General features: G+C 35.5%; 1 protein-coding gene across 1 annotated transcript; it reads right to left on the reverse strand.

Moving 5' to 3' along the window:
- Positions 1–17626: 17626 nt before the first annotated feature.
- On the reverse strand, positions 17627–28820 carry LOC114275771 (xylose isomerase family protein). The gene is made up of 21 exons (XM_082924598.1): positions 28604–28820; positions 27636–27718; positions 27423–27524; positions 27251–27325; positions 26856–26985; positions 26672–26763; positions 25131–25181; positions 24749–24825; positions 24606–24660; positions 24393–24494; positions 24053–24104; positions 23798–23843; positions 23669–23724; positions 21408–21459; positions 20724–20803; positions 20538–20608; positions 20401–20441; positions 19810–19909; positions 19636–19707; positions 19462–19539; positions 17627–17878 (listed from the first exon to the last, which is right to left on the reverse strand). Exons 2-21 carry the CDS (start codon positions 27690–27692, stop codon positions 17843–17845), a joined length of 1425 nt encoding a protein of 474 aa, XP_082780724.1. The 5' UTR covers positions 27693–27718; positions 28604–28820; the 3' UTR covers positions 17627–17842.
- Positions 28821–72089: the final 43269 nt, after the last annotated feature.

Genomic DNA, 72089 nt, shown 5'->3' on the forward strand with positions numbered 1-72089 from the left:
TTGGCGACTTAGTCCTAAGAAAAGTCGTCGGGAACAAGAGGGATCCCAGGGAGGGCAAGCTTGGCCCAAACTGGGAAGGACCCTACAGAGTTACTTCAGTACTTGGGAATGGAGCATATCGGCTTGAGGACAATGAGGGCAAAGCATTACCCAGACCTTGGAATACTTGTAATTTGAAATTTTTCTATCATTAGAAAAAACATCATTGTTTAGCCGATGTCATCAATAAAATCTTTTCAGAATCCTTTCAACATGATCGATTGATAAAGTTATGCATGGATATTTTTGAAGACATATCAAACTCAAAGCTAAGCCGATGTTATTCCTTAATTCACTTGTTGAAATTTGTAGCAATTTACAAGTTGGAATTAAGCTGATTCCTTATCTTCACTTGTTGAAATTTGTAGCAATTTACAAGTCGAAGCTAAGCCGATGTTATTCCTTAATTCACTTGTTGAAATTTGTAGCAATTTAAAAGTTGGAATTAAACTGATTCCTTATCTTCACTTGTTGAAATTTGTAGCAATTTACAAGTCGAAGTTAAGCCGATGTTATTCCTTAATCCACTTGTTGAAATTTGTAGCAATTTACAAGTTGGAATTAAGCTGATTCCTTATCTTCACTTGTTGAAATTTGTAGCAATTTACAAGTCGAAGTTAAGCCGATGTTATTCCTTAATCCACTTGTTGAAATTTGTAGCAATTTACAAGTTGGAATTAAGCTGATTCCTTATCTTCACTTGTTGAAATTTGTAGCAATTTACAAGTTGAAGTTAAGCCGATGTTATTCCTTAATCCACTTGTTGAAATTTGTAGCAATTTACAAGTTGGAATTAAGCTGATTCCTTATCTTCACTTGTTGAAATTTGTAGCAATTTACAAGTTGAAGTTAAGCCGATGTTATTCCTTAATCCACTTGTTGAAATTTGTAGCAATTTACAAGTTGGAATTAAGCTGATTCCTTATCTTCACTTGTTGAAATTTGTAGCAATTTACAAGTTGAAGATAGGCCGAGGTTATTGCTTAAGTTCTCATAGCAATATGTGGGTCATTTAAACCCAAGGGAAGATGCTTAACACTTGTGGAAATTTGTAGCAATTTACAAGTTTATGTTAAGCCGACGTATGATCACCCGCCGAGGTATACAGTAAGTTACAGGTTAAAATAAAGGCTAAGTATATTGTTCATTACTTGTTGAAATTTGTAGCAATTTACAAGTAGGTAGGACTAAGCTTACTATTTAATACTTGTTGAAATCTATGAAAAGACTGCAGGACAGTATCTTGCCGAAGTAAAAGTTTCATGGTTATACCCGAGGTATGAAACCCCGAGGAGATTGCATAAAGAAAGCAACATGAGGAAATATGCAAAAATTTTCTAAGCACAAGACTATATATCACAAGATTGAAACATTCAAAAGAAAGAACTGTTGCAGTTACATATTGAAGAAGCCACGTCGACCAAAAGAAAGAGTTCTGCATTACCCAGAAAGTACAAAGTGCAAAGTACAGAAAAAAGAAGGAAAAAAAAGTACAAAAAACATTTTCAAGATTCTTCAGTATCAGCCACTGCAGGAACGGGGACCTCGGACGATTCAGGTGGAATCTCCTCGGCCACTGTCTCTGCTTGTATTTCGGTATCTATCTCTGCCAATGTTGTGTCAAGACTTCTTTCAGTCAGAAGGAGGTCAGATGATAGATACCCTTGAACAGACTCCCTGGGCACTTCCTCAGCATCATCACCCCCTCATCTTGAGTTAAGTCCATAACCAGCTCAGCAGGAGGAGGGGACTTGACTTCGGCAACACTCTTGGGTTTTCTCACCAAGGCCTCACCATCATCTTTTTCTTCATCTTCCTCCTCGGCCTCGGACTCTGATTCACCTTCAGGAGGAGGTGGAGGAAATGGTAACGGAATAGCGTCGGCCTGACGCAATGGCGAGTCAGCAGGAAGGTCAAGCTTCTTTATCAAGGACATCCAACCAAGGGAAAATCCCCTGTTGCATGCCTGCCTGACTTGAAGCTTGTAGTCCTCTGCGACGTCGGCCATACCTTGAGCATAGGTCTTTTCATCGGCCTCTTTGATTTCGGCCTCTTTAGTGGCCAGAGCTTGCTGGAGTTCTTTCTCCGCTTGAGCCTTCTGAACCTCGGCCTCTCTTTTCTCGGCCTCAGCAGCCTCGGCCTTCTCAAGAGCAAGAGTTTGAACCTTAGTTGCAGCCTCGGCTTGATCCTCCAATTTTTTCATTTTTGCTTCAAGAGACCTGATCTCTCTCTTCATAGAAGATGCTTCCCTCTTCATATCAACCAACCTTTGACGATTTTCAAAGGCTTGCATGGAAAATGAGTGGGCATGCTGAATGGCCTGCAAAAAGAACAGAAATGTGAGACAGTACTCTCAGTGAAGAACGGAAGAAAGAATCACAAGTACAGACAGAAATACTTACTTGAGCAGAGTGTTGGAGCATCAGAGCGTAATTTTCATACTCACTAAACTTGGCATTTCGCTCCAAGTCATTTGGTAGAAGAAGAGCAGTGCTAAGGGCGACAGCAACGTTGATGTCATCAGCACTTTCACTAGCCATGATAGGCCTATCCTCCAGGGATAGATCAGGGGCCCAGGGGACATCGGGCTTCTTCGAAGCCGAGGTCGTCGCAGACGATGACCTTGGCCTCTTTGTTTGTGTAGACCCTGAGGGTTGGCCCTCAGCAGACCTTTTGGCTGAAGAAGAGGCTGATTTTTTGCTTTCAGCTAACTTCGAAATCGGCAGAGCATCCTCAGCCTCGGCATCTGTAGCCTTGGCCTTAGGCTGAGCCTTTTTTACCCTCTTCGGTTTGGGTGGAAGCATTGTTTGCGTTGGTGCGGCTTCGGCGTCAGTTGGAATGTCGGCAAGAAGATCTTGGACGACAGGCCTTGGACGAACCATTTCGGCTGTTTTTACAAGCTTTCTTCGGCGTTTACGTTCTGGAATTGGTATTAAGTAGGGGGCCGAAGTTGATGGAAGATCGGCTGGGTCAGATGTGGATTCTTGATCTGTTCGGGATGTAGAAGCAGTTAAGGTTGTGGCTGTAGGTGGAGAAAGGCTCTTTTTCCTTTTTCTTGGGACGTCGGGTAAGGTGGATTTGTATGTAGGGATGAAGTTTAGTAATACTGGGGCTTTTCGTTTATGGATTGGGAGGCCAAGAAGTGTTTTCAGATCTGTTCCTGGGAAGAAGGATTGGCGAAAATTTTTCGGTGGCTGATGAAGATCTGCAAAGAAACAGGCGTCAGAAATAAAGTATTAAAGTCTTAAGTAAAAACAACTAAGTGTTGACTCAGGGCTCTTACTCTTGCCCTCTGTAAGTGTTCGAGGAAGAGAGTAGAGGTGGACATCTTCATCTGGGCCAAATTCCCAATTTCCAGAAGCAATGAGAAAATCATCTCCAGCCCCCTTGTTGGAGTCTAGGAGGTCGGCTATAATTTTGTACTGAGTGGATCTCGGCTTAAGGTAATAGACAAAACCCCTATCCTTCAGATCGAGAGGGCACATGGTATAACAATATTGAAGGTCGGCTAGGGTGATTCTAAGGTTTTCTTGCCTAGCTAAGGCAATAATACCGTTAATTACCCTATAGGAATTGATAGTAAGTTGCATAGGGTTCAGCTTATAGAAATGGAGAACTTGACGAAAGAGGGGATCGAGTGGAAGCCGAAGTCCACATTCGGTAAAAGCAACTATTGGAAAGGGCATTGTATGATCTGTGGGCACGATGGTATCATTATCCCCAGCTAGCTTAAGATGAACATCGGCTGGGATAGAGAATTCTTGCCTAAAGTATTCAAGTTTTGTTGGGGTATTCACCCTATGCCTCCACATACCCATTATGTTGGCTTAAACTAAGAGGAATATGTTTCAGAAGGTGGGCGTTTTTTAGGTTTCCCTAAAGATTAAGGGTTCTACAGACAAATCCCAAATCTATAAGGTATGAAGATAAGAATCGAGGGCACAGATCTGGGGCAGATACAAAAAAGAGAAAACAAAGATGAAGTTTCAGATTCAAGAACAGAGGTATAGTTTTCAGAAACAATAGAAATACAGAAAAAATCAAGGACAGCGGCAAAGAGAATGATGAAAAAGCGTAGAAGTTCAAGGTAAAAGCCACAAATTCAAGATACAAATAAATCCAAGACCTCGAACAAGATCAGTAATGGCAACAGACAGACAAAAGCACATAAAGAGAATGGAAAAATTAAAGAAGAAGATCTTACCAGGACAAATGAAGCCAAGGCTGTGCTCTCCGAACTCAGAAATTGATTGCAACAGCAAAGAGGGCTTTTGCAAGAATGAGGGATTAAGAGCAGTTCCAGAAGAAAGAATGAGGCAATGGCAGATTCGAAGAAGAATAAGCTTTTCAGAGAGAGAAAACAAGAAGATGGAATGAAAAAGTGAAGAAAAGATAAGAGGCAAAAGGAAAGTTTTTGTCAAAAATGTGAAACGGCGGCAAAATTAGGGCAATCATTACGCCTAGGGTAACGCACGCGTCAGACGGCGCATACGAAATGAACAGACAGCTTCAGGCGCGTCACTAACACGCTCCAATAAAGACGAAACACGTAAGAGAAACAGTTAGAGATGCACGACAGCTCATGCGCATGAGAGAATACGATCAAAGCCTTGTTCTCCGAAGAGAACACGTCGGCTGAAAGTAGATAAACTTGACAAAATAGTTTTTGAGCCATTACTCAGGAAAGAAGCGATAAAATTTCGGAATAGGTTCCATCACCTCAGAATGCCGAGGTAATAGAACCTAGGGGGCAGTTGTGGGGATATATTTTCTGTATACCAACACGTGGCATGGTGACGCCGACGTGTCAGCCGAGGTGCCACGTGCCCTGGTAGTTAAGCCGAGGTAATCTCGGAGAAGCCGAGGTCATCTCCGAAGATATCGGAATTCGAGATATGGGGCAAGAGTCCTAAGGCACAAAGGGGACTGAATTAAGATAAGGATAAAACTGTCAAGGAGTTTATCTGTATCACTTAAAAGAGTCCAGAGTAAACAGTAAGCTAGAATTCATAGAAGTCATACTTCTAGTGGGAATTGGATTGAGTATATTATAAAAGAGAGGCACCCCCATGGGTCTAAGGTATGTAACTTATACTTTGAGTATTCAATTCAGTACTTGATTATCTTTGAGAGATATACTGACTTGATCATCGGAGTGCCCCCGGGTGGAAGAACCACCGCCGGAGCTTTTTCTTTCTGTTTCAGGTTACTTTAGCTATCTATTCTGCTTGTGCTCTCCAGCTGATCACTAAACGGGCAGTGTGGTCAGATTTTCACCCACACAGTGACAAAATTAAAATTATGTCAAATTATTTAAATTAAAATTACAAAAATTAAAATGATACTTTGCCAAAATTAAAAGAATCAACTATAAATTACCTAAAATAAAAGTTTTGTCAACCACCAGACATTGGCCATTTGTCATTTGTTAATGACTAAATAATATTATAAAAGTTGAAGTTTAATACAATTTATATATTCTCATATATTTTATATGTTTATATATATTTTATACAAATTTCAACATTTAAATTGGAATATGTAGATATTAAACATATTACCCTGTTTGTTTGGGAACAGGTTAATTTAATAATTTTTTAGTTATTTGGCTAAAATGTGAGTTATAAAAAACTAGTATGTTTGAGATGACTTTTTGACTTTTTATGAAAAAATGTACAAAAAGTAGAGAGAAAAGAGAATCTTTGATTTTTTGGTATGAGTTAGTGACTTTTTGATTAATTTAATAACTTTTTAACTTTTTAACTAAAATGAAGGATTCCCGATGGAGGCCTTAGATCTTGTTTAGCCACGACTGAGACCAAAAAAATAAAATACAATAAAATATTGTGGATCTGACTTTTTTAAGATAAGAACATGCACTTGTATGTATTTTTTAGGCTCACAATACATTTTGTGTTAGTCTATTTTGTGACAATTTTGCTCACCCGTTCTTATATGTATTTTTTTATCAAAACTTTATAATAACAAATTTAATATTAATTCTACATTTTAAATAAAATTTATATTTTGGATTTCTGTTTTTGAAACCTTTTAAATAACATTTATATTGAATATAAAATTTTGTAAAAATAAAAATAAAGAGAAAAAATTACTCATAAATCCTATATGGAAAAATGTTAGTCTATTTAGTTCTAGATTTTTTTTTATAAACCAATTAGCTTTTTATTTTTGGTATGTTTTATTGATTTGATTTAGTGATATTGGAGTTTACTTTTCTTTTCTTTTTTTTTGATCGGAAGAAATATGTCATTAAGAAAGCCAAAACAGCAATTACAAGAGTCCAAACAACCCAAAACTTACACCAAATAAAGTGAAAATAAAGCAATAAGTACTAAGGAAGAAAACCATGAAAATATTCGGACGTACATATCGTACTCATGCTCGTATTGCAACGCAGAGCCGATCAAAAAAGTTCTGCAATAGAGCATGTCCGAAATAAATCATACATCCCAATCACAATGAGGGTAAGCTTAACAAATCGCACAGATGGACTCTAAGAGAACCAAAACACACCCATAACCAACACAAACCAAAGAAACATAAAATCAAAGAAAACAAACAAGGGACTAAATCTAACTAACAAAACAAAACAAAAACAGACCCATACCCAAACAGATCTGGCAGCGGCTTTGGCGGAACCGGCGGTGGAGAAGAATGGCGATGGAGATGCGGTGGAGAAGAGGCGATGAAGGCGGCTGGAGGAGCGGAGAAGAGGCGATAAAGGCTGCTAGGGAGGCGAATTCGGCGTCGGCGAAGGTAGCGGAGAAGAAGACGACGGGGAAGAGGCGGTGGAGGTGCGGATCTGAGAAGGCCATTCCTAGAGTGAATGGATGTGGGAAAAACACTTCACAAAGGAGGGAGAGGATGGAAAGCCAAGGTTTCCAAGTTATGGGAAAGCTAAGTAAGGAAAGGAAAGAGCAAGAGAGGGGTAGGGAGAGAGGAGAGGGGGCCGAAGGTCGTTGGAAACCCCTCTCCCACCGTCAGCAACCATAAACTGAAACCCTAGGGAGAGAAAAGTTTAGAGAGAGAAGCTCTCAAACTAGAGAGAGAAAGCAGAGTTTTTGGAGTTTACTTGTTTGTCTATTATTTCAGATTTTATTTCTATTTTGTGTTGGTGTTATGTGTGTGTACGTAAGGCATGATCTAACATTTCTATTTTTTTGGAATTTCGTGGAGTGACTTGGGAAATGGGTGATGTTGCCTACTTGGTGTTTTATTATTGATAGAGGAATCATTGTGGATTAGTGAAAAGGTGTATGTGGTTGTCCGATTTTGAGTTTTTGATACTGGGTTTTTAAGGGTTTATGTGCTCACTTTTTACCAATGTTGGTTTATGATGTGTTGTTTGGGGTTTTTTTTTTGGTAAATTACAAATACACCTCCTGAGATTTGCTTAAAATACAGACTACCCTTGTGGTTTGAAAAATTACAAATACCCCTTTATTAGAATTTTTTATTTAATAAAATTAACTAAAAAAATTAAATTCATAATTACCCTCCTATACAATAATAAAATTACTTAAATTATTCATTGAAACATATTTTCAACATCATTAAAAACCGTTAATTGACTTTATGATTTATTAATAAAAGTGGTGATTCGTTATGAAATTAGAAACCTCAGAGGGTGAAATGTAATTTTCAAAACCACAAGAGACGATTTATATTTTAATCAAATCTCAAGAGGTGTATTTGTAATTTATCTTCTTCTTCTTTTTTTTTTTTTTTGTGTGTGTTCGATTTTGTTATTCTATTGTATTTGCAATGGAAACACATCATATTATTTTTCGGTATTGTAATGTTGAGATTGGCTGCGTTATACATATTAGTTTACTCTTGATTGCAACCATTTTACGAACCACTGAATCTCAAATATGGATTTTCTGCATAACAAGTGCTGGTAAACTTTTCAGATGTTGGCAAAATTAAAGGCAAGACTTCATGATGATGATGTGGTTGTGTGTTTGGATTTCTTTTTTTTAATGGTGTTGTATTGCTGTTGGGGGGATTAATGTTGATGGTTATGCTGGCTTATGCTGTTAATGTTATTAATGGTTGTCTAATTTTATTTTGTGAGGTCATTTTATTGTTCTTGGGGTGTGATAACTTACGATCATTTTTTTTTAAGGGGGGAAGGGGTTACAATGTTACTTTCGAATTGAACATTCTAGGTTTAACATTGCCAAATTTGACATTGTAATCAAACAATATGAGAATCCGAATGGTAACATTTGGATGGAAACGCAGAAATTTCTATTTTAGCTCATTCATTTTGTTTGGGATTTTGGTGGTTGGAATAATCTTCCATGTACAATAAATAAATGAAACCAAATCAAACAAATAAAATAAATAACTTACAGGATTTATTTTACCGAACCAAATGAATATTTAAAAGATCAAGTCGAGTGTGTGATACTCTATCCTTAAGACAGATTCGCCTCGCTTCGATGCTTATGGACTAATGGCGTCTATTTCCCAAGATACAATGATCTTCACAAATTGTTTGTAGTATCACTCCAAACAATTTGTTCAACGAACAAAACCTGTGTTCTAAACTCTCTGAATTTTTCCCTAAAATAATATGAAGAATAATTGATGCAAGAGAGCACAATCTGGACAGCAAAATGAATTTTTTTTGAATGTTTTTTTTATGCCAAAACATTGCTGGAAATGCTGATATTTATAGGCAATTTTGACAGACTCGAACAGGTTTTATTTTGAATAAACAGGTATGAAATTGTTTTGAACAGATGCAATTCAAAATTCAAACAGATAACTGCTTCCAACTGCAACAGATCTGCTGGCAGTTTTGGACAGATAACTGCCTAGCTTGGATATATTCGGGTAGTTAAAAACCTATAAAAAGTTTGAATTTGAATCTGTTGTGGATTGGAAATGGCAAATTTATGGGACAGAAAAATTTAAATGAATTATGTTCAAAAAATTAATTTTAAAACGACTCAACCCACAATCGCCCTCGGGCCCGACACGGTTGGACGGGCGGCGGCAGAGTGCTCATGATGGTTTGAGCCAAGGTTCCTTTGTCTATAACTCCTCCTTTCTACAAATTTGGGATGCCCCTTGGGGCCCAACCCAAGTATTGTCAACTTGAACTTACATACACATATAAGTTCTCTTCAAGTTTCAACGTGGGACAAGCCTTATAAAGAAACCCAAATTTAATTCTTTTAATGTCCATTCCACGAACCTGAAAACGATGTCAAGTTCTCATTCATTCATAAATGGTTTTGACGAACCGTCTTCATCGTGTGACTTGTCATGCGACAAGGAACATGTCACCCTTTTGGACCCACCTTAAAAGTCGTGTGGGACCCTCTCTTTTTTGGGCTCAAAGTTAGCCTAAAATAAACCTATAAAAAACCAAATTTTCAACATTTTCGTAACTATAACATCAAGAAAAAATCACATTTACCTCCTAACATAAATAACTCAGGCACTTATTTCATGGGTTTCTACGCAATTAACTTTGAAATTAGACTTTTCAGTCTACAAAATAAAAGTTAAGACTAAATGGTCCAAGACATCAAGATTTGAGATTTATTGATACTTTATCCTCATTGTTGTATTATATTAATAATTAGATCTAACTGCCCACACAATTAACTTCGTTGTGCACAATTAAGTCTAATAATATATTTTGTTATCCTTTTAAATTATTTTTAATCTTTTGCCCAAAATAATTACAAATAACTTGTAATTTCACAAAGTCAAACTTTACTATAGAGATTAAATGAGCAATCACAAAAATAATGACTAAAATGAACAATTAAACACATAACTATCTACAATCATATGGCAAAGAATTGCATTATTCTCTATAATTTTAATGCCTTAAACATTATGGTGACTCTTGAACCAATAAAAAACATTTTAGTGACTCTCTTGGCAATACTTAACAGATCTGGAGTGCCTGCTGTGCTAGAGTAGGCATTGTTGTACCGTCCTATGGGCTCATTTCGGAGTCCATCTTGATAATATGAACTGTTCATATTTTAGAGTATATCGAGTAAAATATACCTGTAAAAAATCAACTTAATCATATATCGTTAACTCTTTCATCTACTCACATTTGTATTCATTTTAATACTTTAAATCACAATGCCATTTAGTTTTATAGATACAAATGTGAGTAGATGAAAGGGTTAACGATATCCGATTAACTTGATTTTTTTGCAGGTATATTTTACTCAATACACTCTAAAATGTAAACGATTCAGATTATCAAAACAGACTTTGAAATGAACCCATAAATAAACACAACAGGCACCCAAATCCATACTTCACATGAACATATATGAAACTTGGGGAATAAATTTACATGTAATCGAGGAGAGTTGAACTCTTAACCTAATAATAAAGTGTAAAAACTATAGCCAATAACAAACTAACCCACTGGTTTAATTTAAAGTTGATAATTCACTTCATTTATCATAAATTTGTATTTGATACTCAAAATTTCAGCGATTTGACCTTTCCTCATAGTGGAATACTCACTAATAATTGTAGCGTATTTTCAAAATTAAGTCATAAGTTCTGAGTTTCTAAATCATCTTTGGAAAATTTGAAACCAACTTGCAAACTTGAGATATGGGGATCCTGTTGTGCTTAAAACACAAGAAAAGGGGGACATGGGTGTTGGTTATACCTCCTTATTGGAGTGTGGGACCCAATTGGTTTGTTAAAGAATTTTAATTTAATTTGATTTAGGTATAATATATTCTTATATATTATATTTGTGAAGACTCAATTTAATTTGGATACAACTAGAGTTTTAATAAAACAAACCCAAGTGTTAACAATATATATATGTGGCTTTGTGTTCCGTGTAATACAGAGGGGCGGCTACAATATAATTTGGTATTCTTTTCTGAAGGTGAGCACCCAGTCTTTATGATCATTGTGACAAGCATGGGTGTGCGGTTTTGATTCGGTGGTGCGGTTTCAGTTGATATTTTGGTGAAGCTGATTTGGTTCGTTATTTTGGATCTTCTATAACTCTAATTTTGAAGATTTTGGTTCATCTATTTGGTGAGGTCTTTCCTCTTATTTATTTGTGATTGTTTGGAATTCACCTAAAGGTAGTTTTGTGAGACCATTAGTCTCTCGTTTGTAATCGTTTGGAACTTATTTGGTTGATAGTGGAATCGGATTTCGATCCCGTGGACGTACCTCACATTGAGGGAACCACGTAAAAATTCTTGTGTTGCCTTTTGATTTAATTTTTTCGCATTAATTTTTATTCCCATTGATTGATTTACTTATGGGGAATCACATCGATTTTCCCTAACAACTGGTATCAGAGCTTACGATTTATTTGGGTTTATATATTTGTGTAAATCAATGGAGGGGAATGTGGGTCGTATGTCTAGCTTCAATGGAAGTAATTGGGTAACTTGAAAAACTAAAATGGAGGACCTATTATTTTGTAAAGATTTGTATGGACCCATTGAGGGTGATAGTGGCAAACCCGAGGGTATGAAAGATGATGAATGGAATGGGCTTAATCGAAAAGCCGTTGGTGTTATCCGTCAATGGATTGATGACAGTGTGTTTCGTCATGTTGCTACTGAAACTTCAGCACATGATTTATGGAAAAAAATTAGAGGGTCTTTATGATAAGAAATCAGCCACAAATAAAGCCTTTCTGTTTCGTAAGTTGGTTAATTTAAAATATAAGGAGGGCAACCCTATTCCGGAACATCTGAATGAAATAAAAAGTATTGTTAATCAACTTGCTTCTATGAAAATTGTTTTTGATGATGAGTTGCAGGCTTTGATGCTACTTAGTTCTTTGCCCGAAAGTTGGGAGACTTTGGCTGTGACCGTCAGTAATTCAGCGCCCGATGGAGTTGTCACAATGGGCCAAGTCGCTAGTAGCCTGTTGAATGAAGAAACTAGAAGAAAATCAGCAGGTTCCTCTCATTCAGAAGCATTCGTTGTGAGAGGCCGAAGCAAAACAAGAGGGAGGAGTAAAACTCCTCATGGTCGTGATCAAAGCCGTGATAAATCAAAAGATAGTTCTTTTTTAAAGAAAGACATTGAGTGCTATTATTTCCATGAGAAAGGGCACATGAAGCGAGAATGCCGAAAGCTCAAGAATAAGGAGAAAATGCGTGACAAAAGTGTGGACAAGAAGCAAGAAGACACAACAGCAGTTACTACCAATGGTGATCTCATGGTCGTTTGTGAAGATGATTGTATCAATTTTGTGGGCCAAGAGAGCAATTGGGTGATTGATTCCGGTGCTTCTTTGCATGTGACTTCTCGAGTTGATTTCTTCACTACCTACACCGAAGGAGATTATGGTTCTGTTCGAATGGGTAATGAAGGTTTGTCCAAGATTATTGGTATGGGTGATGTTTGCTTGGAAAGAAATTTGGGTTGCAAGTTGTTGCTTAAAGATGTGAGGCATGTTCCCGACATTCGCCTCAATTTGATCTCTACCGGGAAGCTAGATGATGAAGGCTTCAACAACAAATTTGGTGATGGAATATGGAAGCTCACAAAGGGTTCTTTGGTGGTGGCTAAGTGTAAGAAGACTCATACACTTTATTCGATGCAAGGAAAAATTTGTAAAGGTGTTGTCAATGCACTTCAAGATGATACTTCTACCGAATTGTGGCACAAGCGGCTTGGCCACATGAGTGAAAAGGGGCTGCAAGTTTTGTTCAAGAAAGAGCTTCTACCCGGTTTGAAAGATACACATCTTAAAACTTGTGTTCATTGTTTGGCGGGTAAACAACATAGAGTTTCTTTTCATAAAAATGTTGCTTCTAGAAAAGAAAATATTTTGGAGTTGATTCACTCGGATGTTTGTAGTCCTTTAAAAGTTAGAACACATAGTGGTGCACTTTATTTTGTCACTTTCATTGATGATTATTCAAGGAAAGTTTGGGCTTTTCTACTAAAAACTAAAGATCAAGTTCTAGAAGTATTTAAGCATTTTCAGGCCATGGTTGAAAGAGAAACAGGGCAGAAATTGAAGTGCATCCGATCAGACAATGGTGGTGAATACATTGGGCCATTTGATGAGTATTGTCGCAGCCAAGGTATTCGGCATCAAAAGACAGTTAAGAAGACTCCTCAACAAAATGGAGTTGCCGAGAGGATGAACCGCACCATTGTGGAAAGAACAAGGTGTTTGCTTTCACAAGCTAAATTGCCAAGATCCTTTTGGGGTGAGGGATTGAAGACAGTGGTTGACGTGATCAATTTGTCTCCTTCCTATCCTTTGAATGGTGATGTTCCAGAAAGAGTTTGGACCGGTAAAGATGTATCTTATGAGCACTTGAGAGTGTTTGGTTGCCGAGCCTTTGTTCACATTCCAAAAGATGAGAGGTCCAAGCTTGATAGCAAGTCAAGACAATGTATTTTTATTGGCTATGGACGTGATGAATTTGGTTATAGATTGTGGGATCCGGTCGACAAGAAATTCATTCGAAGCCGTGATGTTGTGTTTCTTGAAGACCAAATAATTGAAGACTTTGGCAAAGGTGATCAACCGGAGCCAATAACTAGTGATCTCATTGACATGGATTTATCTCCTTCATCTTCAGTTGTTGATGAAAATGGGGGAGATGTGCAGCCACCTATTGAAGATATAGAGGATGATGCTAATTCTAATGAAGTTGAGCCAGAAATTGAGGAAGAGCATCCAACTCAAGTACCGTCACCACAACTTGAGTTGAGGAAATCTACAAGGGACTGGCAACCTTCAAGAAAGTATCCTCCTAATGAATTTGTGTTGATTTCTGATCAAGGGGAGCCTGAGAGCTACCAAGAAGCAATTGAACATGCAAAGAAAGATGATTGGAAAAAGGCCATAGAAGAGGAGATGAATTCCTTACTTAAAAATCACACTTATAATTTAGTGAAGTTGCCTAAAGGGAGGAAAATTCTGAAAAATAAGTGGGTTTTCAAATTGAAGAATGATGGCAAGAATCTGAGGTACAAAGCACGTCTTGTTGTGAAAAGCTTTAGGCAAAAGAAAGGTATTGACTTTGACGAGATTTTCTCACCGGTTGTAAAGATGTCTTCTATTCGGGTTGTACTTGGCATGGCTGCAAGTATGAACCTTGAAGTTGAGCAACTTGATGTGAAAACCGCATTTCTTCATGGTGATCTTGAAGAAAAAATTTACATGGAGCAACTGGAAGGTTTTGTAGAGAAAGGGAAAGAGAAATTTGTTTGCAGATTGAAGAAAAGTTTGTATGGCCTCAAGCAAGCCCCGTGGCAATGGTACAAAAAATTCGACTCTTTCATGATGAATAATGGTTTTTCTAAAACCACTTCGGACCATTGTGTGTTTGTGAAAAAATTTTCGGATGGTAAATTTATTATTCTTTTGCTTTATGTTGATGACATATTAATTGTGGGTCAAGATTCTACCATGATAAACAGGTTGAAATTGGAGTTGAGCAAGTCTTTTGCTATGAAAGATTTGGGGCCGGCAAAGCAAATTCTTGGTATGAAAATTGTTCGTGATTGCAAAAAGGGGCTGATTTGGTTGTGTCAAGAAAGCTATATTGAGAAAGTTCTTGAGAGGTTCAACATGAATAAAGCAAAGCCGGTTGGTTGTCCACTTGCGGGTCACTTCAAGCTTAGTTCGAATCAATGTCCTACAAGTGAGAAAGACAAGGAAGAGATGTTGAAAGTTCCTTATGCTTCAGCAGTTTGTTCTTTAATGTACGCCATGATTTGTACAAGGCCGGATATTGCTCACGCCGTTGGTGTGGTGAGTCGTTTTCTCTCTAATCCGGGTAAAGAACATTGGGCAGTGGTAAAATGGATTCTAAGGTATCTTCGAGGGACTTCGAAGGTGTGTTTGTGTTTTGGGAATGGTAAACCGATGCTTGATGGGTTCACAGATTCTGACATGGCCGGTGATATTGATTCTAGAAAATCTACTTCGAGGTATTTGATGACTTTTGCAGGGGGAGCTGTGGCATGGCATGGCAATCTAAATTACAAAAATGTGTTGCTCTCTCAACTACCGAAGCTGAATTTATTGCTATTACAGAAGCTTGCAAAGAAGAGTTATAGTTGAAGAAATTTTTGCAAGAGTTGGGTTTAAAGCAAGAAAAGAATGTGCTTTATTGTGATAGTCAAAGTGCTATTCACTTGAGTAAAAATTCTACTTTTCATTCGAGATCGAAACACATTGATGTGAGATATCACTAGATTCGTGATGTGTTAGATTCGAAGTTATTGCAACTCGAAAAGGTTCACACAGATGACAATATTTCGGATATGTTGACAAAGACTTTGTCGAGGGACAAACATTTAAAGTGTCGAACTTTGGCGGGTATGGTTGATATCTCCACCTAAGTCGGTAGGGGGAGAATTGTTGGTTATACCTCCTTATTGGAGTGTGGGACCCAATTGGTTTGTTAAAGAATTTTAATTTGATTTGGTTTAGGTATAATATATTTTTATATATTATATTTGTGAAGACTCAATTTAATTTGGATACAACTAGAGTTTTAATAAAACAAACCCAAGTGTTAACAATATATATATGTGGCTTTGTGTTCCGTGTAATACAGAGGGGCGGCTACAATATAATTTGGTATTCTTTTCTGAAGGTGAGCACCCAGCCTTTATGATCATTGTGACAAGCATGGGTGTGCGGTTTTGATTCGGTGGTGCGGTTTCGGTTGATATTTTGGTGAAGCTGATTTGGTTCGTTATTTTGGATCTTCTATAACTCTAATTCTGAAGATTTTGGTTCATCTATGTGGTGAGGTCTTTCCTCTTGTTTATTTGTGATTATTTAGAATTCACCTAAAGGTGGTTTTGTGAGACCATTAGTGTCTCGTTTGTAATTGTTTGGAACTTATTTGGTTGATAGTGGAATCGGATTTCGATCCCGTGGACGTATCTCACATTGAGGGAACCACGTAAAAATTCTTGTGTTGCCTTTTGATTTAATTTTTCAGCATTAATTTTTATTCCCATTGATTGATTTACTTGTGGGGAATCACATCGATTTTCCCTAACAATGGGGAGGGGTGTTCAGCACCCATTGTGATGGTCCGATTGAGATTTGTATCAGTTTTATTTTGATGATCCGAACTGATCATATTATAGAGTTTGTCAAATAATCATCCATATAAAAAAATGAGGTTAATCGGATGTGTAGCCCTAGAATTGGACCATAATTGTTTTAAAAAAAACTAGCAAAATTATGTTAATTATTTATTTTTTTTAAACATAAACGTGATCTTGTTATAGGATACAACAAATGTCCAATTAACTTTATTTTTTTCCCGGATGATCTATTCAACGAATCCTATAATATGAATGATTCTGATCATTGGAATAGATTCAAAAAATGTCCCCACAAGCTCACAACACAATATTGTGCATCTCTAAGGCACAGTACCAAACTCTATAATATGAATGATTTGGATCACTAGAATAGATTCAAAAAACGACATTACAAACTCTATAATATGAATGATTTGGATCACTAGAATAGATTCAAAAAACGACATTACAGACTCACAACACAGTGTCCTGCATCTAAGGCACAGCACCCTCCCACATTCCTAAGAAGGGGTGTTGTTTCCTTTGGGAGGTTCAAAATTGTTTTTTACTTATTTATAGGATCCACCAAAAAGATCAACCATGTATAAAATAAAGTTAATCAAATATCAATAAACACATGATTAGATCAATTCTTAAAAATATATTAACGATAAGAAAAATGTTTCAAACCCCATTTCCCTCCCACCCCCTTTCCCTCCCATTGGCCAGTTTTGTTTTGTTTTTTTTTTTTTTTTTCCTTCTCCTCCAATCACCACCCACCACGTGTGTGTGTGGGTGGTGATTGGAGGGAGTCTCTATCAATGCTGTAACGATAAATGTGATTTTGAGATCATCAAAATTTATCTCCGCAGGGGTCATCCCCTATCAACCCCCATCCCAACCTCCCTCGCCACTCCCCACACCTCCGACAGCCCCCTCCCCAGCCTCCCCACCCATTCCCTACATCCATTGACCCTCTTCTTCCACTAACACCCCCAATCCCCATTTTGTCCTCCTTAAAACACACAGAGAGAGAGAGAGAGAGAGAGAGAGAGAGAGGGCAAAAGGGTGAAGAGATTGTAGTGGCTGCGGGGTGTGGGTTGGTGCAGTGGAGGGCGACAAGGAACAAGGGGTTGCGACAGTAAGGTGGAGAATGGAGGCAGGTGACGATTAGTGTTAAGGTTTGGGCGATTAAAGATGGCAATAAAATTAAAATTTTATGTTAGTACAAAATTATAATAAAAAAATAAGAGTGGTGGGGTCAAAAAAAAAAAAAAAAAAAAGTAGAGACCTGCTCACACCGTCTTGGCAAAACACATTGAAATGAAACAAACCAAACCAAACCCACACTAGTATTTAATTCTCTCACTTCTACATATATCATCTGTCATTCAGTCACTCAAGTCCAAAGAAATTGTACAGTCTCGAGCCCTTCAGCAATGGGTCTTTTTGTATCATCTGTTGCAGATTTAGCTTATGGCACACACTCGTTCAAATGTGCGAGAGAGAGTCATGATTTCTTAACTCATGTAAATGCTCTTTATGATAATCCAGCTAGTAACATCAAAAGCCATTTACAAAACATAACCAAGAAAGAAGACCAAATCCGAAATCTACGTAGGTGAAAATGTTACTTCTATTATTGACAATGCAGTATCATCAGTATGTTATTTCTAAGAATTTCTAATAGCAGGAAAATATAACTTCTTGTCATGTGCGTTAAGGCTGTTTTCTACAGTGCTGATTGAAAAATCATCTCTGCGAGTTCCTGCAACATTTTACACAAAACCTTGCATCAAATTAAGTTGAAACCAAACAGACAATTGGTAAATTAAGAGGGAATTAAAATAAAGATATCTGATAGCAATGGTTGCTTTAAATGTAGAAAATAGAATTGTAAGTTCATTACAAAATCAAAAATCACTACGCTTCCCGTTTATGCAAAATTTGAAATCTATAATTAGGGAACTAATGATCGAGAAGGCTATATGTGCCCATATTTACCCAGTAGAACCAAAATGACTACAATAAGCTCGCTGTGCAATATGCCTGACACCCACAAACAATGTACACTCCTCTAAACATTAGAAAACAATATTTTAACCCAACCTGGTTCTCATGAAAAAATAATTTACGCTATGTTTGTTTTAGTGAAAATTATTTTCCCTGGGAAAATATTCTCCTAATCCTCATGTTTCCTGCGTTTAGTTGTAACCCTGGCAATGATGTAGTGGTGGTGTTTGTGTAGTTGTTGGCGGTGGCAACAAGGAGGTGGTGGTAGTGTTGGTAAGACTAGTCCGAAAACCTTTTTCACCTTTCAAAAAAATGAAAAATGTTTTCTGGCCAAATCAACTCATTTTCTGTTGACCACAGAAAACTTTTCCCATTGACTTTCATTTTATACCATACTTATTAAAATAAATAAAATAAAAAAATTTAATTTTTATTTTTATTTTTATAGAAAATGATTTTCTGCCAGAACAAACAGAGCATTAGCCACACAAACTTGGAAACAAAAATCAAAAGCTATAAGACTATGGCCATCATATGTCAAAGCCAAATCCCCATCTTCGCTCATTCATGGTGCTAAGTTGCTAACTAGTAAGCTTTCCAGACTGGGTTGGATCTAGTTACCCCAGAATGACAGGAATGATAACGGAAAACCATTTGGTATAACTACACGTCTACAGAGAAGTTGGAGAATTCACAAAAACAAAACCAAGTGAACTATAGACATCTATACAATGTGACTCCCTTGTGACAAACTGAGATGGAATCAAGTGATCAGCCAATTTGTTCACAACAACTGGATGGAATCAAGAGAGAACGGGAAGTAATCACGGGAGAAAATAATTAGCCATTTCTATAGCTTGGTTGAGAAGACAGTAAGAGAAAGGTGAGGAACAAAATATTTGTTTTGGTGTGTATTGAGCATTGTTATTTGTTGTACCTAAATTTAAACTGAACGTTTCCCACAAGTTTTCTTATATGTAATGAAGATCAATTGAGAAAGTACAAAATTTTTAAACGTTGTCATTTGTATAAAATTTTCTTCTCTCCTAGTATCTTGACCGAACAAGAGAAAAAATGATTTATAAAAACTAGAGATGGAAGCAATAAAATATAAAATGGCAAATCTCAAATGTGGCTAAAACTGAGAAACAATAAATTTGAATTTTGTTTTCGTTTTCATTCTTTTCTCTTCATTTCTAGAGAGTGCCAGTAATCAATTACTAGTCTTCTAGTCTTCATTGTTATGCATTCCACTCATCAGGTCAAGGATGTTTTGGAGGCCCGTAAAAATTGAAATAAAACATGTTAAATTGATTGAAATATAATATGTTGCATTACCTGCTTAGCAGAAGGAACCTTGGGTTCTCCCCACTCCATGGCTTTCTTTTCAAGTTGTTCAAAATCAGCCTTGCCAGCCTGTTAGCAGGTGTATGGTTGCATACTAGGTGTTAGATACAAAAGACCGTATATTGAAAACAAGCAAAGGATAAAAGAAATTTAAAGGCATATTACCTCTATTAAAGCCCCAAGTTCTGTATCAAAACTTTGATATCGCTTGCGAACAAGCTCAGCCAAAGAACCATCCTTTTGCCCCCAAAAAAAACATGAAGAAAAAATCTTAGTATAACAAGCAGGAGATACGGAAGATACTCTATTTGCATACTACGTAAAACAGAGATATATTACCTCAATCAGCTTCGCAACATTCCGAAGTCCACGGGCCAAGGTATCCATTCCACTAATATGAGCAATAAACAAGTCCTCAACATCTGTGCTTTCCCTTCGTCTGAATATAATCATAAAGTATTGACATCTTCAGAACCATAAATACCCAAAAAATGAGAAACACAAAATAAAAGGAAGGACCCAATTGCAACTTCTCTGAGATTAACATGCCTCTGATTTATACTCGGGTTTACACACTGATGCCGTCAAATAAAATAACCGAAACTACTGACATTACAAAGTCTTTTATCAAAAGGATATTTTTAGCATTATTTGACTTCCCGTCTAAACAAAAAGACTCACTGCATTCCAAAGGAAAAAAAACAACAAAGGGAAAAAAAGAAAAACTTGCAGTTATTGTTGTATTTTTTGCCAATCAATTTGAGTGTGTGGTCTCTTATTGTCGTGTATCAATGTCGAAACAAAGTGGTACAAAAACATCAATGAGAAAGATGTGAGTAACAACCAGTAAGCTAAGATTAATCCACATATTTATGCATGCATGCCCAGCATAAAAAAGGAATTCATATATAATGAAAGAAATGTACTTACAGTTTGGCATCAAAATTGAATCCTCCTGGTGCCAGGCCTCCCTGTAATTGAAAGAAATTAATAATATTATAATAAGTAAATGTGTTACCTAGCAATTACAAGTCTTCAAAAGTTTTCTGCTGATGAGATTCACTTACATTTCTCACCACACTTAGCATAACCATGGTTGCTTCCCCTATATCAGTTAAGAACTGATCTGTATCCCAACCTGCATGATGGACAAAAAGCTCTTTGTAAAAACTCGCAGTAAATTACAATGTCATAAATAAAAATAAAAAAATTTAAATTTCCAAACAAAGGCATATATGTTTGTAATATGATACCAATCTGAGGATCTCCAGTATTAGCATCAATATTTCCCAGTAAGCCATTGATTCTCGCAGTTTCAAGCTCATGGTGACAGCTGCAAAGCACAAGAGGAAACAAATGTGATCAGCCAGTGTCTTTTACGCTTGGAGTAAATCTAAGTGCATAGAGGATTTTTACATAATGGAATGGGAAACAAATGTGAGACGAAAGGTGGGTCTCACATGTGAGTCCACCAATTGTGGGACCCACCCTTTATCTCACATTTATGTCCCATTCTATGAAAATGTTCTGTGTTCATGGCACAATTGGTATATCCCACATGCGAGACCCACCCTTTGAAGATTTTCATAGAATGGGACACAAATGTGAGACAGGTTGAGTCTCACATGTGGGGTCCACCAACTGTGGGACCCATCCTTTATCTCACATTTGTGTCCCATTCTATTAAAATCTTCTGTGTTCATAGCACAATCTGCTTGCTTATATGCAGGATCTTTGTTTTAAATATAACTGAATCTCCAAAATCATATTCATTCCAGACCAATGGATTTTATTCTTCTGTGACTGGATTTAAATGGGTTCAGTTGGATCGCTGTCAATCTAGCGGAAGGCTCAGACACTCGATCCTTTATGAGAGAAGTTACAAGCAAAAGCCTTAACTGAGAATAAATTGAGTCATGAGGCAGAATATGACAAACCTGTGACCGGATAAGGTGGCATGGTTGCATTCAATGTTGAGTTTGAATTCACCTGCAAACAAAAAGGCCAACTCTTGAACTCACTTCACACTACATAAAATAAAGGGTTTTCACTGGATTGTACAATTTACTTATAAAACACTGTTTCTTGATAAGTTAGTTTAATAACTTAATACACAGTAGTAGGCTAGTAGCACAGTCAAGCCAGACAAAGGCCAAGAGAATGGGATTACAAACAAGGATCCTATGTTTCTTTAATGAAAATCAAATCAAAATCTATAATTCCTCAGATTTGCTAATGCTGTTCAGCCCATCTCATCACATCACGAGCTTCATCAAGTCTTATAGCTAAATTAGGCCTAGAAATAGTTGAAACTATTTTTGATATCAGCTTCTCATATTATCCAAAACAAGCCACATAACTAGACATGTTTGACATATTAACAGCATGTCAAGTATAAACAGTTATAATACAAATTAGATATTTGACACAATCCTCAAAGCAAGAAACGGCGACACATCAGTTGGACACGGCAAGTAAAACAGCAATTTCATTTCTACCACTATATCCAAAATGTAGCGTGTGTAAAATGCAGTTTCAATTTATTTATTAATTCCTCTAACAAATGAGACTCTCTACATGAAACTTTTGTCCCTTACTTATTTTTCACTTCCTCTTTTTGTGGCTAGGCATTACAGGAACCCTGGCCTACCGGGCTAGTAGTCTCCATGAGAATATTCCAATCCCAAGATGTTATGATGAAATAATTGAGATAAGAATAAGCTAATGAGAAACACATTGGAAAGCCACCAAAATACCAGTAAAAGAACCAACACAATTTAATGAGGCTGAGAACAGGTTAAGCACTTATTGCCCTGATTGGCAATAAGATATATCCTAACCACACCTAAAACCTGAAAGCATATGTGCACCAAATGCATCACAAATTTTCCAGTTTTCAATAGAGAATGGCAAATTCAGGGTTTTAGAAACTCCATTTATTAGCCTTCCATTCATGAGTGATCCTAAAGATATATAATTTACTGATGATCACCATATCAAATTATGATAAAACCTATATATAAAATCATAAATTTTATATGATAAAATCTGTGAAGTGCAAACTTCTTTTACAATACTCAACAGTAAGGAGAAGTGGGAAAACAGTTTTAAATTGAACTCCACAAATAATTTATGAAATATTAGGAATAGTGAATCAGAACAAAACGTTCCCTAGAAACATCACCAATCATCAGAGTTGCTTCAAATGCACCCTTTAGGAAAAGCTCTGTGATGCTGACATATTTGCCATGCTAAAACTATATAAATCCTATTCTTGTAATACATGTAGGCCATGTTTGTTTGGGCGGACTGGATTAACATTCCCATGACTAATAGTCCTAGGACTACGAATCCATTGGATTATGTATTCAATCTTAACTAATAGTCAAGTTTAAAATAATTAATCCGTACTTCAATTGTTTAACCAAACATCGGATTAATAATTTTATTGGACTATTAGTCCAATCCCAAGCTCATGTCTACCTAAACAAACATGGCCATAGTATTTTCAAAGTCCATAGATTATGTTTAGTCAAGCTCCAATGCAGCTTCAGAATTTATGGGCTCTCCAGCTTGAAAATGTTGTCCAAGCATGCTTTTCTACTATAAACTTTATGGAGTCACACTACTCCAATACATGCGATACAACTGAAGCAACAGATTTAAAGTGGACACAAATGCATCTAGTGAAAACTAATATGATCCCAAGTGCAGGACCAGAATAAATGGAAAAAATATGGATACATATGCACACATGCACTATATACATACATCCTATACATACATATATATATATATATATATATATATCAAACAGCTATTTTATAGAGAAACAGATAACTCTTTAAAAAAAATATCTTTTGCAAGTGAGCATCAATCCAAGACAGCATGAATCACTAGTTAAATATGATAAGCTACCATCACATAATGTACAGATTAACCACTTACTTAAATGGCGCAAACTTTGGGTTTTTACTAAGCATAATGTCTATCAACAAAGTACTATGCATATATTTATTCCAAAAATAACTGGTCTACACCACAGCTAATAGCAGTTATAAAAGTTCCAGGAAAAAAAATGCTATATATCAAATTTTAATGATTGCTTTGCTAAATTATGCAACTATGGGAAACTAAATAAGAAAGAAAAATCTTGATATCAGATGAGTGAAATCGGACGAGGGGCAGTAAACATCACCTATAAGGCCATATTTTCGCAAGAAATTAGCTGCTGTTGCGGCATCCCAATCATACCTACATTATGATTCATGTGTGAAACACTGTGCTATGAGAAATTACCCCTACAAGAATTAGGTAAGAATCATACTGGTGTTTAGTAGGTTCTTGCGGCTTGGGTTCAATAAGTAGTGTCCCTGAGAGAGAGAGAGAGAGGGAGGTAAGTTCCCATTAAATTTTTGCACAGTGATGAAAATCAATTGAGGGGAAAAAATAATTTATATTATTATTATCTTCTGAAAAGATAAGACCTAGTTTCTACATTGCAAATTATTTTCTGGACTCCAATTACACACGACGACACTATTTATGGTCCATGGCAAAGAATTGAAAACAAGAACAGTACCATTGAATCCAATCTTTTTCTTATATGCTACAGCGGCTTCAAGAAACCTCGCCTACAAATAAGTAAACAGCATTTAAACTATTTATCCAAGAGAACAAATAAAGAAGAAGAGGATATATATGCAATAAATCAACTGAAAATAATGGAAAACCTTCAGTTCCAACATTCATATGCCTTCATGCATTGATAAAAATTGAAAATAAGAAGTTAAGAAGTACCAAAAGGCTTCTGCAAAATAAATCCAAAATTTAAGGTTTACACAACCAGAAAGCTGTTGCACAATTTAAGCTTACACTGCAATTTGCCAATTGGTAAACTCAAAAGTCATGTTGTGACTCACCATATGATTAAGCTCTCTTTCCATATCTGTGTTAAGAAGAGTCTGATAACCCTCCCGACCGCCCCAAAAGACATAATTTTCTCCCCCTAGATAATGTGTGACCTGTAGCGCATGTGAGTTTAGCACACTCAGATTTCCACAGAAGTAATGATACCATGAGATCATATATGCACACAAGTTATGCTTCAAGCATTACACAATGAAACCACCCACCTCCATAGCTTTCTTGACCTGAGCTGCGGCATATGCATATACACCTAATTCAGAGCTGTAAAGCAAGATCCCAAAATAAACAACTCCCCTATAAGTAAATGAACATAATGGTCACAATCAATCCTTAGTATATTGAAAAATACCTAGTAGCACCACCATGCATGTAGCGAGGATGCATGAACAACTGAGATGTACCCCACAAAGGATGAATTTTTTTCCCCTGTACATCAAATAATGTTTATTAAAGAAAAATATGAATAAAATTGGGAGAGGGGAGTCAAAATACTCTAACAATTGACCTGCTATAATACTGTGAAGTGAAATGAAAATAGGCATCGAAACCACCAAGATGACAAGAAAGAAACTATAAGAAAGTTTCAGAGGAAACACTAGAGGTTCATGATCTTCACATAATAACAGAGAACGAAGACATGAATAATAATGTATCAAGAAGTAAGATAACACATGTTTTCTACTCAAATGAAATACTGGTTTCCATAAGCCAATTCATCCACGTTAGGTTACCTGAAGCTCTTTCGCAAGGGCTACGACTTCATCCAAATTTGCATTAGATTCCTGAGACAATTAGAATACATGACAACAAATTTGTTCTATGAGCAAATATACAACCCTTGTGACCATGGTAATTAACCATCATCAGTTAAAGAGTAGGAAGCAAGAAAAAAATTTCATTTCGTTTCCACCAAAACTGCTAAAAGGTTTCCATTTTCCAGGAAACCAAGATGAAACATTGGTGAAAAATCAATCCAGTATTTCCACTGAATTGAACTGAAACTCTGCAAAACAATGAATGTTTTGACACCTATAGGAATATTCAACAAGAGTAATTTCTATTTGCCTCATTTTGTTTTGGGGGGGGAAAAAAAAATTGAAAAGAAAAATCTTAAATTTATTAGATAACTTGAGAAAATTAAAAAAAAAAATAGAAAAGAAAAAAAAGAAAAAAAAAAAGAGAAATAGAGAGAGGTGAAGAGAAAACAGACATGATTAAATTAATTAGTATATTTCTTTGTTATTGTAGGTAAATTCTATTATAGATATCAACATTGGTACTTTCTTGTCCATCTCTACTACTACTACTACTACTACTACTACTAACATTTCTTATATTTTCTCTTAAGATGGCATACCCCTCTTCTGCAGCTAACCCTTTAAACCTTTCATTCATAATATTTTAATATTCATTAACATTTATTGATTATTAAACTTTAAAAAAAATTAAAATTGTTTTCCCATAGGACTTACCACACATCGAAAACCCATTGAGCTTTATTTGCAATTAATATTATTATAATATTATTTTTGATAGTTTTTTTTAACTTTATTTGATTGAAACCTAATGAACATTTAGAATCTCACACACTTACACTTGAAAATATTTGTTTGTTTGACATTAATTTTACGATTCCTTACTCGGATTGAATTTGATTTATTTAATTTAACTAAGCATATTGGCCCTAGACAGAGCTGAACAGTGAATAAGGATCTGTGTAGCCAACCCCACTTGAGTGGGACGCATGGCTTAGTTTGGTTTGGTTCTCGAATTGAATTTGCTTTTACATTGTATGCTTGTGCCCCTTATGTAAATAGATGCTTTCAGTTTAAACCACAAACATGAGCTTGTATAGATAGACATTTAATAGATAAGAACTCTGTCATTTTTTTTTTTTTTTTTTTTTTTTTTTTGGCAATAAATGATAAGAAGCATTTTACAAAATAAATAACCAATACATGTTCCTATTTTCTCAACAAAATTCAACTCCAAAATGTTTTTATTTTTTTCCCTATCCTTTACTTTCCAAGACTCTCCGACAACCCAAAGGGGCCCTATCTTTCTGAAATGTTTCCGCTTTTTAAACTGACTGAGACAACACAAGTAAAAAAAATTTTGATACTTGGTATGAAGGGATGCAAAACTATCACATGCTTTGAACTTATTTTTCTACTTTCCAAGACACCAAACATGTTAGCAAGCCATTTCCCTTCTGCAACATTTTGTACCTTATATAAATAAATAAAAACAAAAACTTGAAAGATCTACTCACCTCGAGGGTTGCACCATCTGGAGCAATATCCCTATCATGAAAGCACCAGAGCTCTACTCCAAGCTTGTCTATAAACTCAAAATTTGCTCTCACTGTATCATCAATAGTAAGAAAGTGTTTAGTTTCTATGAGTAACATTCAGTAATTAACTAATGAAGAGTTGGGTAATTCAGATTGATCTTACTCCTTCTCTTAGCCATAGCCACTGAATTGGTTCCATCTTCCCATGGCCACATCTTCGTGGGTGCACCAAATGGGTCACCTCCGGTTCCACGGAATGTGTGCCAGAAAGCAACACTAAACCTCATCCAATCCTGCAATCGACAATGTATGTGTTCATCATATTGTACATACATTACCTCTAAAAAAATAATAAACAGTAAGTCTAGAAATACATAAACCATATACAAAACCAAAGACAAAAAACAAATGAATGAATAGGATTGTTGAGAAGTGGGCCCCACAAAAAAATCTCATGAAATCTGATCCATTCATACGTTTTTGTTGTCCAATTATATGTTTGGTTTATGTGTTCCTAGCATTGTTGATAAATAAAATGAGAACCAAATAAATACCAACCTTCATTTTCTTCCCAAGAATCTCCTCCTCACCATTATACCACTTAAATGCAAGTGGGCTCTTGCTTGAAGGGCCCTAACATACAAAAGAATATATGAATGTAAATTGAAGCAGTTGCAATGTTCTAACTTCTAAGATTTTGAAAAAAAATCTAAACAATATACCCGCTCACCTCATACTTAATCTTAGGAATGCCAGGGAAAAATTCCCCCTCCCAGTCATCACCACATCCTTTGCCAATATTGGCAGGGCAGGTCTGTGGACTCGCCGCAATCTGCATAAAAAATGAAGCAACATAAAATGCACATATGGCAGGAAAATATATACAAAACAAAAAATACCAAAAACACATATTGAAAATATCATCAAGAGTTAGCTTCTTTACCACTGCAAGGGAGACATGTAGACAAAGAATAAAGACCAAGAACTTCCCAGTCTTCATTTTTCTTCACCTTATACAAACTACCTCTGCACCCAAAAGCATAAAAGGAATTTGAAACCATCAGTCACCAATTAACAATAAAATAAGAATTATACCAAGTTGAACGATTATATGTGCAATTAGATCCATAGCCTTATCTATCTATTCTAATATATAAAGCCTACAGCTGAGTTTGAGTAAATTTGTTGTGCTTTTAGTTTTTCTAAAATACCCTCATAACTCATCAAATTCTGTAACTTCTTGCCTCATATAACTAAATATAACTATCCAAATCAAACTCACATCAAATTTTGTTACTTTAAGAGCACAACCATCCGGTGAGCACACAGGGCTAGTCACATTAACCCATACCCACAAATAATTGATAGCACATGAAATCCAATCATTATTCTTCTAATTTACAATATTAATCGAATTAAGGATGAATTCTGGAAATCAAAACACCAAAAGCAATGGATATCACAACAGAACACTTAAACCAGACTAGTAAATTTCACAAACAACAAGTGCAATCAAACGAAAAGCAAGAATTAAGTTTTTTTTTTCTTTCTTTCTTTTGTATATTACCCAAAATTGTATCAAAATCAGCGATGTAGACAGACCCTTATGGTAATCAAAAAGATCAATTACAGAACGAGAGAGTAAGAGAGAGTGTAGTTTATCATATATACAAAAACCCATATGGCCATTGAGGAGATTTATACATAAAGCCAGAAAGTTCAGTCCTTTTGAGACTGAAACTACGAAAACCCATCAAATACATGGAAGTTCACGCACATATGGACACCTTACTCTGGCAACAAATTGGTAACAGTGAGCAGACGACACATACAAACATATATATATATATATATATATAGAGAGAGAGAGAGAGAGAGAGAGAGAGAGAGAGAGAGAGAGAGAGAGCTTACAGATAAAAATGGCTTCTCCGATGGGAACCAAAACCTCCGTGAAGAGAGTGAGTAACCCAAAGTCATATATATAGCAGAGCTTTGATGAATTGAAGAATTGAAAAAAAAAAAAAATTAAGAAAAATGTTTTTGAAAAATTAAGAAAAATGTTTTTGATTAATTAAGATAATGAAAGTATATTTTTTGGATAAGGACAACTAGCAAGGAAATCCTCCCCACGTGCCGGATTTAAGATTTTATTTTATTTTATTATTATTTATTTATTTTTTTTATATTTTTTTTTTAATTTTTGGTCTTTGCTTGTTAACAATGTAAATTAGTAGGTCACTCGATGCTCGAAAATTTATTTTTAAAATAAAAAATAATAATTTTGAGTTTATTTTATATGTAAATTTTTTTAATAATTTGAAAGTTAAATATAAATAGATTTGTTAATGATTGATAAAAATTTTTGTCATTGTATATTATTTTATGTAAAAGATTCATAAAAATAATTTTTGTCAATATTATGAAAAAAAAAAATGTATTCTCAATCTAAAATCAAATTCCCATTTATATTAATCGAGTTTATAAAAAATTATGAATTCCACTTATATAAAAGTCTTTTTTTTTTTGAAAAAATAAAAATATCAAAAAAAATTATAATATGCAAATTATGACTTAGTTATAATTCATGATGTATTATTATGATTATTAATCGAAAAGGTCTTTACTAATTTCTTATGTTTTTTGTTATGTTTATAGTGTATGTTGTTGTTTTTTAATATAAATATTTGTCATATTCTAAAAAAAAAAAAAAAAAAAAGAGTATTGCATCGAGTCTTTGCTTACGTTTCAAGTGGTGTTTGATTATAATATATTATAACATGTGACAATATTTAAGTATTTTATTACACGAAAAAAGTGCTTAAGGTAGGTTGACTCCAAGGTAGGATTTTTGATTGTATTAGTAAGATCGTAAGAGCTATTCACATTGATATATAAAAAATTACAAATTTAAATCATAAATAATGTTCTCAAAGGGCATAGGCACAAAATCTCTATAACCTTAATAAATTCAGTTCTCAAAAGAGTTTTGATTAATTATGTGACACATTGTAATACTCACAAATTTTTTATTTCATCCAAATTATTTGCATATATTTTCTGAGAGAGTTTATGAAGGTGCATTATCAGTAATACTATAAATTCAAAAAAAAATTTAAAAAATTATTCAAGAAATATCAATAAGTGTCTTAAATATACACAATCATTTTCGATGAATCATCATATATATATATATATATATATTATTAAAAGTAATATTTTTATCATGTTTAGGTGGCACATTATAAATTTTTTTTTTTCTTTTTTTCTTCTAAGAGAGCCACATCAACATGCATTTTCTTAATTAGATATAAAATTCTACACAAACACAAACTTAATTTAAATTATACTATTTTTACATATTTTATATGACCTCTATTTGACAAATATTTATTTTTGCATATATATTTTCATTGTAAATTGAGATAATTCACAAACTCAATACTAATTTTGCGTTTCACGTTTTTCTTTTTAATCCTTTCAATGTTATTAGGATTTTTTTTTAAAATGCTAAATTGCCTTTTTTTTTGCTCTTCTTATTTTCACGTGGCGGGTATGATGTGACACTTAAAAACTTTTATTTTAAAAAAAAAAAATTCTTAGTGTATTTTTTCCAAATGTGACAACATGACGGTTATGATGTGACACTTCAAAAAAAATAAAAACTCTTTGGTGTACTTTTTTCAAATGTGACAACGTGGCGGATATGATGTGGCACTCTAAAAAAAATTAAAAACTCTTTAGTGTATTTTTTCTAAACGTGACATGTGACACTCCAATGTGGCGGATATGATAAAACTCCTTAGTGTATTTTTTCTAAATATGACAACGTGGCGGGTATGATATGACGCTCTAAAACTTTTACTCAAAAAAATAAAAATAAAAACTCTTTAGTGTACTTTTTTCAAACGTGACAACATGACAAGTATCATGTGACACTCTAAAAAAAATTAAAAATTCTTTAGTACATTTTTCCCAAACGTAACATGTGACACTCTAACATGACATGTATGATATGACACTCTAAAAAAATTAAAAACTCATAAGTATATTTTTTCTAAATGTGAGGTAGAATGTGACACTAAAAATTTTTTTTGTGTATTTTTTTCCAAAAGTGATACTCTAATGTGATGGACAAATAAGTCATTATACATCCAAAAGCACTAAATGAACCACAATAAAAAATATAGAACCATATAAATTAGGGCAAATTACATATACACCCCTCGAGGTTTGGTTAAATTACAGATACCCCCTGAGGTTTCGGAAATTACATCCCGCCCCCTGAGGTTTGTATTTTCATAACAATTTACCCCCTGAGGTTTATATTTCATAACAAATTACCCCCTAATTTCTTATGCAAATATAGCATTCAGGGGGGAATTTGTAATTTCTCAAACCTCAGGGGGTATTTGTAATTTAGCCAAACCTCGAGGGGTGTATATGTAATTTGCCCTATAAATTACAAGTTCAAAATATGAAACTTATTAATCAATCTCTTTTAATATTGTTTACATTGAATTTTATATTTTTAAGGAAAAATGAGTGAGAGCACTAATTAGTGCTACCACTAATGATGTGGCAGTGGGTCCCACCATGAATGATTTGATATTTTGGCCTTAATGTTATATTTTTTTTCTTTTTTATTGAGTGCCATGTCATTAATGGTCTTTTTAGAACTCCACAATTAGTGATCTTCATCATTGTTGATTTTTAAGTAGTCAATTAGGATTCCAAATATAAATTTCTTTAAATTGTATAATCTCCTAACAAATCATAAGATCCCCCCCGTCACCCGTCACTTGAATTGTAGAAACTCCTACATATGAGGTTGGCGGAAAACCTCATATTATAATAGAAAGAATAAAAGATCAACTATATAAATAAAATAATAATAATAATAAATCTAACAACGACAAAACAAAATAAAATAGAAAATAAAATAAATATTTTTCAAGTAAAATCTATATAAAATTAATTATTATAATTAAAATTACGTTTGTATATAATTTTATAGGTAAATAAAAAAGAAATGCTAATATAATTTTCTTTATAAAAAACAAACGTTTATGTGCCACATAAGAAAGGAAAAATTACTACTTTATATATATATATATATATGATATAATATGCCTATCTAACTCCACTATCATGGAAAATAATAAATGCAATAATTATATTTGGTTAAAGACCAAATTCTCTTTTATTTAATTAATTCCTTCTATTTTGATATTTTATAAATTTTCCCTTATCTTTAATCTCACTACGTTCTTGGGGCACTAGCTCCGTTTGGTAGAGTTATAGGAAAGTGATTATAACTTATAGCCTAACAGCTAACTGTGAACATAAGCTGATTTTTGACTTATAAATTAAGCTTTTCCTCCCTCACTCAAAAAATAAGTTGATTTTTGACTTACAAAAAGCTATAAGCTATATTGTTAAACTGAACCAAACACATCAAAATAACTTAAATTAAGCTAAAAGTTGAAATAAGCTGAAAATAAGCCCTACCAAACAGGTCCACTATATCCATGTATGATGTATGTATATAATTTTTTTACCACTTGATATTATGCAAATATTATTATATCAATAAATGTATTTTTTGTCACAAAAATTAGTTTTTTTTTTCTGTCTTTTCTAAACTTTTTTCAAAAAATGACAAAATTTTAAATGATGATATTTCATGAATTTTAAAAATAAAAAAATATATAAATGCACAAATATAAAACAATTTCATAAGATTAATTGACAAACAAATATGAATCCAAAAACAAATGTTGTAGCATCTCCATTTAGTGGTGGAGACAGAAATTTAATATAGGGGCATCTATTAATTATAATCTTAAAATTTTTTCTTCTCCAATCAATAATAATAACATAATAATAATTTTTCGAGCTAATATTAAACATACAAAAATAATATTCATTACAAAAAGTTTTTAATTTTAAACTTTTAAAATTGACTCTGACAAGTTTTCATCTTTTGAAAGCTTTCCTTGATAGTATCATTGTCAATGCCATCAAAAATATCTCTCTCAATGTAGACAACCAAGCTATCATTCATCCATTCATCACCCATTCGGTTCCACAATCGATTATTCACAATATTCATAGCTAAAAATACCCTCTCAACAGTAGCAGTTGCAACAAGTAAGATTAATGTTAAGTCAAGAGTAAATACAACAACGGATATACTTTGCCTCTTGCAGTCTCCATCATTTTCTTAGCAAGATTGGCAATTCCATTCAATCTTGAGAACTCATTACTAGATAGCATGTTGACATTATATGTATCAAGTTGATCATTAAGTACCATGAGCTCCACTTGAGAAAATCTTTGGGATAAAATTCAGCAAGATGAATTTAACTTTTTCTTGTCAAAACTAGAGAAAGAGTTAGATGAATTCAAACATGCCACACAAAGTAACAACTCAGTGTTTGACTCAGTGAAATGAGCATTTAATTCTTGAATTTGTGTATCCAAAACAGTGTAGAATAACTCAGCGCGATAGTGATGTAAATTTGTAATTTCTTGAGCATTGCACCTTTTTCTCCCTCGAGCTACAAACATATCATCCATTTGGGGAATATCAATTTCATGTTTTTCACAAAAAAACAAAATATTATCAAGTAAAAATGTCTACCAATTCTCCTTTATCTTTTGGAGTCATATTTTAGAAATTTGAACTAAATTCATGGCATTAACAATATCTTGATCTTTCATTTGTAGTGCTTGTGATAACTCACTTGTAATAGTTAGTATCGTTTTTATCAAATGAAGATTGAATACAAACTCAAATGATTGAATTGAGTCCAAAAATAAATTTGCTTCTGCACGTTGTTCTGAATTTGAACCATCCTCTGAAATCATTTCAAGCACATCAATCACTGTTGAGAACATACCAGCCAAGCTGGCTAAAGTACTATAGTGTGAACTCTAACGTGTATCACCAGCACGTTTAAGATTGATTTCTTGATTTAAGCATTGCCCACTAGATAGCTTTCCAATATTAAGTGCCTCAGCAACTTTTGCAGCTTACTTCTCTTTAACAATATCTCGGCATTGACATGATTGCGGGCTCGCCTTTTCCGCGCCCTCGCCTTCCGGAAAAGGGTTTGAAAAGAAAGGCCCTCACAGTTGGACTCTACCTGTGGTTCTGAATCTAGTCTTACAAGTACAATGTGAGACTGATAAACACCAAAGAGTCCAATTCGACAAATCGTTTTGAAAAATCAGATTTTGAATCAAATAATGCCAAAATTGGACTGCTTTGCCAGATTACAGAGTTGCCACCTAAATATTTTGTTTTTGGAGAAATTTAAGAAACCTTGACTCATGCCAAAGGCCACGTGTTCGTCATCACCAAAGTTGCCTCGGCTCGGGAACTTGAGTACGAGGGGGGAAGGTCATGAAATGAGCACCCCCGCTCGCCCGATCAAAAGATCGGCCTCTACTAATCATGATATGTTGTTTTATAAACTTCATGCGTTCTTATTCCGGTTATTAGCTAACTTTACTATGTGATGCACACAAGTAAGTATAGACTAAAATCGCAAGAATTGAAACAATTCAACTTATGTTTATTTTCGAAAATGGTTTGAATTTGCCACCCTCAAGTGGGCTTAAAATAAGGATTTGCCACCTCAAGTGGGCTTAAAACATGATTTCGTCATTTTGCAAAGTAGGCTTAAAACACACATTTGATGAATTGTTCCAATTCAAACAACAAGCCTTCATCCACAGGCATTCATGCAGCTTAACATTTAAGCACATAGCCTCATGGCAAGCATGCGAAACATGGTAATATGGCAATCACACTCACGCAAGCATGCTAAAGCGTAAAAGCTCACCGAGTACTCCAAGCCAAAACAAAATCTAATTAGAAACAATGCATGATCCTGACTATACAAGATGCCTAATGCAACACATGCAACATGAAATTAATAGGCTCGGCTACTAATATGACATTTGCAACACTTTGATAGCATGTTTTGAAACACATATTCAAAGAAGTATTGAATTGACAATGCAGTTTGAATGATGCGCCGAGCCTCGGTGCATGCAAGACAAATGAATGATGCAAACATGCAAGCATAAGGTATGCTAATCGAAAATGATCCCTAATCTAACCATCGAAAGTGATTAAATAAAAGGGAGAAAGACGTGGGGTTGAAAGACATACATATACGCACGCACACTTATTACAACATTATGCTTTCCCGAAGAAGGGTCCGAATGAATAAGAGCTAAGTTAACTAGCTAAGCTAATTAAGCTAAGCTATTACAACACAATTAATTAACTATTCTAGCTAATCAAATATTACAAACCAAAATAGAATAACTAGCTATGCTAAGCTAACTAAAGCAATTAAACTAATTAACTATCTAAGCTAATTAAATAATTACAACACTTGTATGAATGAATTAGCTATAACTAACTAATAAAGCAATTAAACGGTCTCGAGGGACGAGGGATGCATGCACGTGCAAATTCTCTTCCCGAAAATGCCACCGCCTTGCCTTTGCAGCCTCTGTTTGCACTTGCTTGAACACTAACAGTGCTGCCAACTTCCAGAACACCTCTGCTCCAACTCAGGAACACACTTGTGCAAAATTTCATTTCTGGTCGGTTGGCTAGCAATGGTGATTGTCGGCTACCATTGGTGGCCAGTCGGCTGCTTCAGCCACCCCTTCCCTGAACTTTTTTTTTTGCTGCAACAAAGAGAAAACAGAGGCAAAGCAGTGTATTCTCAAGGAGTGTATGTACTGCTACCCTCCTTATCATCACACAAGTTTAAATGAGTGTAGCTCTTGGCTCTCAAGCTATCAAATAAGCATTTTCATGCATGATGGCCAAAGAACCAAGCTTGTACAAGCTTAATGAGTGCAAAACAAGACTCAACAAAATCATTACCCTATCATGCATGATCAAAGGTGATGGTGACCAAGAAAAGTGGCACGTTTTATCACTTTGAGTATGAAACGTCCCATTTTTCTCGTATTCGAATTAACGTCTGATCTGAACACATGCAATGCAACATGAAAGCTACTTATCTTGCATCTTTTACTTGTCCAATTTTATTTACTTATTTTAGATTACCAATCCATTCTTTAATTGATTAGTTCAAAAGTGTGTGTCCTCTAATTGAAAGTAGGCATAAACCACAAGTGCCTTGAGCATGAAAGAGTCCTTATGCTGTTGGTTAGTAGAAACCCTCAAAAGATGATTAAAACCATTAAGCACAAGTGTCTCAATTTCACACTCAAGCCAAAAAAGGGTTCAAAGTCATTTTTAAGATAAATGAAAGAGTGAAGAATAAAGGGAGATTGCAGAGATTTCAGTGCTAAAATGGAGTGCAAAAAGACACTAAAACATGCAAGCAACTCATGCAATTCATGTTTGAAAACCTAAAACATTAAGCTAGTGAAGGAGATTGCACTACAACTATGCAAAACAAGACTCATATGACCAAAGCAGCCCAATATAGAGCTAAAATAGTCCAAATCAGAGGCAAAAATATGCTCGAGATAAGCTAAGTTAAGCTACAAAAACATACTACCATGTGAAGCTAACTAGGCATGCAAGTAAGATACAAGGAGGGGAGGCTAGCCCCTCTAATTTTGGACTTCAAAACATGTTTTCCACCACTGAAATAACTCTAAATTTCAGTGGTTTAAAGGCCTAAAAAGTTTGATTTGAGAGCTTTGAAAGATGTCACAAAAGGCTTTACAATTAAGCAACAAGAAGGGTGGACTACCCCTTTACACAAAATGACCTCAAACCATCATGTTAAGGCTTGAAAATCAGAGTTTTTTGTAGTTGAAAACCAGGCCAAAACAGTATAAAAAGATGGTAAAAGCAAGTAGTCAAAACAAATCCTACAAGGTAAATCTTATACCTCTTGAAGCACAACACAAAACAACCATAATTTTAGGTTCAAACCTCTTTCCAAATGCTCAAACTAGGCTCTAAGGGACCTTAACTCCAGGTGGTCAAGTTTGGTTAAGGGTTAATGTGTAAAGGTGTAGAAAAAACTAACTACCAAGCACAAAACAAGAAGAGAGAGAGAAAATTTTGATCCAAAATGGGGAAGGACACCACCTATATATAGAAAATCAAGATTTAAGCTTGTATTCATCCCTCTATACACGTGTATGGAGATGTACTTCAGTGAACAACAGCTAGCACAACTGGCAAACAAATATCTGAAAAAGGAGAAAAATGGCCGCCGGCCATCACTAGTGGCCGACCGACCACCACTGATGACCGGCGGGCACAAGCCATGACCGATGGACTGTTGGGATAGCCGAAAGGCCACCCTCTCCTCTAGACTTGAAACAACAAGTTCTTGGTCCATCACCAAGCACAAAACAAACAGGTTTAGAGGCTCAAAGACAAGGTGCTCGAACACGAGCATACAAAACCATTGAGTGTTCAAACGATGACGTCAAAGTCTTGAAGACGGTCAGAAATGGGGTGTTTACAATGATACTCCAACAACATTCACAACATTAGAAACCAAAGTGAAAAATAAAGCAATTTGATCATGATTCTTTGCCACGATTACAAGTGCCTATTGCAATTGATGAGCAAAACAATGAACATAATATGCACAGGGATTCTTCTTTAGTATAAGTGTTTTAAGACCATTGAACTCATCCTGTATATTACTAGCCCCATTATATCCTTGACCCCGCAATATGGAAATACTCAATCCAAGTCTAGAAATAACTTTTTTATAGCTTGCTTGAGTGAGAGAGCATTCATATGAGTAACATGTGCAATACCCAAAAAGCGCTCAATTACTTGGCCTTTTTTGTCAACATATTGTATTACAATTGCCATTTTCTCCTTGTTTGATATGTCACGGGCTTCATCAATCGAAATAGAAAAAAATGCATCACCAAGATCTCTAATAACCACATTGAAAGTTTCAAATGCGGCCACATTTATAATGTTTTTTTAAATATCAAAAGATGTCAACTTGAGATTTTGTGGAGCATTGTTCAATGCAACCACTGTGACGTCATTACGATGAGATTCATCATGCTCACGAAACACAAGTCCTTGTCTTAGAAAAAATTTGACACAATCAACCGATGCATTCAAATTGGTTCGATACTCAATTTGAGCTTGATCAGATTGTTTGAAAAAAATCGTTTGAATATGTTGCTTTTGGTTTAACAAGTCTTGACTTATACTCCAAGCTTCATGATGAGCACTATTGGGACCTCCACATGAGTCTGAATTTCCCCCCACCCAATTTGAGAAGCCCTCACCAACAAAAGAATCACTACCAACTTGATCTCCGGTATTGGGTTTGAAAAGATAACAACATAAACAAAATACTGAATCTTTTGCTACGCTATACTCCAACCACTTAGAAAATTCACTAAACTAAGCCTGATTAAATCGCCGAAGTTTTTGTCTAAATGATTTTTGTGAAAAATTATGATCACGAGGTTGACAAGGACTTTTTTGTAGATATGCCCTGCGAATTTGGTCTCGATCATTAGCATTATAGTCCATAATCTGACATAGTCCTAGATCTGTAGGAAGGTCTGCTAAGTTGATTTCTATGCAACTTTGTTTTGTAGAAGAATAATTATATTTTTTTTTTTGAGGAAGAGATGATTCTAACTTTGATTTTCTTTTGTAATATTTCTCCATGACTGTTGTAAAATAAATAAATAAATCAAAATTCCTAGTCAAAATCCCCAATTTGAGTACAAATCACCACAAATCAAAATCTCCAATTTTAATTTAGCACAAATCACAACAAATTAAAATTATTTTGCACAAATTATAACAAATCAAAATCCCTAATTTAAATGTTAATCACTACAAATTAATATTTTTAATTTTAGCACAAACCAGAATAGATTGTAAGGCTATGTCAACTTGGGTTTGGAATTGATATGTTGATATATTGGCATTTATGTTTGTCATTGTGTTAATTTCGTGGAAATTCAACATTTGCGATGTACGTAATGTTGCAACCGTGTAATGTATAGGTGACATTAATTTGGATTTCGAGCAACAAACTAGTAGGTTCGTAAGGTATTTTATATATTTTCGCGCATGTATAGAGGGGTTCAACCATTGCCGTCCGCTTTTGTTTTTGGATGGCACGTTTTTGAAGGGGTGATTCAAGGGGACTTTGCTCATGGCTACCGCTAAGGATGGAAACCAAGGTATGGGTACCCGTTTTAATTGTTCTTGGTTCAATTTCATGATTCTGGTACAATTGGCACATAACACAAAATGTGGTTTACATTCGTTTTCATTTCATGCTCCTATTTTTATCGTTCGAAAGTAAAGTGTTGCTAACTTATACGTTTTTTAACATGCGATATGTGCAGGTTTATTCCCGATCATTTTCCCTATTGTTGATTTCGAAAATTCATGTAACTGGGAGTGGTTCTTGCATCAATTGTCAGAAGTTGTGGACCGTTTGACGATGTTAACGTTTGTGCCCGATCATAATGCTGGGTTACTACAAGCAATGCTTGTCGTACTTCCATCCGCACACCATGCATTTTGCTTGCCACATCTTCAAATGAATCTTTGAGACCGGATGGAATATGTCAATGCTGAGCACAAAATCGGCCTAATACGCAAGTTACGAGAATATGCTTATGCACCTACAATAACTTCCTTCAATCAAAAGATTGAGATTTTGAAACAGTGTAGCCTGACGGTTTTCGATTTTTTTTTGAAAGATTTGCATCCTAAACATTAGATCAATGCCTATTTTAGGTAGCATTCGATTACGTTAACGTTCACATCATGTATCAATCGTTATCATGGCTGACCGTTATCTACTCTTTTCATTTTTTCAGGGGCCGTAAGTATGGCGAGATGTGGTCTAACGTTCCCGAGTCGTTCAACAACTGGATTCGAGAAGCTTGTCATCTTTCCATCACTTAGTTGGTGGATGCAATTAGGAAAAAAAATCATGGAACAAATGTCAAAGCGCAAAGCTAAATCTAATGGTTGGATTGGCGAGCTTTGTCTGAAAATGGAAAAGAGTTTGGTATCGGCGTTTAAAGATAGTAGGCTATGGATTGTTAACTAGGCTGACGACGACGTGTTTGAAGTTCGTTTGAACCCATCAATGTTGGTTAACGTTAAAAGGCATATATGTTAATGTTTCCAATGGCAACTGAATGGTTTCCCATGTTCCCCTGCGATTGTTGTTTTTCACAATAGTGGCAGAAACATTTATGACTCCGTGGAACCGTTTTACCACGTAGCGGAATATAGGGCATCATATTCCAGGTCTATCCACCCTATACACATGGTGGGAAAACCCAAGTTCTCAATGTCGGACTACCTCATTGCGCTACCTATTTACAAATGACCCTCGGGAAGACTGATGGGTCGTTTTACACACATAATATAAATACTAAACTGTATCAGATTCCTTAAAATAATGGTAAGTCCAGGTATCGATCAACAGGGATAAATGTGAAATTAAACTAATTTAATTGTTAAATTCCTAATTTAATTTTGATTAAAAAGATGATGATTCATAAACTAATAATAACTAAAATAACCTAAGAGTTTAACCTAGCTATTAAAAGTGAAATTGGGATTACTGATTTTTGAAAAAAACCGAGGATAATGAATTCACCACTAGTTACATAAATAAGGCCTCAACTTGAAAATCAATTATGTATGGCTCGAACCAAATAACACTTCGCAACTACAAGTTCAAAGCATTGATTAAGAGAATTATCACGTTCAATGTATAGGCACAAACCATTTCAAGTAGCACGAGTCGTTTGCTTTAAACTAGGGTAGCAAAATGACTCGTCCCTCGTAGTATGACTCGTCTCATACCTTGAATATGAGAGAATAGAAAACCATTGCATGGAAAACATTCAACAATCACAGAAAGAAGAATACTTGAAAAAATAATGAAAAATATATTTAAAAACTTCTTGAATACCATACAACTTGTTCAAACCATTACATAATCAAAAATAAAAAAGAAAACCCTATTTACTTGGCTAGGGGTTTCATCAAAACCCTATAAATAGAAGAACTAGCCACTCATGGAGAAGTGGGAAGAGGTAAATGAAGAGGGCACCACCATGGAAGATTTTCTTGAAACTTAGAATCCTTTACTTCAAACCCTAGCCCCTCCTCTATTTTGAAAAAGTTTCAAAACCCTAATCCAACATTTTCTTCTACCTTTATACCTCTAGATTTTTAAAATAAGTTCAAAATATCAGGCACAAATTTCAAGGTATGGATGCACGTGTGGGAAATACCACCGTACGTGCGGAGAGGGTTTCATATGTGTAGGAAAAACCCTCTGCACGTGTGATTTGTGTGGTCTCTGTTTGGATCCAATGGATGGGCCGCACGTGCGGGAATGGTCCTTCGCACGTGCAGGAAGCATTTTCTACCAAGAATATTGATTTTTGCTCATTTTATGATCGTACTACATCCAACCTAATTGGCATGAAATAGACATAAAATATGCAATTTGACTAACAAGTAAGGTTAAGAGATCCAAATTACCGGCCTTAATGCTGTACAATTCGGCCTCAATCAAAGACCCAAATAGAAAAGAATTCAATTCAAGGGTGAGGTTGTGCAACGGATTCGGTGTGGGTGTTGCGGCAAAATGGGTCATCATAACAGGAAAACATGCAATGAACCAATGTAGTGCGTTCGTCACACATGTGTTTGTTCCGCACCATTGCTAAATTTGCCAACAAAACTTATCTACTTCAACATGCCGTTCACGTGCAACACTAATAATTATGCACTGTTATCGTATGAGTCCAATCTAATGGAAATTTATGAAATCTTACATATTTAATAAATTTTGCTCGTTTCGTGAAATACAAGAACTTGTAATAATAAATGATTTTGCAAATTTTCATTGTCGGTTTCACAAATTCAGTATGTGTTTGCCCTATCACCTTGGCCATCGGTGCACTGGGAAGTCTAACTGCATACAGAATGCAAACCATTTTTCCACATGTTTTTGATTATTGAAACCCACATATGTGGGACACTATGCTTACACACCAAAATGTTGGGTTACATGGTTCATTGTCATCAACAAAATGTTGTCATGATGTTAGTGTCCACTATATTACGGCATTCATCATGTGTTTATCACTGCAAAGGGTGGCTAAAATTCACATTGGTCTAGGTGTTATATTAGTGTTTTTACCACCCGGCTTACAGGGGAGGGTAGGACCATGAAAGACTGTTTATTTAGGCATGCTTGTGTGCGACGTAATTACAAACCACAAACTCATATTGTGGAAAAAATGCACACTACTCTTGGGCTGTAAATGTTGTTCTGTACCTAGTACCATTTAATAAAATTCGTTCTTGCCATTGTGCCACTGAAAATCCAACAAAAATAATCAACCTTTGTACATGTCAAGTTAATTTCACACTACTTACAACATCGTCGTTGTCCATTATGCGTACTGAAATTATTCATTCAACAAATGCCAATGCTCAATCTAAGAACGGTCATGATAAATTAATGGTCAGCAAATCATACCAACACTAACGATATTGGCTATGTTTCGTACATTCCAGCCCAATATCAGTATTCAGTATGCAACCTGAACGTGTGCATGTGCACACACACACATTTTAATTGAAACTAATGTTTTTATTATTCGTAACTAATAACATAAGCGATAATAAGGGAAACCGTCATCAAGAAGACCCAAAACCACCATTCACCTTGCATACCACCAAACACATTAACCAAAACCCTGTCTACTTTGTTCATGAACATAATAATACTGCCAAAATAACCAATGCATTCCTAACATCCAATAAGTAAGTAATAAAAACCCCATAGGTGCCATCAATAAACACCAACATCGCTGATGGTAGCTGTGGTCTTCATCGTCAAACGCTAGACATAATCGCGAAATCACCCAACGTCACGAAGACCGTAATGTATTTCCAGAGCAGAGTTTTAGTACTAGGGTTTGGAGAGGGGAATGGGATGTTAATTTGGGAATGAACATTAACATTACCAAATCAAACTGGTTGTCTATCATTGCCGTAACATCGGAATCAACATTGAGAACTTTCCATCTTCACCATTTCCGTTTTGATTGTGCAAGAGGGGGAAGCAAAAACCACTACAGTACGCATTTGCCCATTTTGGTACCCTCATAATTTCCAACTCAAGCGCTTAAAATATGGGCTAAAAGGTCTTTAACATTAAAATAGGACTGATTAGTCCAATAAAAAAAAAGACAGGACTACGTGGTTCAACATTCCTTGATTTGGGATTTAATGGTGTTTTATCCTAATTTTAGCATATCAAAATCTCTTATTTTAACATAAATAATAACAAAATAAATTTTTTTTACAAATCAAAACTTAACAAATAACTACAAATTAATACTTATAATTTTTATTTAAAAGTAAAAAATAATAAATAAAGTTACTTGTAAACAATGAAGAGAAGACATGAAGGTTGTAGTGTGGTCCCAAATTTGTGATTCTAATATGGTGAATAGCGAGTCGATAAATTGCAAAGTAATAAAGAGAGATAAAGAAAACAGACAAAGAAGACAAACAAAATACGAAAACACTTAACAAGTATTGTGAATAAATAAAAAAATAAAGAATTTTATACACTTCTAGGGTTTAGAGGTCTTGCCACCTGCTCTTGAAAGCCTCGCCCAACAATTTTTTTTTTAGATTGCCTAGCAAATTTTTAGATTGTTTATATGGTTAGGGTTGTATGTGTATTCACCCAAAAAAAAAAAAAAAAGCATGTGACTCCCCTGGTCCTGTGTCCCTCCGTCACTGTCTCTATTCAATATCCTGTTCACATGTCTCCGAGTTTAAAAAAAAAAAAAAAAAAAAACTCCAATAAGACTTTTTTATGTTGAGCTTTTTATCTTACTATGAAGATGAAGGTGGCAGAGGCTTCAGTTCAATTCTACTGCAGAGTAGGACGTGTGGAGACCAAAAAATAAAAAGAAAAGAAGTTGAAAGGTTTTAGAATGGTGGGAAATGAAAAGAAAAACAAACAGGTAAAATAAAAACAAAAATTAAGGGTATTTTAGTCACCTTAGTTTTTTACAATTAGATAGTTATTGCCTTTACTATTTTCTATGACAGGCAGGTGTGGAGCCAAAGAAGGCCCAGGGGGTCACGCGCCCCCCTCAATTTTGAATTTTTTTTTTATTTTTGTTTTGTGATCATATATAAAATGTATTCTTTTTTTTTTTCTTAGCATATTCTTTGGTTAAAGATTTATTGTATTGTTCACAATAAGCAGTTAGTTGATACTTTGGGAGCACTATGTGGTATTGTTTATATATTAGTCTAAACCAATAGTGTAGTGAAAAATCTTATGAATTGAATATAATTAACTCATTATTTTCAGGTAATTGACAAATTACTTAGTGTGATTTATGATTTCTCATGCTTTGAGCATTACATAGGTAACACCATATGGTACTGTAAGACTATTTCATAATTTTCATTCAAAACACATCATTTATAAGCAATATCATCTCTTTAATATTTTATGTCAAATAAAAATTAAATAGATTTTATAATAATTTGTGCTATAAATGATGTGTTTTTATTTTCTAAAATTAGGAATTTTGATCCATAATTTTTTGTGCTAAAATTACAAACTTACATTACTATCCCGCACTGAGTTATTACACACTATTATAGAATTTTGATTTGTTACTATTAATAATGATTTTTAATTTCTTATGCTTAAATTTAGCTCATAAAATTATTATTATCTTAATGTTGATCATGATCTTTTTTAAATAAAAAATTGTAATTAATAAGTGTCTCCTAACTTAATTTCCTAGCTCCGCCAATGATGACAGTGGAGTTAGGTAAACATATTTAATACAACCTCTTAACAAAACCCTTGTTTTATATGTCTATGTTTAACTTTGTAATTTTATAAATAACATATATATAGGGTTTATAGGTGAAAAGTTTATTTTTAAGCGGATATGATATTAAGTTTAAGGATTGATATTTTTTCAGTGATAAGATCATAATTAATAAAATTATTTGGTGAGAAAGACAAATTATTATTTTGAATGATTTTTTTTTTTTTTTTCATTTTTAATCTACTATTCTTGAATCATCATCAGTTGGTCACTACTAGTGCTGGAAAAATACCAGAGGTGACTGGCACGAGGGTGGTGGCGATGATATAGATATATAGGCAGATTAAGAGCACGTATAAGTGAAATACATACATATATGAAATGACTTGTACACGGATAGGTGATGTGGACAACTAGGGAGATATTGGACAAATAGATAAATAAGTAGAGATAATATGAATTTTTAAATTGTTATTGTTCTTTTGACCTCATTATTCCAAAAAATTACAAATAGGATATATTTGTTCTAGGTGATTTTATTTAGGCCATAAAATCATCTCATTATATTTTTTTATTATGATTTTATCACTATATAAAATTATTATTAAAAGTTTAAAAAATCTTAAAAATTCAAAATTTGAATTTCTCAACCTATCATTCACTTTTCTTTTCTTTTTGGTTTTTTATTGGTGAAAGTTAGTAATTAGTTTTTTATTTTTATGTAGATTAGCACTTAGGGAGAATTGAACTCGCACCTTCTGTAAACATAAATTTCAGAACATGAAACTTCATGTTTCGGATCATCTACCATGTATATCATCAAGAAATCAAGACAAAATGACATACCTGAATTCATTGATGAACGGTTAAACGGAAGCGTCTGATTGTCAATAAAACCTTTGATATTGACTTTGTTAGAGCCTTCTAATCCTTTCCCCTTTGGTGCCTTATGTTTCTCCTTGAGAGGATTTAGAAAAACAAAACAGTGTTCTTATCTTTCCACCTTAGGAAGGAATAGGGACCATAACCTTTTAAAGGTTGTAATTGGTTTTCATAACTGAAAGGTAATGAAAACCAATAAATTAACCATTATTGGTTTAAAACTGAAAGGTAATGAAAACCAATAAATTAACCATTATTGGTTTTAAAACTGAAAGGTAATGAAAGCCAATAAATTAACCATTATTGGTTTTAAAACTGAAAGGTAATGAAAACCAACTTTAACCAATATGTTTTGATTTCTATTTCTGCCCCTCATAGAAATAGAAATTATACAACTAGTATCTACACATTAGGTCCATAACACATATACCCTTAAGCCTATTAACTAAATTGAATCACTTAAATTGTAGGCTTCTTATAAATGATAACACCACATTTAATTATGTGGTCCCATTGAGACATTATCTAACAATCTCCCACTGGACCACATATGTATCTTGAAAAATGTGCTTAACTTTAGTGAGCTCAGAAATTTGTTATCATAACTTGAGGGTATCCAAACAATCTTGTCCATTAACTATATTAATATAGGATCAAAGCGGTCTTCGTTACATCAATCGTAACTCGACCCACCAATGGTCACGTATACAAATATAGCTAAATGACATAGATCAATCATGGATGCGTAGCATGGAAATTACATGTGATGTGATCCATACATGCCTATGTCCAACTGGTCCTACTTAACTTTATTGAGATCAATACTTCACAATACGTAACAGAGCGTAATAAACTGAATACTTCATTTCTGCAGAAATTAATCTAATTACATAGATAAAACTCAAGGCTGACATAAAGCAGTAATATAAATACAAACTCCCACTAAACCAGAATGTTCTCAAATAGAACAACACCCATATGAGCAGTGTGCTCATGAAAGACCTTGGGTGGTAGTTTCTTCGTAAGTGGATCCGCTATCATGGAGTTTGTCCCAATGTGCTCTATGGAAATCTGTCCACTCTGCACTCTTTCTTTTACAACTAGGAACTTGATATCAATATGCTTTGATTTTGTCGAGCTCCTGTTGTTATTGGAATATAAAACTGCAGACTTATTGTCACAATATATCTTAAGTGGTCTTTCAGTGCCTTCCAAAATACGCAACCCAGTGACAAAATTCCGCTGCCATATCCCTTGGTTTGATGCCTCATAACATGCTACAAACTCTGCAGCCATGGCGGATGAAGCTATGAGCGTCTGCTTTGCAGACCTCCAAGAAATTGCTCCGCCAGCTAACAGATAAATATAGCCTGATGTGGATTTCCTACTGTCTTAGCATCCAGCAAAATCGGAGTCGGAATATCCAATGACCTCTAACTTATCCGATCTCCTATATGTGAGCATATATTCCTTTGTTCTCTGTAAATATCGCATAACACGCTTGACTGCTTTCCAATGATCCATGCCAGGATTACTTAAATATCTGCCTAACATGCCAACTATAAACGCAATATCCGGACGCGTACATACTTGAGCATACATTAGACTCCCTACAGCTGAGGCATAAGGAATCTTCTGCATTTCTTGAATTTCAAGACTGTTCTTCGGGCATTGGCTGAGACTAAACTTGTCTCCCTTAGCAACCGGGGTTTCACCTGATTTACAATTTTGCATGCCAAATCTAATGAGTATTTTTTCGATATAGCTCCTTTGTGATAATCCTAGAATACCCCGAGAACGATCTCGGAGTATTTCGATTCCTAATACAAAGGAAGCATCACCAAGATCTTTCATTTCAAAATTCTTAGATAGAAATCTCTTGGTGTCATGCAATAAGTTTATATCGTTTGTGGCAAGCAATATGTCGTCAACATATAAAACCAAAAATATGTGTTTACTCCCACTGAACTTGTGATACACACATTCATCAACAACGTTAGTTTCAAAACCATACGAAGTGAGAACTTGATGAAATTTGAAGTACCACTGACGAGAAGCTTGTTTGAGTCCATAGATGGATTTAGTCAATTTGCAAACCATATTCTTTGGGTCTTTTGACACAAAGTTTTCTGGCTGCACCATATAAATTGTTTCTTTAATGTCACCATTAAGAAAAGCTGTTTTGACATCCATCTGATGCAACTCAAGATCAAAATATGCAACAAGCGCCATAATTGTCCTAAAAGAATCTTTCGAAGAAACTGGAGAGAAAGTTTCTTTAAAGTCAATTCCTTCTTTTTGAGTAAAGCCTTTGGCTACAAGACGTGCCTTATACCTCTCCACATTACCATTTGAATCCCTTTTGGTTTTAAATATCCATTTACAACCTACGGGCTTCGCACCAACTGGTAATGAGACAAGTTCCCAAACTTTATTGTCTTGCATAAACTTATATTCTTCATTCATGGCTTCTATCCACTTATGAGAGTTGGAACTTTCCATGGCTTGACGAAAGTTGATTGGATCATCTTTCGACATTCCATTTTCTACCTCATGTTCCTGGAGATATACAATATAATCATCTGAAAATGCAAATCTCCTTTCTCTGGTGGATCGCCTTAATGGCACAGATTCTTGAGGTTGAGGTTGTAGAGTTTGTTCCTCAGGAACAATTACCTCATCTTGAATGGGGGTTTGAACTATATTATCTTGAACAACATTGTCTGGTTGAGGATTCGAAATTACTTCTCGAGCAATGACAGGTATAGGAACCTGTGATTGGTCAAAAGTAGTAATAGGAAGTGGGATTACTCCTGCTTCCTCCTCAAAGACAATGTCTCTAACTGGATTTCTCCCCCCAAACTCAACATCCTCAAAAAATGTTGCAATTCCCGTCTCAAATATTGACCTATTTGTGGGATCATAAAACTTGTAACCCCGTGATCGTTCGGCATAGCCAATAAAGTAGCTGCTAATGGTTTTAGAGTCCAATTTTCGTTCATGAGGTTTATAAGGCCTCGCCTCAGCAGGACACCCCCACACATGCAAATGTTTTTAGACTAGACTTTCAGTCCTTTCTTGCTTCAATCTCTCTTCCTCTTGCACACAAAATGAAATGAGCTCATTGAGAGTCCATTTCTCCTTCTGGCAGTTATAACTGACCTTAAATTGGTTAAATTGTGCAGGAAGAGAGATGAGAACTAAATGCACGAGCAAATCATCAGATAGGTCGAGCTTTAGTGCCTTAAGTTTTGAAGCAAGATGAGACATTTCCATGATGTACTCACGAACATTACCCTTGCCTTTATACTTTATTGAAATCAAGCTTGCTAAAAGCGTGCTTGTTTCAGCCTTATCGTTTTTAGCAAAACGCTTTTGAATTTCTAAAAGAAATTCACCGGCAATGGTAACATCCTCTGTTATTGCACCCCGAAAAACTTCTGGAATCCCACGCTTCATGATCATAAGACTTAGCCTGTTAGAACGATCCCACTTTTCAAAGTACACAGTTTCCTCAAGAGTACTTTGTGTAGTGAGAGCATTCGGTTTTGGCATCCTTAATGCCAAGTCTATGTCCATGCAGCCGAGAACAATCAATATGTTCTCTTTCCAGTCCTTAAAGTTTGTTCCATTTAACATTGGAACATTGTTCATGTTGGCAGAGATTGAAGTAGTCGACATTAAAGCTGAATCGAAAAGAAAATAAAAGGAATAAACAATTATACTCACATTAAGTTACCAAACAGATAATCTCTAAATAAATTAATTTAATGACAACATCTCAAGATACCTAGCACAACATTAATACCAAACTTTTGGGTAGTGATATTAACTGTAAGTGGTATTCTTGTTGTAATGATCAAACATTGACAATAAGTTATGTCAAATAACAAATCTATCTTTTGATGGATTTATTATTCACATTAGGTTTCCTTGACAATTGGCACATGTTTATCACCACAAAATGTGTGTGTAATTCTGCCAAGTCTTAATCATGTCTTTGGACCGATAAATACCCGCATGAGATACACAGACATGAATTTCAAAACATTCCATATAAAACAATCTAAACAAGAGAGATTACTTTTGTGACATCTTGTTTGAATTGACTTATATTTAGAACATTAGAAAATTAAATTTCCGTAGACGTTGTATGAAATTACATTAAATTTAAAGATTTCTAAATTTGTTACCCCGTATATGTTATATAATCTGCAGCAATCCCAATTATATACATATATATATATATAAATACATGATGTTCACCATTTGAAAAATGAACCGCCCATCCGAATTATGTTCCATTTCCAGAAAACAAAACAGAATTTGCAGCAGAGGAAAAAACAGAAATACAAAAAACAGAATCTGATTCCAAGAAACTAAATAGGATGAATAAAAGCATATCTATTCTGATAATACACATGATATAACCGCTCTGATACTACTTGTAAACATAAATTTCAGAACATGAAACTTCATGTTTCGGATCATCTACCATGTATATCATCAAGAAATCAAGACAAAATGACATACCTGAATTCATTGATGAACGGTTAAACGGAAGTGTCTGATTGTCAATAAAACCTTTGATATTGACTTTGTTAGAGCCTTCTAATCCTTTCCCCTTTGGTGCCTTATGTTTCTCCTTGAGAGGATTTAGAAAAACAAAACAGTGTTCTTATCTTTCCACCTTAGGAAGGAATAGGGACCATAACCTTTTAAAGGTTGTAATTGGTTTTCATAACTGAAAGGTAATGAAAACCAATAAATTAACCATTATTGGTTTAAAACTGAAAGGTAATGAAAACCAATAAATTAACCATTATTGGTTTTAAAACTGAAAGGTAATGAAAACCAATAAATTAACCATTATTGGTTTTAAAACTGAAAGGTAATGAAAACCAACTTTAACCAATATGTTTTGATTTCTATTTCTGCCCCTCATAGAAATAGAAATTATACAACTAGTATCTACACATTAGGTCCATAACACATATACCCTTAAGCCTATTAACTAAATTGAATCACTTAAATTGTAGGCTTCTTATAAATGATAACACCACATTTAATTATGTGGTCCAATTGAGACATTATCTAACACCTTCACCTTACAAGTACTTAAATCTAGTCCCCTATTCTACTCCTAAGTATGCAATCCAAGATCTCTTTTAAGAGAGACGTGGTGGTCAAAGGGCTAGTCACACAGGTTACAATCCCTTGGTTATTCTTCACCTTCCTTGTTTGCCATGACCCTCCACTTGTGACCTCCTCGTCACCACCCCCTTCTCTACATGTGCCAGATTAAGCATCAAATTGTTCTTATTTTACCTTTTTTTTTAGGTAGAATTTTACCTTTACACCTTTTATATGTTTGATGCCCCCTACACATTTCTCTTTCTTACCTAAGAGCTCCTTTCTCTACAAAACCCTAACCCAATGGTTTGCAACCCTAGATGTGAAAGAGAAAGAGATGAGACGAAAAGCTTAAGCTAAATCGCTACCATCACCTACAAGAGAAGAGAGAGATACGTGTAGAGAAGATTATGATTTGGAATGAGAGTAAAAGTTTAGAGTGTAAAGGGAGAATAATTTTTTTTTTTTTTCAGAGGGATGTCATGATAAAGGAGGTGTAATGAAACTAATCTGTTTTATAAATAGAAATTCTTTTTTTTTTTTAGATGACAGTTACAATTTGTGTTCTATTATTCACCCAAAAAAAATTTGTGTTTTATTTTTACACACAGATGATGTAACTTTCTAATATATAAAAATAGAATCATGACAAAAAAATAAATAAACAAAAATGAAAATAAAAACATTATCTAAACAAGGGTGAGGACAGGGAAGTGAATCACCATATTTGACTTGAAACCTTTGTTTAACATCGTTGAATTTCATTGGTTAGTGTTTTATTTTAGTAGGACAACAACATGTAACCATATCCAGAAAGAGGCTTTTGGAGAGAGTCAAGCAAGATGAGGTGGCAACCTGGTCCTCAAATGAAAATGTCACTCAGCAATGTGTCACCTTTGAAAATAGTCCCTATCTATTGCTATTAGGTTCCGTTTGGTTGTTGTATTAGAGAGAATGACCAGAGTTGTAGAATTCTAATTGAGCTTCTCACACGTTCAAGAATAAATTTAAGGGAATATGAGAACTCTGAGGCTTATCATAAATTCTGTTTTAATTATTTAAATTATTTATTTTTAATATATATTATTCAAAGAAAAAATTAAGTTGATTTAGTAAATGTAAATTTTTTAATTTATTGTATTTGTTTTTGAAAAAAAATAGATAACAAATATATTTTTAAAAATACACTATAAAAACAAACACATTAAAATGAAAATATTACGATTATCGGATCGACCACTTCACTATTTTAATAAATTTATCCTTTAATATTTTAACTGGAGATGTTAAATGTAGTAGTTAGTGGTAATAACCATTAAAATTAGTTTTTTTTTTTTTTTTTTGCAATCATTTTAGTAATAAATTAGTGAAATCTTATTGTGCTAAAAATTTTCATTTTAAATTTTGAGAAATGTTCATGATTATCAATTAGAGAACGGTGGTGGTAGTTGTTGGAGTATTTATCAAAATAAATAAATAATTATATAGTCAAAATAAATATGGGTAAAAATTATTACCATGAGAAGATCCAAGATTTATGTGGTTCGGTAAGTTTGTCTATGTATTACTCCTCGTCCACTATTTTAAATGAATGTTGCCCCATCAATTATTTTGGACCCCCATTTTTTAGTTTTTATTATTTTTATTTATTTATTAAAATAATAACCTCAAGTGAATTACTAAAGAAGACATTAATAATTTTGAGACACCTCATCTTATAATTAAGCCCACATACCCACTACATCATGAGTTAAAATTTATGAGAGCACTCACCTTCATCACCACCCATTCATTTTTCCCAAATCCCACCTTCAAAACCTTGAAAACCCTTTAGTGGTAATATTCCAGTGGCAACAGTGGTAACCATTTGATTACATACACTTCTCTGCCAATGACAATGAATGAAAGTTTTTTTGGCAACCATAATTCTATGAGATGAGATGAGTACAATAATAAAAACTTAGAAGAGATTCATAACTGTGATGGTCTTCTTAGTTCAGAGAAGATTGTCTTTGTAAAAGTAAGTTTTTTGAAAAAAATGACAAAAATAATAAAAATTGTTCGTCATTTTTTTAGGATTGAACTCCCGAACATATGACTGAAATTTGAGAACACAGGCCCGAACATTGTTTATTTGTTTGGGAACAAGTAACCGAATATTTCTTATTTGTTCATGAATAGATAACCGAGCAGAAGTAGGCAAACAAAGAAGGTCGGGACATCCTAGGATAGTTGACCGGTGGGTGAAATCCTGTCCAATTTTGCTCACACAAAGAGCACACAAGTATAGTGAGGCCATGGATGAATGATGACAAACCAACAAAAAAAGCATTAAAGTGGATTGTGTTGTGTGTGTGAAAAGAGGTAATAGAAAAAAAAATTCAAACAGATTAACAAACCTCGTAATGATGTAGAGAAAAAACTTCTTAATCATCACAAATTTTTTCCATTGATTTTGGGAGGTTCCACCGTTGTGGGTTTGGTTGGGTTTTGAAAGACAGGCTTTTTGGGGTGTGGAGGGTGTGGGGGTGTGCATTTGAATGGTGAAATATTTTTACAAGGATAATTTTGGTATTATTTAGGGGAAGAAAAGAAATTTTAAGGGTTTTACAATTTATAAGTGAGGGTCTAAAGAAATGGGAGATCCAAAATAATTGATGGGTGCTAATAATAGCATTATTTTAAATATGTATTATACATCATATCTCTAAATATATGAATATATAATAAATCGAATTGGGGCGCGATAATCTCGCTCTTTTTAAGAATATTCAATCCCTTATCGATTGGTAAAACTACCACTCCCTAATGCAGCAGAATATCTGTCACGACCCAAACCCGGCCCTATGGGTTTAGCACTGTAACCGGCCAGTAATCCGAGATTACCAAAGGCCTGCAGAACAGTCGTATAGTAAAACAGAGTACAGGGCCTGGCAGAAGCCAATACAGTAAATAAATAATGTCCATTGAGCTGTGACAGTATATATGCCAAAAAGATTTTTCATGCATTCACATTGCAAACAGTATAGAACGGTATGCACAATATTTACAATCATTCGGACTAGGGACTCAACCCTAGATAACAGTACGGTAAACATTCAATTTATACAAAACAGTAGACGGTACAGAAGGGGGAATTGTAAAACACCCCTAAGCCTTAACACGATAGGCTCGGAACCTCGCAGTGAGGCACATAGGCTGGCTTGACAAAACTGGAGTCTAACCCACGCTCCTAGCTCCGGTCTGGTGGCTGAGCACCTACATATATATATAAACAGTGAGCTAAAGCCCAGTGAATAACATAATGCGTAAAGAGGTTATGAATGAAATGTCCTTACAGTAATGAAATCAGTTCATTAAACAATACTTCAGTCTTTCAGTCAGAACAGTTATTCAGTCATATGTGGTACATCCATTAGCATAGCAGTAAACAGTAGGTCTTAAAGACCGAACAGTAATGATGGCCATCAGTCAGTAAACAGTAGTGGTTCCACGAGGGAACCGACAGAGATCTCTGTAACAGTAACGGTAACAGTAATAGTAGATGCCAAGGATGCCACAGTACAGTTTAGAATATAGGACATACATTTATTCAGTAAACAATAGCAGTTCAGTAAACAGTTCAGTTCAGTATTCAGAAGATAATCATTGAACATATATTTACACAATTGTTACTCACAGAGTTTGGGTTACAGTAAGCTAGAGCGTGTCTCCCCAGTCGCCAACCCTACACAGTTAACAGATTGAACACACTAAGCTACGCAGTTGGGAAATATAACAACTTAATCCCTAATGCCTCGGTGTGTTCTACCTCTATATCCTCAATAAGATGTCTTAAACTAGGCCTAAGAATGCCTAGGATGGGACGAGGATGCAAGGAGGCACACTTAAAAGCATTTTCAGAAAAACAGAGTCCCGCTCGAGCGCAGGTTTCCCCGCTCGAGCGGTCATGCAATAAAGGTACACGCTCGAGCGTAAAATTTCCCGCTCGAGCGTACTGTAAAAGTACTGGATGGGTGAAATCTCCGCTCGACGCCCGCTCGAGCTTGAGACATGACTCCGCTCGAGCGCCCGATCCTCCGCTCGAGCGGACTGTAAAACAGTGCAGAGAGATGCTGGATGCTCGGATTCCACGCTCGAGCGTAACTTCCCCGCTCGAGCAGAAGTGCGAAATCTGGAAAACCCAGATTGCACCTCCAAGCTCAAACTCAAGTTTAAATGCATCAAAACCGATCCTCTTGGGCTGAATTTCCAGAAAACATTTATAAACACATAGAATAACATGGTTCAAAGCTCAATTTGAGAAATCAAAGCCCAAGGGTGTTTAATTCAAATCCAATTTCAAACCATTTTCCAAGAACATGGAGAACATGCAAACATGCATGATCTTAAATCATTTTCAAAGTTTTAATGCTGTTTCAAAAGAGCTCAAACCTTCAAAAACAAGATGAACTCATGGAGTATGACCAAAAGATGGACATGCATGTGAGGAAACATGGACTACAACCTCAAAACTTCAATATATGTACATGCATGCAACAATTAAGCCATAATTCAACATCTAAACCATGTTTTGGCTCTACACTCCATCAATATGACATGAACCATGCAAGAATCAACTTAAAACATGAACAAGAAGACAATGGAGCTACCTTAGTCTTGTAGTTCAAGAAGGGAGCTCAAATATGCAATCTACCCTTCAACAATTCTTCAATTTCCAAGCAATTCACAAGGTAGAACTCAATTTCTCTCCCTCTCACTCTCTTGGTCGGTTAAGCACAAGAAATGAGCTGAAGCAATGTTTTGATTGAAGTGTATATAAGGCTCAACATGTGTGAGGTAGTGGCCACTAAGTGGTCTAATGGTAATTAAGTCCAACTCTTTAATTAGCTTAACTTAATCTAATTTAATCATACCTAATCAATTTTCAGGTAAATACACCATAAAATCACATTAATCATGAGGATCATAAAACACTAATCGGTTTCTAATTCGGCCGCCGATAAGGCCTTCAATTAGCAGTTGAAACATATAAATATGAACAGATAATCATACAGTCAACAGATAAAATGCAATTCAAACAGAAGTATTCATTCCATTCAGTTTCAATTTCGGTCAGTCAGTGCAGTACTTTTAATCAGTTCAATTATCAGTCATGATCAATTCAGTTTCACGGTAAACAGCGTTTATCGGTAACTAATCAGTCATTAATCGGTAAACAGTATGAGGGTTGTTACAGTCTCCCCTCCTTATAAAGAGTTTAGTCCTCAAAACTCGAGTTACCTTCATTCTGGAAGAAAACAGGGTTCAGTGGAAACAGTTCAGGATATCTTTTAGCCATGTCATCTTCCCTTTCCCACGTGGCATACATACCACCATGGTTCTGCCAGTCGACTTTCACCAATGGGATCTCTTTGTTCCTCAGTTTCTTGATCCGTTTGTTCACAATCTGTATAGGCCGTTCCTCGTAAGTGTAGTCATCACTCAACACTATCCGAGTAGGCTCAATCACATGGAAGGGATCCCGGAGGTAGTCTCTTAACATAGAAATGCGGAAGACGTTATGCATATGCTCCATTTCAGGAGGGAGCGCAACTTGATACGCCACTGGATTAATTTTCTCAATAATCTCATACGGTCCGACGTATCTTGGTGCTAACTTGCCTTTGACTCCAAAACGAGTCTGGCCTTTCATTGGTGTTACTTTCACAAATACGTGATCACCCACTTCATATTCTCTGTCTCGTCTTCTGATATCAGCATAACTCTTCTGTCTACTCTGTGCAGTTTTCAGTCTCTGTTGTATCAGTTTCACTTTCTCAGTTGTTTCATAAACAATCTCGGGCCCAAGCAAAGGCCCATCTCCAACTTCTGCCCAGCAAATCGGAGATCTACATTTCCTGCCATACAGTGCCTCGAAGGGCGCCATGCCAATACTCGAATGGTAGCTGTTGTTGTAGGCGAATTCAGCCAAGGGTAAATGGCTTTCCCAATCTCCCTGAAAATCAAGGACGCACATTCTCAGTAAATCCTCCAGAGTTTGGATGGTCCTTTCTGACTGGCCATCTGTCTGAGGATGATAGGCACTACTCAGTCTCAGTTCAGTACCCAGTGCAGTCTGTAGGCTTTGCCAAAACCTCGATGTAAACTTCGAATCCCTGTCAGAAACAATAGACACAAGCACTCTATGCAGTCTTACAATCTCATCAATATAGATAACAGCCAATTTGTCCGCATTATAGATTGTCTTGACGGGCAAAAAGTGAGCAGATTTGGTTAGTCTATCAACAATAACCCAAATTGAATCCATACCTTTTCTGGAGCGAGGCAACCCAACGATAAAATCCATCGTGATATGCTCCCATTTCCACTCTGGTATGGGTAGGGGTTGCAATAATCCGGCAGGTCGTTGATGTTCAGCTTTGACTTGTTGGCAATGAAGACATTTGGACACAAAGTCGGCAATTTCTTTCTTCATTCCCGGCCACCAGAAATTCTGTTTCAGATCTTGGTACATTTTCGTATTCCCCGGGTGGATAGACAATTTTGAGTTGTGGCCCCCTTGCAGAACTCTTCTTTTCAGTTCAGTATTATTTGGTACACACAGTCTTTCATGAAATTTCAGTACATTGTTCTCAAATTTGAATTCCGGTCTCGGTTTAGATTCTCTTCCTTCGATGATCTTCTTCAAGAAGTCATCCAGTTGCTGTTTCTCTTTAATTTCTTCAATCAGTGCCGGTTGAGCAGAAATAGCAGCTAAGGTTCCACCTTGTTCTCTCACAACATCTTCAATTTCAAATTTGTCAAGGTCACTAAGCAGCTCTTTCTGTCCGGTAAGCAAACATGCTACGTTTCCAATCGATTTTCGGCTCAATGCGTCGGCAACGGTATTGGCTTTTCCCGGATGGTACAGAATCTGTAGGTCATAGTCCTTAATCAGTTCTAGCCATTTCCGCTGTCTCATGTTTAGTTCTTTCTGTGTGAAGAAATATTTCAAGCCCTTGTGGTCAGTGTATACTTCACATGTCACCCCATACAGATAGTGACGCCAAATTTTCAGTGCAAACACCACTGCAGCAAGTTCCAGGTCATGGGTCGGGTAGTTCTTTTCATGTGGTCTCAGTTGTCGGGAAGCATAAGCAATAACTCTCCCATTCTGCATTAAAACACATCCCAGACCCTTATGAGAAGCATCACTAAATACAGTATAACCATCCGTACCTGAGGGTAAAGTCAAAACTGGTGCAGTCACAAGTCGAGTTTTCAACTCCTAGAAAGCAGATTCTCTTTGGTCAGTCCAGTCAAATGATATCCCTTTCTGAGTTAACTGAGTCAATGGTAAGGCAATTTTGGAGAAGTCTTTGACAAATCTTCTGTAATATCCAGCCAAACCTAAAAAGCTTCGGACTTCAGTCACATTTGTTGGTCTAGGCCAGTTCACTACAGCTTCAATTTTCTGCGGATCAACAGAAATCCCATCTTTGCTAACAACATGCCCCAAAAACATAACATGGTCAAGCCAAAATTCACATTTAGGCAGTTTAGCATACAGTTTCTGTTCTCTTAAGGTTTGTAGGGCAAGTCTCAGATGATGTTCATGCTGTTCTATACTTTTGGAGTAAATCAATATGTCATCAATAAATACTACAATGAAATCATCAAGGTACGGTTTAAAAATTCTGTTCATGAGGTCCATAAAAGCAGCAGGGGCATTCGTGACTCCGAATGGCATAACTAAAAATTCATAATGGCCATACCTTGTTCTAAAAGCAGTTTTATCAATGTCTTCCGGTTTAACCTTCAGTTGATGATATCCCGATCTGAGATCGATCTTAGAAAACACTTGAGCACCTTGTAACTGATCAAATAAGTCATCAATGCGCGGTAATGGGTATTTATTTTTCACAGTTACCTTGTTCAGTTCACGGTAATCTATACACAATCTCAATGAGCCATCTTTCTTCTTTACAAACAAAACCGGTGCACCCCATGGTGAAGTACTGGGTCTGATGAACTTTTTGTCTAACAGTTCCTGCAGTTGCACTTTCAGTTCTTTCAGTTCAGTTGGGGCCATTTTGTAAGGAGCTTTCGATATCGGCTGTGTACCCGGAATCACATCAACGGTAAATTCGATCTCCCTGTCGATCAAATCCCCTGGCAGATCACCTGGAAATACATCTGGGAATTCTCTTACTATAGGAATACAATTCACATTAGTTTTAACACTATCATTAGTAGACACAGTCAATACAGAACACAGATATCCTTTACATCCCTTTCTAATCAGTTTAACAGCTTTCACAGATGAAATCAGATACGGAGGAGGTACTACTCCACTCCCATTAAACACAAATTCAGGCAAACCAGGTGGACGGAAAACAACTTGCTTGGTCACACAGTCAATAGTGGCATGATATTTTTATAACCAATCCATCCCCAATATTACATCAAAATGATCAATGTTCAATGGCAGTAAATCAATAAACAGATGCATATCTCCAACAATAATTTCACATGCGGGGTACATATAAGCACATGTCATGGATCCTCCTACGGGTGATGATACGGCTAACAGATAGTTCATGGGTTCTAAGGGTCTATTCAATTTACGTGAAAAAGCATGCGACACATGAGAATGCGTAGACCCCGAATCAATCAGTACATAAGCATTCTGAGTACAAATAGAGAGAATACCTGACACAACGGTCTCGGTATTCTAGACGTCTCCTGGTACTAGGGCGAACACTCGGCCCTGCCTCATAGGCTCTTTCCCGGTAGCCTTGGGGTTCGGCTTTGGTGCTACAGTCGATGCTGCTGCGCTTGGTGCAGCTTTACTACTGGCCTGCGGCGCAGAGGGGCAGTCTTTAACCATGTGGCCCACCTTGCCACACCTGTAGCAGGCTCCAGATATTTTGTAGCAGACCCCTTTGTGCTTCTTGCCACACTCAGAACAGGGTGGTATGAATCCACTCCCTTGACTGGGGCTAGTTGTCGACCCCGTATTCTGTTTCTTGTTGGCCGGGTTGTGCTTGCCTTTCTTGAATTTGAAACCCTGCCTTTTTCCATGCCATTCAGTTGTTGGTGTTTCGGATTGTTTCACTGCTGCAATGTTCGACTCGGCCATCAGTGCCCGGTCGAGAACACCCACAAAAGTAGGTAGTTTCAGAACATTTATTCGGTCAAGAATTGCAACATGAAGGCCACCTTCAAATTTTCTGGCCTTCTTATGCTCAGTATCCACCATATGTGGTGCATAACGAGCAAGTTCAGTAAATTTTGTTTCATATTCGGCAACCGACGTGGTGCCCTGTTTCAGTTGTTCAAATTCAGTCATTTTTCTATCCCTGACACACTGCGGGAAGTACTTTTCAAAGAAGGACTCCTTAAACTGAGCCCAAGTCATAACAGTATTTGCATCGCGGATTAACATCCACCACCTTCTAGCTTCTTCCTGTAGAGTAAAGGTGGCTAACAGTACCTTGTGTGCTTCAGAGCACGGGAACACTTCAAATAATTTTTCTATCTCAAGAACCCACGCTTCAGCTTTTAGCGGTTCCAATCCTCCCTGAAAGGATGGCGGTTTCATCCTGCTGAACTTCTGGGTCAGAGCAATAATGTCCCCATCATTCACAATTACATTAGGTTCCGGCTGTACCGGAGGAGGAGGTGGGGGCGGTTGGTTCTGTTGTTGTTCAAGTTTAGCAGTTATCAGTTCCATCATTCTTTCTATTCTTTCCATTCTTACCTCAGTAGATGAGGATTCAGGTTCATTTGCATTGTCCATTTCACTATAAGCAGTTATAACAGTTTATAAATTGTAACATAAACAGTTGCATAGTTAGACAGTTATCACGTCAACATGTATTCAGTCATAACATAGCCACACACTTATCATGCTTATGAGATGCCCTAATTACTTTTCTAGGACACCCTATAGCTCATTTGGACACGTGTGTGCGGTACAACTCGTGGTTAAGTATCGCTCTGATACCACTCTGTCACGACCCAAACCTGGCCCTATGGGTTTAGCACCGTAACCGGCCAGTAATCCGAGATTACCAAAGGCCTGCAGAACAGTCGTATAGTAAAACAGAGTACAGGGCCTGGCGGAAGCCAATACAGTAAATAAATAATGTCCATTGAGCTGTGACAGTCTGTATGCCAAAAAGATTTTTCATGCATTCACATTGCAAACAGTACAGAACGGTATGCACAATATTTACAATAATTCGGACTAGGGACTCAACCCTAGATAATAGTACGGTAAACATTCAGTCTATACAAAACAGTAGACGGTACAGAAGGGGGAATTGTAAAACACCCCTAAGCCTTAACACGATAGGCTCGGAACCTCGCAGTGAGGCACATAGGCTGGCTTGACAAAACTGGACTTTAACCCACGCTCCTAGCTCCGGTCTGGTGGCTGAGCACCTACATATATATATAAACAGTGAGCTAAAGCCCAGTGAATAACATAATGCGTAAAGAGGTTATGAATGAAATGTCCTTACAGTAATGAAATCAGTTCATTAAACAATACTTCAGTCTTTCAGTCAGAACAGTTATTCAGTCATATGTGGTACATCCATTAGCATAGCAGTAAACAATAGGTCTTAAAGACCGAACAGTAATGATGGCCATCAGTCAGTAAACAGCAGTGGTTCCACGAGGGAACCGACAGAGATCTCTGTAACAGTAACGGTAACAGTAACAGTAGATGCCAAGGATGCCACAGTACAGTTTAGAATATAGGACATACATTCATTCAGTAAACAATAGCAGTTCAGTAAACAGTTCAGTTCAGTATTCAGAAGATAATCATTGAACATATATTTACACAATTGTTACTCACAGAGTTTGGGCTACAGTAAGCTAGAGCGTGTCTCCCCAGTCGCCAACCCTACACAATTAACAGATTGAACACACTAAGCTACGCAGTTGGGAAATATAACAACTTAATCCCTAATGCCTCGGTGTGTTCTACCTCTATATCCTCAATAAGATGTCTTAAACTAGGCCTAAGAATGCCTAGGATGGGACGAGGATGCAAGGAGGCACACTTAAAAGCATTTTCAGAAAAACAGAGTCCCGCTCGAGCGCAGGTTTCCCCGCTCGAGCGGTCATGCAATAAAGGTACACGCTCGAGCGTAAAATTTCCCGCTCGAGCGTACTATAAAAGTACTAGATGAGTGAAATCTCCGCTCGACGCCCGCTCGAGCTTGAGACATGACTCCGCTCGAGCGCCCGATCCTCCGCTCGAGCGGACTGTAAAACAGTGCAGAGAGATGCTGGATGCTCGGATTCCACGCTCGAGCGTAACTTCCCCGCTCGAGCGGAAGTGTGAAATCTGGAAAACCCAGATTGCACCTCCAAGCTCAAACTCAAGTTTAAATGCATCAAAATCGATCCTCTTGGGCTGAATTTCCAGAAAACATTTATAAACACATAGAATAACATGGTTCAAAGCTCAATTTGAGAAATCAAAGCCCAAGGGTGTTTAATTCAAATCCAATTTCAAACCATTTTCCAAGAACATGGAGAACATGCAAACATGCATGATCTTAAATCATTTTCAAAGCTTTAATGCTGTTTCAAAAGAGCTCAAACCTTCAAAAACAAGATGAACTCATGGAGTATGACCAAAAGATGGACACGCATGTGAGGAAACATGGACTACAACCTCAAAACTTCAATATATGTACATGCATGCAACAATTAAGCCACAATTCAACATCTAAACCATGTTTTGGCTCTACACTCCATCAATATGACATGAACCATGCAAGAATCAACTTAAAACATGAACAAGAAGACAATGGAGCTACCTTTAGTCTTGTAGTTCAAGAAGGGAGCTCAAATATGCAATCTACCCTTCAACAATTCTTCAATTTCCAAGCAATTCACAAGGTAGAACTCAATTTCTCTCCCTCTCCCCCTCTTGGTCGGTTAAGCACAAGAAATGAGCTGAAGCAATGTTTTGATTGAAGTGTATACAAGGCTCAACATGTGTGAGGTAGTGGCCACTAAGTGGTCTAATGGTAATTAAGTCCAACTCTTTAATTAGCTTAACTTAATCTAATTTAATCATACCTAATCAGTTTTCAGGTAAATACACCATAAAATCACATTAATCATGAGGATCATAAAACACTAATCGGTTTCTAATTCGGTCGCCGATAAGGCCTTCAATTAGCAGTTGAAACATATAAACATGAACAGATAATCATATAGTCAACAGATAAAATGCAATTCAAACAGAAGTATTCATTCCATTCAGTTTCAATTTCGGTCAGTCAGTGCAGTACTTTTAATCAGTTCAATTATCAGTCATGATCAATTCAGTTTCACGGTAAACAGCGTTTATCGGTAACTAATCAGTCATTAATCGGTAAACAGTATGAGGGTTGTTACAATATCACATATTAGCCTGTCTCCCCTAGGACACAACAATCCGATTTTTAGTCGTGTTGACTCAAACAACCCTGCATAAGCAAGTAAGTCCACCACAAAACACCATAAAACACCTTTACAGATTGTCTGATTACTTTTGTATAAATATAAAAATATAAAATATATACACTTATGATTCATAAAACTTGGACACCCAATACTAAAGCTTGAAGCTACATTTATACATATAAAAAAGCCATATAAAGAGTTTATGCAATCAATGCACAATTAAACACCTTAACACTCTAATAGTGGTTGTTAAATTCTTTTTAACTCCATTGATAATGACATTTTCTCATCCTCCATATTCCTCCACCAACATACAATACGCTCCACCATTAACAAAATGTAAATTACTACCATAATGCATGCATATAACTCACTCCTTAAAGGCCTATCATCAAAGACATGAAATACAATGTAGACACTCCATTTTTGACCCTCTTTAAGACTTGGGCGCCTTATGGTGAACACTTGATGACGAATTGTTATGCTGTACAATCGTTTAATTTCTTTAGCAAAAGGCTTTGGTTTTCAAGTTTCAGAGCCCAAACCTTGCACCTCCTTCGGACCAAAACCTAATTTTTTCTAGCCTAACCACTCAGAGGCTTGTTGGCCAAAAGGTGGCCGGTAGGCCAATTTTTATTGGCCGGCCGTCTATCTCCATGGCCGGCTAGCCATGTCTAGCGGCCAACAAATATTTTTCTACCAACTGTCCCCCCATGTACATGCCTTGCACAAGCTGGCTCAATACAGATATTTCCGACAGGGGAACCTGTTTTTCTATAAATAGATGGCTATCTCTCATAGTTTAGGTTAGAAAAATTTGCCAAAAGACAAAAATTTGCCAAACACTCTCCCTTTCTATCTTGCAATATACATACACTTCCTAAACGAAAATTTTAAAGCTTCTTGTTAAGATTATTAAGCCAAAATTTCAGTTCTTGAAGGTGATCACTTTATGGTTTGTGAACCAAAGAACATCATCTCTTCAAAAGGTATAGCTTTTGTCATATTTTTCTCTTGTTTACATTACTCTTTTCTTACTCGTTTATACACTATTTTGAATTGTTTTTAAGTGCTGAAACTTGTGATTTAAAAGCTACCAAATGTAGAGAAGTTAACCACCCTTTTCGAACCTTATCCCATAACTTATATCATTGTTTTTCCACTTGTTTCTTTACTTTTAACTACTGATTTTCAGAGTTTTCAGAGGTTAAAACATGTGATTTAAAGGTCCAAAAATTAGAGTGGTTAGCCATCATTCCTTAGGCTTGTTTACTAGCTTTATTTTCTTTCATTTTGGCTTACTTTTTCTAGCTTTCCAAAATGATTTTAGCACTGTTTTTATTAGTTTTGGGGTTGCTTTAATTGTTTATTTAGTTTATGCTTTGAATACTATGCTTGTGGTGTTGTAAGTCCTCATAGATTTGGTGGTTTAAGCCATAGACACCAATCTATTTGAGTTGATAGCTTTCTTTACATAATTTTCATATAAATATTCATATTTTTCATGATCACCTTTGCATAATCATCTCTGCAACCTCCTTCATTCCTTTGCTTTCTTTGATTAAGAGTTGTCTTAAACACTAGTTTGTTGCTCAAGGCATGAGAAATAGACTTTCCATGCTTAATGGTTTAATCTCTTCGGAGGTTTATTACCAAGGCATTACATCTCTCTCATGTTAAGAACAACTTCTTGTTTGACATTTCTTTTTATCGCCTTTTGCACTTAGTGGACGTAGTTATCATTTTTGGACAATCGAACGTAATAATGAACCTGTTGCGTCTCGAATCATTACATACTCTTAGTGATGTTCAATGATTCAAGAAGTAATATTCACCCATTTCCTTGAGCTAACTCCATGATAGGGAAGAGGTGCTGTTGGTTTTTCATTTCCATTTATTGAGTTTTTGTCTTATCGGTTCCTAGATCATCATGCAACAAACTTGTGACGATTGATGATTTGTGAATTGAATCTACTTCTCTCTTGATCATTTTCATGATAAGGAGAGGTAAAAAGGATAAACATCTCTTGAAAACATTATGTTTTTACTTTGTTTCAATTATGTGGCAGCAAGGTAGAACCCAAAAATAGTGACCGGCTGGCCACCTTTTTATCCGGTCGACCACTTCTCAATGAAGGCTGGGGGGCCACCTTGTTGTATGAGCAGTGGTATTTTTCTTACAGAACAAAGCAGAAGTTGAGGAAAAAACAAAATAATTTTCTGACTGCAAAACAGAACAGAATATGGCAGCAAACAGAGAGGTTTCTGGGAGGATGTTTTCATTTGTGTGCGCGCGGCTCCTTGTCTCCCGTTTTATTAATTTGGTGCTTTAATATTAGTATGTTGTAATTAATTAATTGATTTATTCAAATTTGTAATAGCTAGTTAATTTAGTTAATTCATTTGGTGATGTAATGAGCAGTTTAAGTAGGATATTCATTCGGACCCTCTTGTACGAGGGCACACTTGTAATATTGTGTATGTCTTCCAACCCTCATTTCTTTCTCCTTTTTATTTACTTGGTTATGATGGTTGTATTATATTTTGGTTTCATATCATTACCATGGGTAAATATCCATTTTTGCATGCATCGGGTTCGGTTCATCACTCTAACTTTATTGTTAGTTCCTACTTACTTGAATACGTGCACTATTGCATGCTTTGAGTTGAGCCATGTGTCATGTTAAGAAACCGAACCTTGTAGTTGCATCTTGTATGTATTGCATTAGTCACTTGCATTTTAGAGCATACATTTTTCTAACTATTTATTCTATTTTGGCTAGCCTCAGTTGAGTACTAGGTGAACATTTTTTGCTTTGACATATTGCATGTATGTTAGTGTTGCCATGTCAAGCATATTATCATAAGGCTAAGTGCTTATTTGATATACCTCTTGAATGCTTGTGGATGAAGGCTAGTTCGCATGAATTAGGATGATTTGATTAATGTATATATGAACTGACTTTTTCAAATAGCACATATTCAAAACTCTTTTCAAATAAAGTATGAAATCAAAGCATTTCAAAGCGAGTGACTTAGTTTATACTAGTGTGCCTTACATAGTAAGTTAGCATTAATAATCAGAATAAGAGCATATACTGTATATAAAAATCACATCATGAGGTCGATCTTTGACTAGGTGAAGGAGGTACTGAATTCATGACCTTCCCCTCTTATACCTAAGTTCATGAGCCAAGACACTTTGGTGATGACGGACAAGTGACCTTTGGCACGAGTCATGGGTTTCCTAAAGTTTCCAAAAACATTTAGGTGACGACTCTAAAATCTAGCAATATAATCTATTTTTGACATTTCTGATTGTAAATCTATTTTCCAAAGATTTTCCGGATTTGAACTCTCATTTGTGTTTTTTTATTTCAAATTGCACTTGTGAAATCAAATTCAGAATCACGGAAGTTTGAACTGTAAGGTTATTGTATCCAAGGAGACTAACCCCTTCGAGGAGTACGAGAAAACCAGCTACACGTATTAAAATAATTTAATATTAAAATAACTTGCGCAAAATAGATGCATCAACAGTAATGATAGCTGATGACAATAGTAGTGACAAAATTGTGTAAGGTAGGTAAAAATATTTTTTTCTGTTTGAACAGCAAACATTTACTGTACGAAAACTTTTAATTTTACTTTTATCTAATAAATGGAATTGGATTTTTGAAACTGTTTCATATACATGTTAGACATATGTTTATGAATATTTATGATTTTTTAGAATTAATTTCATGATTTTCCGGATAAGTTGAATTTCTTTAATATTTTTAAATATAAAATCATAAGAATTTCGATATGAAAAATGGGAAGTAGGTGGTTGATGATGATGGTGGTGGAATTTCACTAACCAAGCTAACAATATTATGCTAGCAAAAAAAAAAAAAAAAAAAAAACTAACATTATTATAATTAAATTTTACTATGTTAATGTTAGTATGAACAGTAAAATTTAATTTAATTTTTATTTTTTTTTCCAATTTCATAGTCAATATATATTTTATTTGATAGAAAATGTAAATAGAAGATACATGACACTCGACTTAAGAGTAAAAATTCAATAATATTACCTTATTAGTGACACGTTATATCAACAATTAATAATAAATGTATATAGGAGGGATGCACTCCACTAACCACTTTACCACATATACACATAGGAGAAAAAATGACAACTAACTATTAAATGATATCATCATTATATTTATTTATTTTTTTCACTCAACTTAGGCAATCATTCCCCAACAATCCATGATTGTGTTGCTTTTGCAAAATGTTTTCTTTTTTGGGCCTGTCAAAAGATATTTACAAAAATTTAGATAGAACTCACTTTTGGAGGTTCCTAAGTAAGCCTAGGAAAACAAAAAGAAATAAAGTAAGTAGCAGATCATGAGCTGGGATATGGTGACCAAGCCCAAATAGCCAACAAAAAAGGCCCATCAATGGCAACCCAATACCCTTGAACCATTTAAACTAAAATGTCCTTAGGCATTCAGCTAAAAAAATCATCTTTGTTTTTTTGTTTTTTTTCTCTTTAGCGATTTTGTTAAAAAATTTATGTCAATTATTTGTAAAAAACGTTTTTGGTCTGTCTAGTATAAAAGAATCCAAATTTTTTTTAAAAAAAAAAAAAAAATTAAAAAAGCCAAATAAGGCAACAATTTTTAATATTTTGTTTTCAGTCGACTTTTTTTTTTTTTCAAATTTTAATTTTAATTTTCTAGTTCGTTTAGCCTAGTAAAACCTAAAAACCGATATTTTTTTTTAAAATTTTTTATTTTATAAAAGTTTACTAAAAACAAAAATAAGTAAACAAAAAAGCCACAAAACTGCTCATGGTAGGGAATCTCCATGATCGACCTAGAAATGCTAGAAAGAAATTAAAAAAGAAAAAAGAAAAAAAAGGATAAACCAAATTTCATTTTATGTTGAAGAATTAACTAACTATAAGCAATTCAAGAATAATGCTTTTTTTTTTTTTGCGTGCACAATTGGTAGAAACCAAATTACAAATATCATTAAAATTACGTAAACCTCAACATTTACTCAAGTCCAATACATAACAAAACCATGCAACAAACCAAAATCCAACAAACACAAAATGATCCCAAACTAATATCAGGGGGAGTTGAGATCAACTAGAGCTAATGGGCTAATTTTTGTTGGTTAAAAGAAAGTTTAATTTATTGAAGATCATACTACAACTAGAAATCCTAGGCCTTTCATATGTTCCACGTCCATGGTAGTGTTTTGGATCTTAAAATCTATTTGTTTATGTTCATTGGTCCCCATTATTTTGCACTTATATTGTTTTCGAACTTTTGAAATTGATGGGTTTGCATTTGACCTTTAGTTATTCAGCAATGGTTGAGGGCCACAATTTTTGTGGCTCAAATGACTCGAAATTGCCAAAACACTACAAGAAAACTGGGAATATGAGACGGAACTATTTGCGACGGCACACTTGCCGTCTCAAAAAGTCACTTTTTGTGACAGCACCGTCGCAAATACTCTCATTTTTTGAGACGGCAAATAGTGCCGTCGCAAATGCTCTGCTTTTTTGAGACGGCAAATGGTGCCGTCGCAAATACTCTGCTTTTTTGAGACGACATTTTCTGCCGTCACAAAAAGTGGCTTTTGTGTTTTTTTTTTAGTGAATATTTTTAAAATTTTAAATATTTTTTTTAGATATACCTTACTTAGATGTATCTAAAAAATAAAAAATTTATGAAAAAATATTTTTAAAAATTAATAAATACATAAAAATACAAAAAAAAATGTATTGAATTATGGTATTTTTTTTTATATTTTTGGTATTTAGTGAATTTTTAAAAGATTTTGGTGATTGTGGTTTTGAGATAGCTTCATATATATACAGTCACAAAATGGTTTGAATAAATTCAACGGTATTTTTCTGTTGCAAAAAAAATTAAAAAAAACAATGTCGTTTTACTCTTTAGATATAACATTTCTCTTTTCATTCGTTTTTTCATCTTCCTGTCTCTCTGTCTCTATCTCTCTCTCTTCTCTTTATCTCTTTTCATTCATTTCTCTCTATCTCTATCTCTCTCTCTTTCTATGTCTGCCTGTTTCTCTCTCTCTCTCTCTCTCTCTCATTTTCTCTCTGTGTCTCTCGCCTATCTCTCTTCTCTCTATCTCTCTCATCTGTTTTCTCTCTCTGTCTCTCTCGCTCATCTCTCTTATCTCTATCTCTCTCATTTCTTTTTTTTTTCTCTCTCTCTTTCTCTCTCTCTTATCTTTCTATCTCTCTCTATTTCTCTTGCTCATTTCTCTTCTCTTTCTGTCTCTCTCTCTTTCTATGTCTCTCTTTCGTTCATCTCTTTTCGCTCTATTTCTCTCTTTTTTGTCTATCTCTCGCTCATCTCTTGTTTCTCTCTCTTTTTCTATATTTCCATCTCTCTCTATCTCTTTTTCTGTCTATCTCTCTCTCCCTGTCTCTCTCTCACTCATCACTCTTCTCTCTCTCTATGTCTATTTGTCTATTTCTCCCTCACTATGTTCGCCTTGCTCACTCTCTTACTCCTATCTTCTCTATTTATTGAGCTCCTTCTCGATTTATCGATCCACTATAAGAAAATACACTTTTAGCAACCACTTTGTCTATCTCTCTCTCTCGCTCATCACTCTATCTCTGTGTCTCTCTCTCTCTGTCTCTCTTCTTTATCTCTCTCTCACAAAATTAAAATATTTTTAAAATATTTAAATATTTAAAATATTTAAAAAATTGATTTGAATTAAGTTTTGAACAGAGTTTTGAATTATCTGTCTTCTTTATTTATTGAGCTCCCTATCGATTTATCGATCCACTACAAGAAAATGCACTTTTAGCGACCAATTTGTTATCACTCTGTCTCTCTATCTCTTTTCTCTATTCGTCTCTCACTCATCTTTCTCTCTCACTACCCATCTTCTCTACCACATTTACCACTACTGCAAATGCCATTCAACTACCACCACTCTTCTCTTTCTCTCTTTCACTCATCACTCTTATTTCTCTGTCTGTTTGTCTATCTATCTGTTTGTCTGTGTGTCTTTCGTTCATCTTTCTTCTCTCTATTTCTCTCATTTGTCTTCTCTCTATGTCTCCCTCGCTCATCTCTCTTCTCTCTATCTCTCTCATCTCTTTTCTCTCTCCGTCTCTCTCGCTCATCTCTCTATCTCTCTATTTTTCTATTCTCTCTATCGTTCATCTCTTTTCACTCTCTTTCTATGTGTCTCTCTCATCTCTTGTTTATCTCTATTTTTCTATATGTCTCTCTCTATCTATTTCTCTCTCTGTCTCTCCCTATATCTTTTTCTCTCTTTATCTCTCTCTCGTTCATCACTCTGTCTTTCTCTCTCCTCTATCTGTCTTTCACTCATTTCTCTCTCTCACCACCCATCTCCTCTACCACCTTCACCACTACTGCAAACACCATTCCACCACCACCATTACTTCTACTGTAGCCACTTTACCTCTACCACTACCATTACTACTACTATCGCCACCACTCCACTACCACCACTACCACTACTACTACCATTACCTCTCTTTCACCCCTGCCACTCCATTTACACTACCACTACCACAACTTCACCACTAATCTCTTTCGCCTTCGCCATCACCATCACCACCACCACCATCATCTCTTATCCACCACCTTCATTACTGCTGCCTCTCCTTTTCCTCTACCACAAAAAATTAGTTCATAATTTTTAGTAATAAAAAAAAATAGGCCGCAGAAAAATATTTTTCATTGATTACAGAAAATTAACTTTTATTTTAGTGAAAATATTTTTCATTAAAATATATATGAAACAAATCAACCTTAATAACGGAAAGAAAATAAAAATTATTATTTATTTATTTTTATTATTAAAATATTTATTTATGATGAATTTTTTTTTTCCCATTTTTTCCATTCCCGCGCCCCAAAATCCCCAATCTCTTTAGAACAAAAAAAAAACCCTAAATCTAATCGTCTCCCTCACATCACTCTCTCAGTCGCCTCTTTCTCTCTTTCTCACCCTCTCGGTTAGCTCTGCACCGATCTCGTTCATCTCTGCACCGATCACTCTCTCACTCTCTCGTTGTTCATCTCATCGATTCGCACCGATCATCGCACCGCCGATCTACTCACAGGTAAACTCTCTCTCTCAATCTCTGTCTCTCTCTCTCTCTCGGCCCGATGGTTGTTTTATATATATATATATATATCAGATATATCTCTGATCTAGTCTGTCTCCCTCACTCTCTCATCTCATCAGATCAGTCTTATCTCTGTCCCTCCCTCTCTAGCCCCGATAGACTCACACTGTCTCACAGGTAAGCCTCTCTCTCTCTCTCTCTCTCTCTCTCTCTCTCTCCCTGATCTCTCATCTCTGCACTGCACCGATTGAATCTGTGTGTGTAATGTCTCCTTCATTTAGTGATGTCTGTAATGTCTGTATGTTAATTTGAATCTGAAATGTTGATCTTAGTTGATCACACTGTGTAATCTGAAATCTGATCTTAGTTGTGTCTCACACTGTGTAATGTTGATCTTAGTTGTGAAATCTGAAATCTGTATGTTAATTTGGGAATGAATTTGGGAATCCCTGATTTTACATATTTTACATATTTGGGAATCCCTGATTTTACATATTTTACATATTTCTACTGTGTAATCTGAAATCTGATCATATTTCTACAATGTACGAGTTTGTGGAGACAATGAATTTGGATTAATTGGCAGCCTGATACCAGTATCGACTCAACTGCTTGCTTTGAATTAATTGGCAGCCTAACTTGGTGTTTTGAGCCTCTTGACTAAACAAATTTGTTTCAAACAAAAAAATTTAGTTTGTATCCAGAATCCCTAGATTGTAGGAGTCTCAATCTCAGTCTCGCTAAGGACCTTAAACAAGAATTGAGTAGGTTCTCATTTTTAGTGTCTATGATATGTGGCTTTATTTTGTTTTAGCTAATTTATATACAAGGGGAAGAGGGAAAACTTGGCATGGTAGAACCAAGAGCAATGAGGAATAGTCCAAGCATAATG

The sequence above is a fragment of the Camellia sinensis genome, chromosome 4 (genome assembly GCF_055761805.1).
Source record: "Camellia sinensis isolate YWXY chromosome 4, ASM5576180v1, whole genome shotgun sequence".
Lineage (NCBI taxonomy): Eukaryota > Viridiplantae > Streptophyta > Magnoliopsida > Ericales > Theaceae > Camellia > Camellia sinensis.

Coding starts and splice junctions, on each gene's coding strand:
- LOC114275771 (XM_082924598.1), bottom strand. CDS start 27,692: ATGAAGACTGGGAAGTTCTTGGTCTTTATTCTTTGTCTACATGTCTCC. Junction 23,844..24,052: donor GAAAAAGATTGGATTCAATG/GTACTGTTCTTG, acceptor TCTCTCTCTCAG/GGACACTACTTATTGAACCC. Junction 21,460..23,668: donor GCGAAAATATGGCCTTATAG/GTGATGTTTACT, acceptor TTTTGTTTGCAG/GTGAATTCAAACTCAACATT.